Source organism: Cornus florida, unplaced genomic scaffold (assembly GCF_030987335.1).
Source record: "Cornus florida cultivar Cherokee Brave unplaced genomic scaffold, ASM3098733v1 CherokeeBrave_3.0.0_Hap2_Chr07, whole genome shotgun sequence".
Classification (NCBI taxonomy): domain Eukaryota; kingdom Viridiplantae; phylum Streptophyta; class Magnoliopsida; order Cornales; family Cornaceae; genus Cornus; species Cornus florida.
Genome location: NW_026775577.1, coordinates 73,072,910 through 73,144,998, shown reverse-complemented (window position 1 = coordinate 73,144,998; position 72,089 = coordinate 73,072,910).

Here is a 72,089-nt window from a genome sequence, read left to right as displayed (position 1 = left end):
AATGAAGTGCATAGTCAATTGCTAATGGATATAGGAGAATACGAATGATGATATGATATGCATGGTCCTATAGAGATGAGTTTCAAATGGATTCATAAATACTTTGACATTAAATCCTAAACACTCACCATCATATCTACCCCTTTCTTCACGCTTTGTCCATGATCGTGTAGGCTTTCAGGTGGACTCGCTTTCTTCCTTTCTTTGAGTTGCTTTCTTGCTCATTGTAGTCCAAGCTATCTTTGGATGGACTTTACATTTGGTTCCTTGCAACTTCAAGTCTTCTTTGTATCCATTTTTTTCATTAATGTGATCTTGAATAATGGAATACTTGGAATGATCTTTATAGCTTCATTGGGGTCATTATTTGAATGTGAATAATCTATATAACACTCAATGTAAACATTAGTCCTTAAACACCATTAATGGTTTGTTATCATCAAAACAACTAGATTGTCCTTGGATGAAATCCTTTAGGTCAACAGATGTAATTTATGAAAAATTAATAGAAAATAAGTTACAAATTGATCAAGGGAAAGATCAGGAACGGAAAATGTTTGAAATGGAAAGTCACTAACGTGCCAGTAGCTTAGCGGTATCAGCCTTTTATCTCCCGAAGGGAGGTCAGGGGTTCAAATCTCAAAAGAGATATGTGTGTGTGACTAGGAAAAAAAATGAAAAGTCAATCTATCTATATGTGTGTTAATATTCTAAAAATTAGGAGAATCTTCTAATCCAAACATGGCTAATGATGATGATAATGATCCATTAAGGGCAGTTACTCTACCTGCACCCGATTAGGCAAGGTGGCTCGAGCCGCAACGAGGATGTTGCGAGTTTGGGTAGGGAAGAATGTAACAAGGGTCATTTATTGCGATACCCCATAATTCGGAACATGGGTTGATCAAATCTGCGCACAAAATTAAGGGATATTAAAATAATTAAAGTATTTAAATAAGTATAGATAACAAAATGAAATAAAGAATAAATAATACGCTGAAGAAAACTAATAAATAATAAATTCATTAATAACTCTCTAATGGTTACAACTCGGGAATCCCGTAACTCAATGACCCCTTAACCAAAAGTTACTATTTAGAATTTCAAAAATAAATACTAATGTCAAAATAAAGAAATAATATCCTACTTTGAAATAAATCGAAAGAATAGATAAGTCCCCCAGCTGCGGATCCTCAACCTTAAGACTTGGACCTCTAGTAACCTGAAAGATAAAAAAAAAGTGGGTCAAGTATATATATACCCATATATTATACAATATATATATATATATATATATATATATATATATATAATACCTTCAATAATAATTCTTGATTATTTAAAATCATATATACATATATATTAATGAATATATATATATATACATATATTTCCTTCCATCTTAAACATAAATTAATTAAATCATATATATACACATATATAATTAAGTATATATATAACTCCTTCCATCACTAAACTATTAATTAATGATATTTACGCAAATTAAATGTTACTAAATATCGTCATAAATGGTTTCCTATAAATACTCCATATCAGTTTAAATAATTTTTGAATACCATCTCACTAAAATATAAATATCTCTTAGTATGATGGAAATCTGAGAATGAAATTGATACCATTGAAAAGAGGACGAAAAATCCTTAAATTTGAGCTCAAGAATGACCCAATTTCGATTTAAGATGACTGAGTTATGACTGTTTAAATTTTGAATAACAAAATAGTAAAAAATAATAGTTTGAGCTCAATCGCTACTATGAGCGCGATCACACCGAATAATTTATTTGTTAACCAGAACAAGTCAACGGTCCAGACCTGAGTGTGCACCACTCTCTATGGTCTGCGCTACACCAGATCAATTCCTTATTGACCAGACCACTTCTATGATCCAGATAACCATGAACACCAAAATCCCATACACCGCACCACATTTAATCATCCATCCCTCATCACCATCCAAGGGTCAAGATCTGCGTGTACACATTATTACCTATGTCGCGCTGCACTGGATCAATTCCCTATTGAGGCGCCGATTTCACAGACGCTAGTGTGTATATATTTATATATAATACTATATAAATAGTATATATTTATATATAATTTTCCAACAATTATAGGAAAACAAAATATAATAAATTCTTAAAAATATAAAAAATACCAAAAAATTCTAGAAAATTATAGAAAATTCTCAAAAATTCTATAAACCCTAAATAACCCTCTTGGGTCACAGATCAAGCATATAGTTGATTTTAAATATATACACCCTATATATATAATTAAAATTCAACAATTCCAAAAATAAAAATAATAATAAAACATGTTTTTAATACTCTGATTTAATTCTGATTTAATCAAATAAAATTAATCTAAACACTAATACTCAAGGTGAAATCCTTATGAGTTCTAAGAGCAGAGTTAGAAAATAACTTGCGTGAAGGTTTCAAAACGAAACCGATGCTTCAAGCTTTGATCGTCTCTTCCAATTTTGACATTCTCTTTCTCAGATTCGGCCTCCACATTGTCAACCTTCTCTTCTTCTCTCTTTACCTCTCTTATTCGTGTAAACTTTTAACCCTAAAGCCTTATATGTATATTTATACACATTAAAATCAAAATCCTTTTTCTTACTAGGACTACCAAATAAAAGAAATAATAATTATCTTAAATAATATATATACACATATATTATATAATATGTAACGACCCGGTCATTTGCCTCCCTTTTCTTTTTCCTGAAATTTTACGAATGAATTTTTTTCTTTTAATTTTCTTTTTTGAGCTCTGTTTCGTATCGCTTAGTGTCATCTCGAGTGCTCGATATTAGTTTCTGAGACTCTTTCATATGAATTGACAACTTCCTTTGAGGACCGAGTCATTTTGCATTTTCACTTTTCAGACACTATGCACTATTTCGTCCTTTTCCCTATTATGTCTTTTCCCCACTTGTCACATTGTTGGCACAATCTCACTTCTCATGCTCGAAGTTGGTTTTTGACTTCACATGCCTTCATCTTGAGTGGTTTCCTCGAAATACGTATCTTTACTTTCGCAAGAAGGTACTCTGGTTGCTCCTGGTGCCCATAGGGGCATGGATGTACAATTCTTCAAAATCTTTTTCATTTCTTCGGGTGTTTTTCGTAAATATCTTTTGAAGATATTTTATTTCAGGGGTATTTAAGAAAATATCTTTTGGAAGATATTTTCATTCTGGGGCAGTTTCGCAGTTAACCCTTTTTGTAATAACCCGGATTTTCATGAATAATTTTTTTCCGTTGTCTTTTCCTTTTTGGGTTCGGTTTTCCATCACTTGATGTCGTCTCGAGTGCTTTGGAATGATTTCCGAGACTCTTTTCCTTGGATTGATAACTTCCTTTGGGGATTGTGTCATTTCCATATTTTATTTTTCTGAACACTATTCACATTTTGTCTTTTTCTCGTTTATCCTTTTTCCTTTCACAACCTCACTTTTGTGCTCGGATTTGATTCCGATTTTGCATGCATTCATGATATTTGATTTCCATGATAGTGGTATTTTTACTTTTCTAGAAAAGCATGTTGATTGCTTACTTCCTTCATAAAGGGGCATTAATGCATACTTTAGTGTAATTCTTCTTAACTTGTAGGGTTTTAGTGTAATTAAATAAAGTAATTATTTTTCATCTTGGGGACCATTTTGCAATTAAATTTGGAAGGCATTTTCAAAAAGGACCTTTTTGTAATTTTTGAAAAGTGTGACAAGTGTCACACTCTCATTGGTCCACTTGTTGACATTTGTGTGGAAACACTTTGATGCATTGGATGATGACATTTGAAGGGTGAGGATTCACCCACTTGTTAGCCTAGGATTGGTGCACTTGTTGGCTTGGATGGTTGACAAGTGTAGGTGTGGGATTAAGCCTAGGAAGGAGCCATGGATTGGTGATAAGTGTAGGTTCACAATTTAGTCTTGCAAATATCTTTGGGCCACTTTGGGATTATGGTTTTAAAAGAGGGTTTTTGTGCAATTAACCATAGATGTGTGTGTTGACCATAGTGTAGGACCACATAGTGAGTGGAGGATTTCTATTTCCTCCACTCATACATTTTCACATTTCATCTCTTTCTTCCTCACCACAAAACCCTAGCTCCATGGATGAAGCTTGAAGCTTTAGGCATTGACCTTGATCTTTGAGGCCCTTCCACTTACTTTAGACCATAAAGCTTGGAATACTTTTTGTTCCCCTCTTCCTCCTCTTCAAAACCCTTGAAGGATCTAGCCTAACTCCTAGTTTTGCTTTGGTATCTAGGGATTCAATTCTCTAGTGAGGTATTGATCTATTATTTTGAAGTATTTTTATGTCATTATTGAGTGTTTTACATGCATAGAAGAGAAAGACTTGTATTCTGCCCTCAAACTATTTTAACTTGAAAAAAAACTTATCAAATTAAATATATAACATGAAAATATAATCAATTAGGTTCTATTTAGTTTTGGTTTCATGTAATTTGGATTTAAAATGAATTAGTTATGAATTTTTGAAGTTGCAAGCTAGTTGCTGGAAATTTAAATCTTTTCTTATCCGGTCCGGAAATAAATTTTTATATGGAGCTGTGGTGCCTGAATTACCTTGCAATTTTTACTGGAACTTTCCCCATGGATTTTACACTACTCAGAATTTTTTCATGATTTTAGAGCATTTCTAATTTTTTTTTTAAAAATCCAAGACTATCTGCTGTCCATGTTTTTATTGCAGCTAGAAAACATATTTTTAGATAATTTATTTCACTAACCTTTTGACATTGGATCATGGCTTAAATTTTTAGTTTTATACTCTCATATGTTTACTTCCAAAATAAATTAGGTTTGCCCAATTTGAATGTCAAATGAATTTTTCATGAATTTTCAAAGTTTGAAGCTACAGGCTGAAAATGTGTTTTCTGGGTAGAATTTGTTTCAAAGTTGTGGGTCAAAACTGTTTCAATTGAGAAAATATTTTATTAAACTAAATTGATATTATCAAATTACAGTATTTAAGCTTTCATTGGGCTTGAGATTCATTCAATTTGGATTAGAATTGAATTTTTTATGAATTTCCCAAGTTGAAGGTAACAAGCTGAAATATCTATCTTGCAGACAAAAAATTTAGGGCGATTTCATTTCGGTGGTAATTGGGATTTTCATTCCAATTGAGGTAGGAAATGTTTTAGGATTATATGTATTGTATTGAGTGTTTTTCATGATTATACAACTTATATGTATGCCTTGTATCAAATTTAGAAAGTTGGTAATTTTTATTTCTTTGTATAAGTTTTAAAATTCATGATGATATATAACTTTGATTTGAATTGTAGCATGCTAGAAAATCATGTTTTAATATGTTTGTTAACATATATTAAATTGGTATTGATTGAATAAAAATTGCATATTTTATTTAGTATTTATCTTTTGTGAAAGATTAAATCCCATGGCCGTACCTTGCATGAAATTGACTTGTGATATACTTTTAAATTATGTCTTGGCATATTGTTTAACATACTTTAATTTGAGAGTATTTGGACAAGTATGAAAATCTAGAGATTTTAATTAAAATGATTAATTAAAATCTAATTAAGGGTTCCATTGGCCTAATTAAGTGTTTAACTTGATATTTGTGATAACTATGACTTATGTTCTAGCATATGTTAATTTGGAACCATTTAATGTTGTTTTAGAAGTTAGGGATTTGATTATCATGATTTAATTAAATTCCACTCTATTGTTCTTATGGCCTAATCGAGTTTTGATGTGATGCATGTAATGACCATGCTATATTGTTTATCATTTATTAATTGGAGGCCATTTGATTGAGATTTGAAACTTAGGGAATTTAATTAGTTTATAGATTAAATTCCGTTTCTATGGTATTATTGATGAACTCATCTATTTGACATTGATAGTATGTTTAAAGCATAACTTTTGACTTATAATGAATTTATGAGTTTATGTTTTCAATATTGGATTATATTGTTATAGCGTGTAACGAATCGCACTTTGAAGATTCGATATTGTCATCCTATAGTAGTTGTGGATTTAGATCATGTGTTGTGTGGATACAATCTACTTGTGCATGGAAGGTGACTTAGTGCATTATATAAATTACGTATAAGTTGTGAACTTATTTGATTATTTTGGAGTCTTGGGACATTGTTACTGTGATATGGCTAAAGTTCAGCTTTAGTACGGGAGGTATGAGTTCTCCCCAATTAAGATAGTGCGCACTAGGGTGGTCTTCCCAGCGGGTTAATGCCCGGAATAACCAATTTGTTCTTGGTTTAGTCTGAGACGTGATGTCCAAGTCTTCCACTATTTGTTTTCGTATTCAATTCCAAGTTATCAACCATGTTTATATTGTGACTGTGGTTTTGGCTATTGGCGATTTGATGTTGTTAAGTACATCCATACTAAATTGCTATATTTAGTTGATTTAGCATTTAGATTTCAAGTTGATAACTTTGAGAATCTATATCTAGTTGCTTTGTGTAAGCATGTTTCTATCTGGTTGCTTTGTGTAAGCATGTTTCAAACTAGTTGCTTTGTGTAAGCATGTTATATCTTGTTGCTATGTGTATCATGCTCTTGTGTTGTTGAAATTGCATAAAGGATGTGTTTTATGCAAGAAATAATCTTAGGTAGCTAGGATGCTTCCTAAGTCTCACCTTTGACATAGACGTTAGGTGGAATGAACCACAATGATTAAATCATGTACACTTGTAAAACGTAGGTCGATGCATGCTCATTTCCTACGAGTAGCTTTATGTTACTCACCCCTACGATACTGGGGCATATTTCGGGTACAGGATATAAGATTAGAGATTGCAATTGCTTGGGTGATTTGCTGAGTTGAGCTTCTTTAGAAACATTCTTGTTCACATGCAAGTGTTAGCATGTTCATGATTTGTCTATGAAATGTAATTTTTCTAACTTGGAGGTCTGACATGTCAAATGTTGTAAATGAGTTGTAATAAGACCATGGGCCATTGTAGCATGTTTAAAATACCATTTTACACTTGCGTGTATGTTCACATCATCACAAAATAGCATATAATGCAATTTGATCATGCCATGGGGAGTCATTTTGATGCCTTAGGGATGACGTACATCTCTAGTGGCCACTTAGTTTCCTTCGTTTTCGCATTTTGGATCCGTTATCGGGTCATTCTTTAGGTTCATCACAGGACACACGGGGTTGAAAAATCTAGGGTCGTCACACTTTTTGTAGGGGTCATTGTGCAATTAACGAAAGTTATTGCAAAATACCTCGTCTGGAGCCAGGATCCTCGTACGGGATTCATTTTCACATTTCGTTGAGTCGTGGACGCTTAGAATTCCGTTTTGGTCATTTTTCTCTAGTTTCAGAATTTCAGGACCCGGTTGCCGCCGAACTTGTTCGGGGCATAACTTTCTGCTCGGGACTCAATTTTTGATGCCGTTTCTTCCATTGTTCATATTTTCTTATTTTGAATTTTACCATTTGAGCGCGTTTGCTCAAAATCCACTTTTCTAGACCCGGCAAAGCCTTTTCGGGATACTTTTTGAGATTTCTATAAATAGGTTGCCCTAATTTTTAAAATAAGATTTTTAGACCTTCTTGTTCCTCTTGGCCGGCAGCCATGGGAGCCCAAGGGGTTGCCTTCACTCTTTCTCCTCCTCCACTTGATTTCCTTGGTAGAAATCCTTCGGCCTTAGCATTTGTTGTTCCCCTCGCCGTACTCTACCTTTCCCCCTTATTAGAATTCATTTCTGACCATTTCTTGAGTTTGGGCTTGAGGTCAAGTTGTGATTTTCATGGGCTTCTTGGGTATTCATGTAGATCGTGTTGTCCCTAACAAAACCCTTCGATTTCGGCTGATTCAGAACACTTTTCTTCCAGTGGGGATTTGAGATTTTCATCTCAAATTGAGGTAGGGGGTGTTATAATTTAATTTCTTGCTACATTGCATGTTTGTGATGTTTATACAACTTGATTACATGCTTAAATCACAAAATCTAGAGATTTTATTATTTATTTTTCTTGTGAAGGATTTAATTTTCCCGGTTGTCCATAACTTTGTTTAATCATGTGGCATGATAGATTCTTACCCTTGATATGTAGATTGACATATATTAAATCTAGATTATTTGGACAAGTAATGAAGATTTTATTTAATATTTATCTTGAATAAAATATTAAATCACGTGGCCTTATCTAGCTTTAAATCAACATGTGATAGCATATTATATTAGAATTTAGCATGCTCTTCAACATAGATTAATTTAAGAGTAATCGGAGAAGTTTTGAAATCTAGTAATATTTAATTAATTAGATTAATTAAATTGCTCCAAGTGTACTATTCTTCCCGTTGGATTTTCGACTTGAAATTCTTGATATGCATGTCATATAGTTTCACATATATTAAATCTAGAATATTTGATTAGGTTTTAAAACCTTACAATTATAATTTTTCTAGTATTAAAGTTTAATACTCGTGGCCCTACCTTGCATGAAATGTACTTGTACTGTGTTCTTAAATCAAGTTGTGACATGTTGTATAATATATATTAAATTGAGGTCATTTGGATGACTTTCAAAATTTAGAGATTTTAATTAAATGAAATAATTAAAATCTATTTAATGGTTCTATGCACTTGATTAAGTTTCTAACCTTGTATTCATGATTTTCTTGATAAGTTCCTTCACGTGTATTACTTTGAGCATAATCGGATAAGTTTTGAAACTTACATTTATTTATTTCCCTTGTATGGAACTTGACTCATATGGTTGTGTCGTGTATGAAATGAACTTGAAACTTGACATTGAACTTGGCCTTGACATGATTCTTGATATAACCTGTTCATAGAACATTTAGACTTGCCATGTAACCTTTGTAATTTAATCCCTTAAGTAGATTAAATTTCATTTTATGTCTCGCTTGAGTTAATCATGCCTTGATATCATGTATCTAGACTTCGTGTATCTTGGTTTCATTAATGTGCTTAATGAACATTCTCATTTATTTCGGAATGGTTTATTCACTCATGTATTGTTTAGTATACAATTGAATCATGTATCTTACACTTATGGTATAATTGCTTTAATGGATTCCATGTGTTATTTATCTTGGTTGTGATCTATATAAATACACACATTGATTTCTTGACATTTCACTTACCATCATAGTTAAGAACTTAGGGCATGACTTGTGTGTTCCAAAATCTTGGTTGTGCATGATATGTGGTTAATGCATTTCTTGTATTTTGATACAATCTTAACTTGCACAACTTGTTGATTTTGGGACTTGGGATATCAATCAAGAATTGACATGGCTAGGACTCGGTTCTAGTACGGGGGAATGTCCTTCTACACTATAGTGCACACTAGGGGAAAGGTGCCCATGAGTTAGTAGCCCTAAAGTGATCTCAAGAGCACGGTTTTAATCCGGGCGATATCCAAGTTTCCACATTGGTTAATTTCACTCTTTAAATTTTAAGTTTCTATTCCTTGAAGATTTAAACTTGTCGTGTATGTGAAATGCACCAATCTTGTCTCATTGCATTGATTTTATGTTTCATTCGTGGTTTAACTCCTTAAATTCAAGTGTTGTATTCCTTGAAGATTTAAGACTTTTTTTCGTGTTATGTGGTAGATTCTACCCATGTTTAAATGCATAGATATTATGCCTTGCTCCTGACTCCATGTATCTTTCTTTTCGTGTTTTTTGGAATATCCCATCTTTGTTTAATTGCATAGATATTATACATTATTCTTGATGTCATGTGTAACTCTTTTCGTATTATGTGAATGGTTCCAACTTTGTCTAATAACATAGATATTATGCCATGTTCTTGATTTCGTGTATTAACCCTATCGTGTTAATTGGAATGCTCCAATCATGTTAATTGTATTGATAATGCAATTCATGTTAATCTATGTTCAAGAATCCTTCTTATCGTGTTCTTGGATTATTCCAACCTTGATTTGTTTCATATATGTATATATATCATGATTCTTATTGCTTATACTCTATGATAGCTTAGGATGATCCCTGAGTCTAATCTTTGACATAGACGTTAGGTAGCATGATCCCTTTTAAAATATATTATGTTAGTCCTAAAAATCTCTAAAGAAATCGAGTCGATGCATGCTCATTCTCTACGAGTAAACTTGTTTACTCACCTCGAAGTTACTGGGGGTTTTGATCAGGTATGAAGACATGGTTCGTGATGCTTGCTGTTCGTTGGGATGGTTTCTAACTTTTCAGTTTCTATTTCATACAAATGTTAGCATGGAATACCATTTTATAGCCTTTTGTATAAAACTTGTATTATATTCTTAAGCACACTTTTTGATATTCATTCTATGTATATAATTTGTGGCCAAGGACCATGAATATTCATGACTGTTGAATTTTGCCTTTAATGAGAAAAGTAAGAAAATTAGGGTTTTGATATGTCATTTTCGCACCGGTGTGTGCATTGTGTATGTAATTCATTCTTTAGCATTCATTTGCCATATGTGAGGTGTGGCCAAGGGCCAAACACCATTTAGTTTTTATTTTTTCATTTTAGTTCACATATTGCATTTTTGGGCTAAAATAGTAAAAACCGAGCCTTTAAGGGTTCATTTACAAATCAGGTGGTGTAAAGTGTGTTCCGGCATCTCTACTAGGTCTCATTTATCTTGTATGAAGTGTGGCCAAGGGCCAAACGTTCATTTGAAACCATTTCCTAATTTTAGTTTTCAAATTTCTCATTTCTAGTTCATTTTTGCCTTTTTGGCCGTTAGGGGGTCAAATTTTGCATCGGTGGTATTTTTAAGCCGTGGACTATTGTAACACATCGTAATAGGTAAGTTACATTTGCGTACATGGTCGTTTTCGGGCAAACCTTCTCCTTTGGTGAAATGAGCCTCCTATGGATTCATTTTGCACTTTTGTTGCATAATCTGATTTTAGGGCATTCTGGGGTTTTTCTTCAGGAAATAAATTCCGGTCTTCACATGGTCGCTTAGAAAACATAATTTTAGGGGGGTTTTATTTTTCGTGTTTTTCTAGAAAATGTCATCTTGGTGCCGGAAATCGATCGCAAAGTTCAGCTTTCTGTTTTTTTTAGCAGCTTTTTGGACCTCCATGACCAGATTTCATAGAGGGGCATTTCTGGCATTTTACATTGCATTTTTTTTTTTAATTATTTCAATTTTGAGGGGGGTTTCTTCTTTGTGTTTTCCTAGAAAAATTCATCTTCTATCCCGTTTTTGCTCTCAGTTGCAGACAGTCACTGTAGCAACTTTTAACCCTCTTGTTCAGTTCTGATCTAGGGACATTTCGGGAATTTTTTTTGAAAAATAAATTCCATTCTTGACATGGTCACATAGAAAACATGATTTTAGGAGGGATTTCTTCACAACATTTTTCTAGAAAATGTCATCTCGAATCCGTAAACCCCACGCCAAAATCTGATTTCCTGTGCGCATTTGCACTATTTGAACAAGTCTGTTGTAGGGGTATTTTGGTAAGTTCACGTCAAAAATAAAATTTTCTTTTCACATGGTCAGCTTGAAAAAATTATTTTAAGGGGGGTTTCTTCTTCGTGTTTTTCCAGAAAACATCGTTTAGTACCTCAAAACGGCATACGAACTTCAGCATTTTCCCTAGGTTACTATTCACGGCCGCGGCGACGTCAAAACTTTGTTTTGACTTTTCTCTTCCATCCGGACTCCGAATCAAGTGATTATTGAGTCTAACTTGATTAATCTTTTGCTTTCTTCCCAGCGGTGTGCTCGGTAGCATCCAATTTTATATTTTTCAGAAATGACCATTTTGCCCTTGAGGCTATTTTTGTCCAGTTTTCGTGTAATTCGCTTCCGCTACTTTCTTTTGAGTTCCTTGACTTCACGGGAAGTCATGGATGTGTCTCGAGAATAATTTACACTCTAGGGACGTCATTTCTATGTAAAATCACTATTTTGCCTCTAGGGGCTTATTTGTCATCTTTTTGACCTTTTGCTTCCGCATCAGTTCTCATTGAGTTCCACAACCTCATGGAAGGTCACTTTGACTTCTTAGAGTCTTGTTTCTATTTTCCCTTCCGCGTATTGGATCTGTTATTGGGTCAATCTTTGGTTCATCACAGGACACGCTGACCTAAAAACCAGGGTCGTCACAGGTGGTATCAGAGCTCTTAGGTTCGAAAACCTTAGGACGACGGGTTTTGGGTGCGTATCATGCTTTTGTTGGTGTACCTTGATTTATTTATATGCCTATGATAACATGTTTTGGTATTATAACATGTTTACGTGCTTCGTTTGATAACATGCTCGGTGTGATGACATGTTTTCTGTACTTATATGCTTATGTGTTTAAAAGCATCTTTGTTTGACATGTTTGCTTATGTTGCACCTTGAGTAGATAGTCCATTGCTATGATGCATGTTAGCTATTTACTTTTATGTCTGGTTTTGACAGTGTCTCTTAGGATCTGTCGTATCCCTTGGATGCATTCTTGTTTCATGAGTTTCTTCCTTAGATAAGAGAAATTCATTCCGTAAGGACCCATGTAGGGAACCTTCTTGTCTGTTCTGACGGTCGATGCGAGTAAGGCTCATGTGAGTGTAGAATCGCAATTCTTGTCGGGTGGAATAAGACGTGGGCCAGGGAGGCACTGTTTCATTTCCTTTTCCTTCGTGGTTTCTAGATCTAAGGCCTTAAGCGTAATGGTGCTAGTGTCATTGTTGTCAGAGTTTTGGGATTAGCTACCCCAATTCTCGCAGGTGCCTGGTTCCCGCAGTGCTTTTGGTAATGATCATTTCTGACATTGATGTCATTTGTATCGAAAAGTTCCCTTCTAGGGCACGTTATGAACTAGTGCCTTATACTGTCACGCTACCTTACTGACGAGTAAGTGTGGGCGGGTTCTGGTTACTGTTTGTACTGCCTTGCCACTCTCTTCTTTCACCGCGTATTGACGTTTCGTTGTCTTGGGATTCTCTCAGTGGTTGACGTTGAGTTAACGTGCCGATTTGTATGAGGTGTTGTCTCAGTTCGTGTTTCCCGTTCCTTTAGTTAATCTGGAAACTTCAGGATTTGTCCTTCAGTGCGTTGTGAGCTGTCCTTTGATTTGACCTTTTGTTCAGTTATTATTCTATTCTCTTTGGTATGTTTCTAATTTCGGGGATGAAATTCCTTTATGAAGGGTAGGTTGTAACGACCCGGTCATTTGCCTCCCTTTCCTTTTTCTTGAAATTTTACGAATGACGTTTAATTTTCTTTTCTAAGCTCTGTTTCATGTTGCTTAGTGTCATCTTGAGTGCTCGAAATTGGTTTTTGAGACTCTTTCATGTGAATTGACAATTTCCTTTGAGGATCGAGTCATTTTCGCATTTTCACTTTTCGGACACTATGCACTATTTCGTCCCTTTCCCATTCTGTCTTTTCCCCATTTGTCACATTGTTGGCATAACCTCACTTCTCATGCTCGGAGTTGGTTTTCGATTTCACGTGCCTTCATCTTGAGTGGTTTCCTCGAAATACGTATCTTTACTTTTGCAAGAAGGTACTTTGGTTACTCCCGGTGCCCATAGGGGCATGGATGCACAATTCTTCAGAATCTTTTTCATTTCTTGGAGTGTTTTTCGTAAATATCTTTTGAAGTTATTTTATTTAGGGGTATCTAAGAAAATATCTTTTGGAAGATATTTTCATTCTGTGACAGTTTCGCAATTAACCCTTTTTGTAGGGGTCATTGTGCAATTAACGAAAGTTATTACAAAATACCTCGTGTGGAGCCTGGATCCTCGTACGGGATTTATTTTCATATTTTGTTGAGTTGTGGACTCTTAGAATTCCATTCTGGTCATTTTTTCTCCAGTTTTCGAGTTTTTGGACCCGGTTGCCACTGAACTTGTTCGGGGCATAACTTTCAGCTCGGAACTCAGTTTTTGATGCCATTTCTTTCGTTGTTCATATTTTCTTTTTTTGAATCTTTTTTGTTCACATAGTTTTTCCATTTGAGTGCGTTTGATCAAAATCTACTTTTCTGGACCCGGCGAGGCCCTTTCGGGGTACTTTTTAAGATTTCTATAAATAGGTTGCCCTAATTTTTAAAATCAGATTTTCAGACCTTCTTCTTCCTCTTGACTGGCAGCCATGGGAGCCCAAGGTGCTTCCTTCACTCTTTCTTCTCCTCCACTTGATTTCTTTGGTAGAAATCCTTCGGCCTTAGCATTTGTTGTTCCCCTCGTCGTGCTCTACCTTTCCCCCTTATTAGAATTCATTTCTGACCATTTCTTGAGTTTGGGCTTGAGGTCAAGTTGTGATTTTCATGGGGCTTCTTGGGTATTCATGTAGATCGTGTTGTCCCCGACAAAACCTTTCGATTTCGGTGGATTCGGAACACTTTTCTTCTAGTGGGATTTGAGATTTCCATCTCAAATTGAGGTAGGGGATGTTATAATTTACTTTCTTGCTATATTACATGCTTGTGATGCTTATACAACTTGATTACATGATTGAATCACAAAATCTAGAGATTTTATTATTTATTTTTCTTGTGAAGGATTTAATTTTCGCGGTTGTCCATAGCTTTGTTTAATCATGTGGCATGATAGAATATTACCCCTTGATATGTAGATTGACATATATTAAATCTAGATTATTTGGACAAGTAATGAAGATTTTATTTAATATTTATGTTTAATAAAATATTAAATCATGTGGCCTTATCTAGCTTTAAATCAACATGTGATAGCATATTATATTAGGATTTAGCATGCTCTTCAGCATAGATTAATTTGAGAGTAATCGGAGAAGTTTTGAAATCTAGTAATATTTAATTAATTAGATTAATTAAATTGCTCCAAGTGTACTATTCATCCCGTTGGATTTCTGACTTGAAATTCTTGATATGCATGTCATATAGTTTCACATATATTAAATCTAGAATATTTGATTAGGTTTTGAAACCTTTCAATTATTATTTTTCTAGTATTAAAGTTTAATACTCGTGGCCCTACCTTGCATGAAATGTACTTGTACCGTATTCTTAAATCAAGTTGTGACATGTTGTATAACATATATTAAATTGAGGTCATTTGGATGACTTTTAAAATCTAGAGATTTTAATTACATGAAATAATTAAAATCCATTTAATGGTTCTATACACTTGATCAAGTTTCTAACCTTGTATTCATGATTTTCTTGATAAGTTCCTTCACGTGTATTACTTTGAGCATAATCGGATAAGTTTTGAAACTTACATTTATTTATTTCCCTTGTATGGAACTTGACTCATATGGTTGTGTCGTGTATGAAATGAACTTGAAACTTGACATTGAACTTGGCCTTGACATGATTCTTGACATAACCTGTTCTTAGAACATTTGGACTTGCCATGTAACCTTGATAATTTAATCCCTTAAGTAGATCAAATTTCATTTTATGTCTCGCTCTAGTTAATCATGCCTTGATATCATGTATCTAGACTTCTTGTATCTTGGTTTCATTAATGTGCTTAATGAACATGCTTATTTGTTTCGGAATGATTTATTCAGACATGTGTTGTTTAGTATACAATTGAATCATGTATCTTATACTTATGGTATATTTGCTTCGTTGGATTCCATGTGTTATTTATCTTGGTTATGGTTTATATAAATGCACACATTAATTTCTTGACATTTCACATGCCATCATAGTTAAGAACTTAGGGCATGACCTGTGTGTTCCAAAATCTTGGTTGTGCATGATATGTGGTTAATGCATTTCTTGTATTTTGATACAATCTTGACTTGCACAACTTGTTGATTTTAGGACTTGGGATATCAATCAAGAATTGACATGGCTAGGACTCAGTTCTAGTACTGGGGAATGTCCCTTTACACTATGGTGCGCATTAGGGGAATGTAACTACCCGAGTTTTGATTCAACCCGGTACTACAGTGATGAACCGAAGATTGACCCGTCAGCAGATCTAGGTTCGGAAGCAACAAACAAGACTATGATCTCCCAAGGCATAACACACCTCTAAGACCCTTTGATAACCTTCCATGAGGTCACGGAACCTGAAGGAACAAAGTGCGGAAGCAAAATAAAGACAATGGTATGAAAGCCCTACCGAAGGAAGGACCAAGGGTAAAATGGTCATTTTACCCTAGGAGGAAGGAAATTGGCTTCCAACAAGTCAAGTGAGATAAAAAAAAACATTCAAAAACAACCTTTGGTAACTTCACATGAAGTCCCAAGGCTAAAGGAAGAGAAATCTTAAAAGAACCCTATCCTGGTTCGAACCAAATCCGACACACTCTCACTAAAATGAGGATATCTTGAGTTAGGAAACTAATATGAAGCTGAAATTGGTACCATTGGAAAGCTTACTTCAACATGGTCAGTTAAGACTCAAGAACGGGCCAATTCCGAGTTGAAATGAAGAAATTACATCAGTTTGAAGTTGGAAGTCCAAAGTTGAAAAACTCTGGAAGACTTGAACCGGTTCAACATATCTTGAACTGGTTCAACTTTGGCAGAATGCCCAAAGATAAACAAAAATGACCCTCGAACTGGTTCAACAATTCTTGAACCGGTTCAACATGACCAGTGTTGAACAAATGCAGCAGAAATAGTAGAATAACAGAAAATTGAGTTTGGAGTGCGATTTTCGAGGTCAAGATGACATTTTTCGAAAAAATGTTGTGAAGAAACTCCCCTTAAAATCACATTTTCTATGTAACATAGTCAAGGATGGAATTTATTTCCCAAAGGAAATCCTCAAAATGCCCTTGGGCCGAGTTTTTCAACAAAACAGTGAATTAAGTCCATAGGAGGCTCAAAACACAAACGAAAGGGTTTTTCATAGAAACGATCATTCATGCAAATGTAAATGATGATTTTGAGCATGCGGAATGGTCCGCGGCTCCTGGAATTGGCCGAGTCAAAATCCGACCCCCCTACGGCCAAAAAGGCGAAAATGAACTTGACATGGGAATTTTGAAAACCAAAATTATCAAATGACTTTAAATGACCATTTGGCCCTTGGCCACACTTCATACATATGAAATAGGTCCTAGTGGATGTGCTGTAACACACGTCACACCACCCGATTTGAAAATGAACCCTTAAAGGCTCAAATTCTAGCCCCAAAAATGCAATATGTGAAACAAGAATACAGAAGTGGAAACAAAATGGTGTTTGGCCCTTGGCCACACCTCATACGTGGTAAATGAATGGCAAATAATGAATTTCATACACAGTGCACACTCCGATGCAAAAATGACATGTTGTAACCCTAATTTTCCTACTTTTCTCATTAAGGGCAAGATTCAACATTTATGTACATACATGGATTTCAAGTGAAATTTGGCCCTTGGCCATATATCATACATGTCAAATACATTAAAAAGAGTGCACTTATGTACACTTTACATACATAGAATCAAGAATACAAGTTTTGTCATGTGAAGCCACAAATCACCCAAGCAATGAAATCTTCAAGTCTTGAGTCCTGTACCTAAAATATGCCCCAGTAACGTAGGGGTGAGAAACATAAAGCTACTCGTAGGAGATGAGCATGCATCGACCTAGCGTTTTATAATTTATCACCTTAAGGTGAATCATGTTAAATGGCTCATGCCACCTAGCGTCTATGTCAAGATGTGACTTAGGGAGCATCCTAAGCTACCTTAGAGTATTAACAACAAGAATCATGATATATACTTATATGAAACAAGTCAAGATTTGGGACAACCCAAGAACACGACAAGAAGCATACTTGGAATCAAGAACTAGGCATAAAATCTATGCAAGTAAACAAGGATAGAATACACGACATGAAGTATACTTGAATCATGAATAAGGCATAATATCTACACTAATGACAAGATTAGAACATTCTAATTTACACGATAGGAGTTATACAAGGAATCAAGAACAAGGCATAATATCTATGCAAATAACAAGATTGAGATAATCCAATTAGCAAGACAAGAGTTATACATGTCAATTTTTGATTGATATCTCGAAGTCCCAAAATCAACAAGTTGTGCAAACCAAGATTGTATCAAAATACTAGAAATGCATTCACCACGTCTCATGCACAACCAAGATTTTGGAACACACAAGTCACGCCCTAAGTTCTCAACTATAATGGCATGTGAAATGTCATGAAATCATGGTATGCATCTATATAGATTAGAACTAAGATATATAGCACATGCAATCCATTGAAGTAAATATACCACAAGTATAAGATACATGATTCATTAAGTACATTAATGAAACCTAGATATAAGGAGTCACGATGCTTGATAAAAGGTACAAGTTTATGAAATTCAAGTCAAATTCATAAGTTTAACAAGAATTCATATCAAGGCATGATTAACTCGATAGAAGCATATAAAGGAAATTTAATCTACTTAAGAGATTAAATTATCAAGATTACAAGGTAAGTTCAAGTGTTCTACAAACAAGACATGTCAAGGATCATGTGGAGAACAAATCTAATATCGAGTTACAAGTTCATTTCATTCAAAACACAACCATGTGAATTTAGTCCCATACAAAGGAAATAAATGAATATAAGCTTCAAAACTTATCCAGTTATTCTTAATTTGATACACGTAAAGAAACTTGTCACGAAAAGCATGAATCCTAAGTTAGAAACTTAATCAAGACCAATGAGCTATTAAATGGATTTTAATTATTTCATTTAATTAAAATCTCTAAGTTTTGAAATTCATCCAAATGATCTCAAATTTATAAATGTTATACAACATGCCAAGACTTGATTTAAAAACACGACACAAGTGAATTCCATGTAAGAGAAGACAACGAGTATTAAACTTTAATACTAGAAAATAAATAATTAAAGGTTTCAAAACCTAATAAAGTATTCTATATTTAATATATGTGAAACCATATAGCATACATATCAAGAATGTCAAGTCGGAATTCCAATGGGGTGAATAGCATACCCGGAGCAAATTAATTAATCAAATTAATTAATAAATACTAGATTTTTAAAACACATCCAATTACTCTCAAATTAATCTATGTTAAAGAGCATGCTAGGGCCTAATTTAATATGCTAACACACATTGATTTTAAGCTAATTAAGGCCATGTGAATTAATCTTTCACTTAAGATAAATATTAAATAAAAACTTTAATACTTATTCAAATGTTCCAAATTTAATACACGACAATGAGCATATCAAGGGGTAATATAATATCAAGCTACATGTTTAAAGCAAGTCATGAGCAACCAGGAAAATCAGATCCTGTATAAGAAAATAAATAATAAAATCTCTAGATTTCATCTTTAAGCATGTAATCAAGTTGTATAAGCATCAATATCATGCTATATAACAAGAATTAAACCTAAAACATCCCCTACCTCAACTTGAGATGAAATCTCAAAGGCCCACCAAAACAAAAGTGCTCCGAATTCGATGATACCGAGAGGTTTTGTCGGGGACAACACTGTGAACAAGAATCCGCAAGAAGCCCCATGAAAATCTCAACTTGACTCCAAATCCGAACTCAAAAAATCATCAGAAATGGATTCTAATAAGGGCATAAGATGCACGGCGTCAAGACAAGCATTAAACTTTAAGGCCGAAGAGTTTTCACTCGAGGGAAGTGGCCGTCAAATGAAGAAGAAGCATGGCAGCCCCTTGGCAGCCATGGCTGCTGGCCAAGAGAGAGGAGAGAGAGAAGAAAATTCTAATTTTTCTCTTAAGGCCTCCTATTTATAGAAAAACCCTAAAAGTGCCTCGAAAGGGCCCCGTCGGGTCTGGAAAAGTGGATTTTGAGCAAACGAGCTCAAAAAAAAAAACTCCATGAACAAAAAAGATTCAAAATGAGAAAATATGAACAACGGAAGAAACGGCATAAAAAACCGAGTCTCGAACAGAAAGTTATGCCCCGAACAAGTTCAGCGGTAACCGGGTCCAAAAACTCTGAAACTGGAGAAAAATAACCAAAACGGAATTCTATGAATCTATGACTCGATGAAATGTGAAAATGAATCCCGTTCGAGAATCCAGGCTCCAGATGAGATATTTTGCAATAACTTTCATTAATTGCACAATGGCCCCCACAAAAGGGTTAATTGCGAAACTGTCTCAGAATGAAAATATCTTCCTAAAGAATTGTGCATCCATGCCCCTATGGACACCGCGAGCAATTAGAGTACTGTCTTGAAAAAGTGAAGATACGTATTTCGTGGAAACCACACAAGATCAGGATATGTGAAGTCAAAAACTAACTTCAAGCATGAAAAGTGAGGTTGTACCAAAAACTGACAAATGGGGATAAGACAGAATAGGGAAAAGGACGAAATAGTGCATAGTGTCCAAAAAGTGAAAATGCAGAAATGACTCGGTCCTCAAAGGAAGTTGCATGCACTTTTATGTTGAAATTGAGCATTTTGCATAAGTTCGATCGATCTCAAATGAGAGTTCGATTGATCGAACTTCTACCTGCATCTAACACTTAGAAAAATTTTCAACCTGCATCCAAATCACCTCTCTGTCCCATCGTTCGAACTTATTCTCAGATCGATCATAAGTCCTTAGATCGATCCAAACTTCAAGTTCGATCGATCTTGAGTTCCAACACTTAGACAAAAATCTGAACCCAAAAACCTGCATATTTTTGCTCTCTATCAGATCGATCGAACATTTTGTTCAGATCGATCTCTGTTCTTCATCTCACCATCTTTGACTTTTTAATTTTTAAAATTCAAAAAATATTTTTATTTTATTTTATTTTATTTTCCAAAAATCCCAAAAAGATTTTATTTTATTTTATTTAAGAAAAACCCAAAAAAAACTTTTATTTTGCATTTTAATTTTAATTTTTTAATTTAAAAAAAAAAAATTTCAGTTCGATCGATCTGAGGTCTGAATTCGATCGATCGAACTGGTTCGGGAAAGTTTTTAAAAAATGAGACCGAGGGTTTCAAGATCGATTTCAAAGATCGATCCAACCCTCTTCCAAACCCTATCCCTCGTCGCCGTTGCACCCATCTTCCCCATCTCCGGCGAGATCTCTGGCGGGCTTCATCTCATCCCGGATATCTCTCTCTCCTCTTGGATTTCGCATCTTACCCCTTCGAGTTTCCACTTCTCTCTCTTGTTTTCTAGGTGTGATCTGAATCCATCCTTTTGATTCAAGCTTCGATTTGATGTATACTTGCTTTATATGTTAGATCCATGCTCTTTTAATGTTGAAAATCACCATTGATGAGGCTTGAAGCTTTTTGTATATATATGTATATATGTGTATATAAGATTGTATATATGGTTGATTTTTGATTTGATTTTGGGAGTATGGGCCTCGTATAGGTGAATAGATTGATGCTATGTTGTGTTGATAGGCCCACGACTGAGTTCGTGAAGGCCCCGTGTCATCCACGTTACAGATCTGTGGCTGTCCATGTTCTTCACAGAGTTCGATCGATCGAACATATTTCTTAAATTGATCTAGTAAGATCGATCGAACTTAGTTTTTCAATTTCTCAGATCGATCGAGTGCGATCGATCTCACAATTTTTGTGATCGATCGAACTTCACAGATTTCATACACACATTCCATGCATCTTATCTTGTATCCATGCTATCTTATTTATACCCAATGACTGTGATTTTCCACATTGGATGCATTTTACACTTATACTGCTTAGCATGTTCACATCCTATCACTTTCATAGATTCATGTCATTTATCTGTTTTGTCTATCTTACTTGATATACATGATTCTATTTTGTGCTTTAAATTCTTTATTCTAGCACTGACTTCCCTTGTAAGTTTTCAATTATTTTTAGGCCATGGCTAAGCGCAAGACTGTAGCCCGTAGACACTATCACCGCTGAGGCAGGCCGATCTTAGATGACGAGGCCGATCCTTCTCATGCCCAGGACCCTATATAAGAGGAACTGGCTAAGCCCACACAGTCACCTTCTCATGTGGCTGAGGCTGAGCATTCTCCATCTCCTTCTCAGGCTTAAGCTGAGTTTAAACTATCTCCATCTCCTTCACCAGCTCAGCCAGCCCAGGAGCTTGACAGGCCCGTATCCAAATATACACAAATGTTAGTGGCCCATGAGTCAGTTTTTGACATACATTATTTCTCCAGATCGGTACTGACCCAATCCGCTTATGATGACATTATCCGGAGGGGCCTTGCAGCTATTCTTGCACCAGTTACTAGCCCTGTGTATCCAAGGCTCGTACGGGTGTTCTTGCAGAACCTCCGGCCATCCCCACATACCACGGCAGAGATGATTACCACCATTGATGGCCACCAGATCTCTATCACAGTGGACACATTATCCACATCTTGCCACTGCCCACATTCATGCCCTCCGGAGCTTCAGGTTATATATCTGAGGCTATACAGGCCTTTATATACAGACATGGCAGTTCTTCATATAGGTCATTATGTCAACGGCGAGACCTTCGCCACCCGCACATATCTTCCAGATAACCTGTGGTTCATTGACTCTGTCTTGTTCCGTAATATATACATGGCCGGGCACAAGATTCAGAGGCGAGGAGATTATCTGACAGCCCTATACGCATTCTATACAGGGCACTGGGTATCTGATAGCCTTATATGCATTCTATATAGCTTTATGATACCTATATTAGCAAGGAGCGGCCCAAAAGGGCCAAGTTCCTTCCATTTGGTCACCTTATCACCCAGATCCTACTTGATCAGGGATATTATTTCTAGCCACGGGAGCGCCCAGAGAAAGGTACTTGCAACTTCCGGAATAAGGATTGGGATAAGAGCTATAATGCTATTATTGCCCGATTACAGGAGGACGCCGTACAAGTTGTGATACCCCTCGGATCCGAGACACGGGTTGATCAGGCCCAGGCCCAAACCCGAGGGATATCAAACAACTAAAATGTAACCGAACATAGAATACAAAACGAAATAAGAAATAAACTAATAACTGAAGGAATGCTAAATTAAAATCCTCAAAATATAATTACTGAAATTTGTTAAATTCAAAACTCCATAAGTTTACAACTCGGGAATCCATCCATTGGACCCCTTATTAAAATTCTCAAACCAAAACTGAAATAATAGAAATAAAATCCAAAGCTAACATAGAGAAGATTCCTATATAATTGGAGGAATGAATATCTGTATCTGCTCAGCACGTCCAAGCTCTAACCCTGGAACTGACGAACACCTGAAAAATAAAGGAGTGGGTCAGGCCCACATGCAAGTCCTGATCTACTATAATCCAAACAGTAATCCGATACGCAGATACATCCTAGGAAGACTCAACAATATCTAGAGTAGTCCATATATATATATAGTACACACTATAGGACGCTCGCTAGTCCAGTAGGTTTGTCTCAACCTGAATAGAAGGTAACATGCAAATACGTACCCTAAGCTGGGCATGAGTACCTAGACCTACCAGGGAATAACAGCTATGTCCAGTTATCCATCCTAGGTGATATACGTGCCCTAACCATGGTCATGAGACTCAAGCTCATACCACGACACTATATAATATATATATAAAGTCTGTATTCCTCCTAATACAAAATACCATCCATCTGTGTAGTGGTCTGATATATGTATAACAAATCCATCCTGAAAACATAGTAGGTCATTCAATTCTCAATTGATATGACACAAGTAGGTGATAGAAATAACCTCTATGATTAATCCATACCTTAATCCAAGTTAAGTAGAACTTAGTGTTTTAACTAGTCCATACCTAGTATGTCACCGTCCCATACCGGTACATACAATCCAATCCATCTAACATAATTATTACGATAATTTCTGTCATTTATCAACCATTATCCAGATTATGCATAAATACAAATTAATATATATCACATGACTTTAGGAAAATCATTACAGAACCTAAAACATCACATTCCATCCATTAAAATTGCTAGTATGAGTCATAGCATTCAAGTCCTCCATCAAATCCCTAAATTGAAAGAATTTACAAAATATACCTATCAATTAATTCCATATCAAGAATAGATGATTTCAAGTATTTACTATTCTTATACTCCTGTTTAAACACAACCAAACAGTAATAAACTATATATGCCAGAAAAATTCTAAGTTCTAGTGCATGGTTTAATTGTTCAAAACAGTTAGCAACTTCCGATATTTCATAAATTTAATTTGCTCCAATCCTTAACCCAATCATGGGTTAATTTTTCCCTTAGTATAACAGATTAATTCTAGACCCAACAACAATTTAAAACAGCTTAAACAAAGTTTCAAGAACCTATACAGACCAAACAGTGCACAGAAACCCAACTGAGTGCGTTCAACTTAGAGCTGGCTCACTCAAAATAAAGAGCCTGCTCAAGTGACCTAAGAGCCAGCTTCTAGCATGCTAGAGTGGCTCCACCTTCCTTTGGAGCCGGCTCTAAGGTAGAAAGAGCCGGCTCCTCCTCTTTTTGGAGCCTGCTCTTCTCCCCTTAGTTGCCGTCGTCCGTTTTGCTGCATCTTCTTCTACTGCGGTGTTTTTCAGACCTCTGTAAGGTTCTTAATGGTTGTTCTAGGGTTCAATCTTAGTTCTAGGTTAATCTTAAGCCATTGTTAACCAATCCTAACTTATATAGAACACAACCTTTTTTGAAGCAAACAATTACAGAATTCTTAGTTTTAAACTAATTCGATTCAAAACAGATTTCTTCGGTGAAATTTGAATATTGTTTTTGCTACTTGGTTCAGAGTTTAATGTTAGCCCCAGATTAGTTACTAATCATTAGTACAGAATCATGATCTCAACTTAATCCAAAATTAAACATAAACACCGAGAAGAACAAATAACAGAAAACATCAAGGTTTATGCAAAACACTTATTTCAATGAGATTAATATAATTCATTCATGCATACAAGACTTGATATCATGTTGGTTTAATCCATTTTTAGCCTTTAATTAATCCCTGGAGTCTAACTAGGCATGCACAGAACACGAATTAAAGGGAAAGAGAAGAACAAGACTTGCCTTTAAGTTTCAGAGTTGAAACACTAAATCTACGTCTCTGTGTTTTCCCTTGCTCTGCCTTCCTATGCTCCCACTCTCACACTCTATTTCTTAGCAGTCCCTTGTGATACAGACGTAACTTATGGTTTGTTTTTCTAAAACCCTAACCCAGTAAGCTTATGTATATATAGGCTTCAATTTACCAAACCCTACTCCAACTCTAATTATAAGTCGGCCAATGTTAAATCTTAAAACCCTAAATTCAGATAAATAAAATAACTACACCATGAATTAACTAAATAACCAATTAAGGTAACTAAAACAAATTACATATATATGGAATTAATTTAATCTAAATCAGTAAAAGAAATCAAATAAGTAATCACATCAAATGGAAACAATTAAACCCATCAATTAAATTCAAGTAACAAAACAATTAAACCAATGAAATAAAATTAAATAATTAAATTAAAATAAGAAAATAATTAAATGCACTAAAACAATTTAAAACAATTAAATCACACCATAGCAATAAACAAATGCAATTTAAACAACAAAATAAATACCAGGACTATCATTTTGAAATTAGGGGTATTACATTCTTCCCCCCTAACAAAAGGAATTCCGTCCTCAGAATTCGCTCTTACCTTCTTTCAAAATTTCAGGAAACTGCGAGCGAATGATATCCTCCCGTTCCCAAGTCGACGTAGCCTCGTTGTGATGACTCCACTGAACACGAACTAATAGAATAACCTTGTTACGAAGGATTTGATCCCGTCGGTTGACAATACGACACGGTGGCTCTAAATAAGTTACATCCGGCTGCAACTCAATCTCTTCAACATCGATATACTAATACCAATCCTCATCTTGTAGAAATTTCCACAACATGGAAACATGGAACACGTTATGAACGCGATCCAAGTTATCCGGAAGTGCCAACCGATAAGCAATAGCCCCAACACGATCCGTAATCATGAATAGACCGACAAACCGATGAGACAACTTCCCTTTCTTTCCAAAGCGCATAACACCCTTCATAGGAGATACTTTGAGAAGAACCTGATCCCCAACCTGAAACTCCAAAGCACAAGTGTGATGATCCGCATAGCTTTTCTGCCCACTTTGGGCAGTCCGCATGCGATCTCGTATAAGAGCTTTCTTCTCGGAAGTATCCTTGAACTCAGGACTCAAGAATCTGCTCTTGCCAACCTCCATCCAACAAACAGGCGATCGACACGGTCGGCCATATAACGCCTTAAATGGTGCCATCCTAATAGTCTTCTGAAAACTATTATTATAAGCAAACTCCACAAGCGGTAAGTAATCCTCCCAGTGGCCCTTGAAGTCAAGAACATAGGACCGTAGCATATCCTCCATGATCTGATTCACCCGCTCAGTCTGTCCATCAGTTTGAGGATGATAAGCAGTACTAAGGTGCAACTCTGTACCCAAAGCCTGCTGAAAACTCTTCCAGAATCCAGACACAAAGCTCGAATCCCTGTCTGATATAATAGACAATGGAATGCCGTGCAACTTCACAATCTCTGAGATGTAAAGCCTCGCCAACTGCTCCGAAGTGAAGTCAGTGCGAATAGACAAGAAATGAGCTGATTTCGTCAGTTGATCCACAATAACCCAAATAGAGTTGTGATCCTTGAAGGAATTTGGCAACCCTTCCACAAAATCCATAGAAATCCTTTCCCATTTCCACTCCGGTATCGGCAGTGGCTGTAGAGCTCCTGGCGGCCTTTGATGATCAATCTTAACCATCTGACAAGTACTACACTGAGAAATAAACAGAGCAATGTCCCTCTTCATACGTGCCCACCAAAACTGCCGCTTCATATCCTGATACATTTTGTCTCCGCCTGGATGAACAGAGAACTCAGAGTGTTGAATCTCAGTCATCACATCCTTCTTCAAGTTATCAGCAGAAGGTACCACCAAACATCCCTTGTACCTCAAACCTCCATCAGTCCCAACATGATAAAATGGAACCTCCCTAGAAGCTATCTCTGCAACTTTGTCGATACACTGCTGATCGGTGAGTTGTGCTTGTAAAACATTACGAATGATGGAAGGTGCAACCACCATACAAGCCATAAAAGTGCTTGACAACTCATCCACATTCTTCAAAGCATGCCACTCAGTGGTGAATAAGGCAGAAAGACTACCAACAGGTCGGTGACTGAGCGCATCCGCCACCATATTCGTTTTCCCTGGATGGTACTGTATAGAAAAATGATAATCTTTCACAAACTCCAACAACCTGCGCTGTCTCATATTCAGCTCCCGCTGAGTGAACAAGTACTGCAGACTCTTGTGATCACTAAATAATCTGAAGGACTCGCCTAACAAATAATGCCTCCAAATACGTAAGACAAAGACCACTGCTGCCAACTCCAAATCATGTGTTGGATAATTAAGTTCATGAGGCTTAAGCTTCCAAGATCCATAAGAAATCGATCGCTCATCTTGCATCAAAACACATCCAAGACCCTACAACGAAGCATCCGTGTAAAAAAGATATTTGATCCCGTTCTGAGGAGTAGCAAGAACCGGTGCAGAAGTTAACTTCCTTTTGAGCTCATCAAAAGCTCGCTGACTGTGATCATCCCACATGAACTGTACACCCTTCTTGGTTAGATGAGTGAGTGGCGCCACAATCTTAGAGAACCCCTGAATGAACCTCCGATAGTATCCTGCCAATCTGAGAAAACTCTAAATCTCGGCAGGTGAAGTAGGCTATCCCCACTCAACCATAGCTGGAACCTTGGCTGGATCCACCGCTATTCCTTTTTCTGACACCACGTAACCCAGAAACTTTACTTCCCGTTGCCAAAATTCATATTTCTCGAACTTGGCATACAACTGGTGCTCATGAAGCGTCTGCAACACCATCCGCAGATGTCTCGCATGATCATCCTCAGACCTAGAATAGATCAAGATATCATCAATAAAGACAATGACAAACTGATCCAAATAAGCCCGAAAGATTCTGTTCATTAAATCCATGAACACTACAGGTGCATTAGTTGTCCCAAACGGCATAACACGAAACTCATAAGAACCATATCTCGTGAGAAAAGCTATCTTACGAACATCCTGCTCCCTAACCCTCAGTTGATGATACCCAGAACGCAGATCAATCTTGGAGAAATATGTGTCTCCCCGTAACTGATCAAACAAATCATTGATCCTAGGTAGAGGGTACTTGTTACGAATAGTAACCTTATTCAACTCCCTGTAATTTATACACAGGCGAAGCGAACCATCCTTCTTCTTCACAAATAGAACTGGTGCTCCCCAAGGTGATGTACTCCTATGAATAAAACCCTGGCTGAGTAACTGTTGAATTTGATCCCTCAGCTTTCTCATCTCCACTAGTGCCATCCTATAGGGTGCCCTAGCAATAGGTGTAGTGCCTGGAGCTAAGTCTATCACAAAATCAATCTCGCGACTAGGTGGCAACCCTGGAATCTCCTGAAATACATCCGAGAAATCTTGTACAATCGGTATGTTATCCAATGATACAGTAGTCCCCTCCTCCGTTTCCTCCTCCATATGGAACAAATAGATGCTAGTGACTCCGCTAGTACGCGGCATAGCGACGACATACATGTCCAGACCAAGTATGGTAAACACAATAAACCTATCAAAACATTTAACTGGGGCATGGTAGTAAGACAACCAATCCATCCCAAGTATCACATCATAAGTGTGCATGTCTAGGACCAATAGGTTGGCTAGAAATCTGAGTCTGCCAATATCTAGTGTCATAGGCCCATCACTCTCATGTATAATAGCTGTATCGCCCAATGGTGTAGAAATACCCTAAGGTCTAGTGCATTCCCTCGTCCTCATCCCAGATAAAACAACAAAAGTCCTAGCTACAAATGAGTGTGTAGCACCCGTATCAAATAAAACACGTCCATGAAAATCATGCATAGAAAACTTACCCTCAACAGCCTGACGTGCCTGCATATCCTGTGGTTTTGGGTTGTACACCCTGCCATAATGTAGCTGCTGCGGTGCCTGTCCCTGAGGCTACAGTAGTGCCAGTAATGCCGGATAAGTCTGTCCCTGAATTCGAGGAACCTGTGGAGCTGGTAGAGGCATTGGCGCCCTCTACCCCTGCTGCACATGCTGTCCCTACCCCCGTCTCTGTCCCTGTCCCTGTCTAACTATAGGACACTGCCTGGAAGTGTGACCATACTCTCCACAAGTATAACAACTACCTTGGAAAGTACCAAATGGCCTCCTCTGTCAGTTAGCCTATGGCTGACTTTATCCTACCTGCGGTCCCCATTCTGTTGACGCTGAATAGGTGCCACATCCTTGGGAGCATCTGAACCACCCTTGTGCTTCTTCCAAGGCTGTTGTCCCTGGAATCTGCCCTTGTCATTCTGTCGGTGTCTGTTCCCATTCCCTTTTTCAGCTGACTGATTGGCAGAGTCTCTGTCACCCCGCTTTTTACCCTTGGCCTGTCTGATATCCACAGTCAACTGATACTGCTGTAGAGCGGTGTCTACCACCTGAGCATAGGTAGTATAGGTTGGACTACCTGTAATAGCTCTCTTGATAGACCACATCTGTCCCTTGACGAAACTGTTGCACTTCTTCTCCTCTGTATCTACCTCCTCCGGTGCAAAGAGAGATAACCGTGTGAATTGCTGCTCATACTCTGCCACTGTCATGTTTCCCTATTGCAAATTGAGAAACTCGGTCTTCATGGCTGCCCTGACTGCATAAGGAAAATACTTTTCTTCAAAGCGTACACTGAACTCATCATAAGTCAAAGCCATCCTCTCCTCTATGGTGGTAACTGACTCCCACCACTGTAGTGCATCCCCAACTAGCTTGAAGGTAGCAAGCATCTGCTTCTGAACCTTCGTGCACTGAACCAAGCGATGATATCGCTCGATGTCCTATTTCCACTGGTGAGCTGCTCTCTCATCGGTGGAGCCTGTGAACTTAGGTGGGCTTCCCTTTGTGAAAGAACTCCTTGCCTTCTCCCAAGTATCAGTCTGAACAACCGGTGCTGGTACTAGTGCTGGTAATGGTGCCGGCTGTACCTGAGGCTGATTCTGAAGTGTAGCCATTACCCCTACTTCTATAGCCCAAGCAATAAGGTCATTGAGGTGAGGAGGAAACTCTGAATCTCCTCCCTGATCCCGAGTTTGCTGAACTTCCTCCTGCTCCTCATAGAACTGACCTTCATCCTCCTGAAGCTGCTTACGGGCCGCTTCTCTTCGTTGCCGATTGTTCCGTCTTGTTCTTGCATTAGCCGTTCTATCAACATAGAAAGACAAACATCAGCATGATTAAACTGAACCATAAAGAATACAATGAATCCTAATACTTAAGCTCTAATTAAGAGAAAACGCTACGCGGAAGTCTTACACGATAGAATCCTAGAGACACTTGAAACTGGAGTGCTTTGATACCAACTGTGACACCCCTCGGATCGGAGACAAGGGTTGATCAGGCCCAGGCCCAAACCCGAGGGATATCAAATAATTAATATGTAACCGAACACAGAATACAAAATGAAATAAGAAATAAACTAATAACTGAAGGAATGCTAAATTAAAATCCTCAAAATATAATTACTGAAATATGTTAAATTTAAAACTCCATAAGTTTACAACTCGGGAATCCATCCATTGGACCCCTTATTAAAATTCTCAAACCAAAACTAAAATAATAGAAATAAAATCTAAAGCTAACATAGAGAAGATTCCTACATAATCGGAGGAATGAATATCTGTATCTACTCAGCACGTCCAAGCTCTAACCTTGGAACTGACGAACACCTAAAAAATAAAGGAGTGGGTCAGGCCCACATGCAAGTCCTGATCTACTACAATCCAAACAGTAATCTGACACGTAGATACATCCTAGGAAGACTCAACAATATCTAGAGTAGTCCATATGTGTATATAGTACACTCTATAGGACACTTGCTAGTCCAGTAGGTTTGTCTCAGCCTGAATAGAAGGCAACATGCAAATACGCACCCTAAGCTGGGCATGAGTACCTAGACCTACCAGGGAACAACACATATGTCCAGTTATCCATCCTAGGTGATATACATGCCCTAACCATGGTCATGAGACTCAAGCTCATACCACGGCACCATATAATATATATATATATATATATAATGTCCGTACTCCTCCTAATACAAAATACCATCCATCTATGTAGTGGTCTGATATATGTATAACAAATCCATCCTGAAAACATAGTAGGCCATTCAAATTCTCAATTGATATGACATAAGTAGGTGATGGACTTAACCTCTATGATTAATCCATACCTTAATCCAAGTTAGGTAGAACTTAGTGTTTTAACTAGTCCATACCTAGTATGTCACAATCCCATACCGGTACATCCAACATAATTATTACAATAATTACTATCATTTATCAACCATTATCCAGATTATGCATAAATACAAATTAATACATATCACATGACTTTAGGAAAATCATTATAGAACCTAAAACATCATATTCCATCCATTAAAATTGCTAGTATGAGTCATAGAATTCAAGTCCTCCATCAAATCCCTAAATTTATAGAATTTACAAAATATACCTATCAATTAATTCCATATCAAGAATAGCTGATTTCAAGTATTTACTATTCTTATACTCCTGTTTAACCACAACCAAACAGTAATAAACTATATATGCCAGAAAAATTCCAAGTTCCAGTGCATGGTTTAATTGTTCAAAACAGTTAGCAACTCCCGATATTTCTTAAATTTAATTTGCTCCAATCCTTAACCCAATCATGGATTAATATTTCCCTTAGTATAACCAATTTATTCCAGACCCAACAACAATTTAAAACAGCTTAAACAAAGTTCCAAGAACCTATACAGACCAAACACTACACAGAAACCCAACTAAGTGCATTCAACTGAGAGTAGGCTCATTCAAAATAAAGAGCCTGCTCTTTTTTTCAAAAGAGCCTGCTCAAGTGACCTAGGATCCGGCTCCTAGCATGCTAGATCCAGCTCCACCTTCCTTTGGAGCCGGCTTTAATGTAGAAAGAGCCGGCTCCTCCTCTTCTTGGAGCCTACTCTTCTCCCCTTAGTTGCCGTCGTCCGTTCTGCTGCATCTTCTTCGACTGTGGTGTTTTCTAGACCTCTGTAAGGTTCTTAATGGTTGTTCTAGGGTTGAATCTTAGTTCTAGGGTAATCTTAACAACCAATCCTAACTTGTATAAAACACAGCCTTTTTTGAAGCAAACAATTACAGAATTCTTAGTTCTAAACTAATTCGATTCAAAACAGATTTCTTCGGTGAAATTTGAATACTGTTTTTACTACTTGGTTCAGAGTTTAATCTCAGCCCCAGATTAGTTACTAATCATTAGTACACAATCATGATCTCAACTTAATAAAAAATTAAACATAAACACCAAGAAGAACAAATAACAGAAAACATAACGGTTTATGCAAAATACTTATTTCAATGATATTAATATAATTCATTCATGCATACAAGACTTGATATCATGTTGGTTTAATCCATTTTTAGCCTTTAATTAATCCCTGGAGTCTAACCAGGCATGCATAGAACATAAATTAAAGGGAAAGAGAAGAACAAGACTTGCCTTTAAGTTTCAGAGTTGAAACACTAAATCCAAGTCTCTGTGTTTTGCCTTGCTCTGCCTTCCTATGCCCCCTCTCTCACGCTCTATTTCTTAGCAGTCCCTTGTGATACAGACGTAACTTATGGTTTGTTTTTCTAAAACCCTAACCCAGTAAGCTTATGTATATATAGGCTTCAATTTACCAAGCCCTACTCCAACTTTAATGATAAGTCGGCCAACGTTAAATCCTAAAACCCTAAATTCAGATAAATAAAATAACTACACTGTGAATTAACTAAATAACCTAAATAACCAATTAAGGTAACTAAAACAAATTACATATATAAGCATTTAATTTAATCTAAATCAGTGAAAGAAATCAAATAAGTAATCACATCAAATAGAAACAATTAAACCCATCAATTAAATTCTAGTAACAAAACAATTAAACCAATGAAATAAAATTAAATAATTAAATTAGAACAAGAAAATAATTAAATGCACTAAAACAATTTAAAACAATTAAATCACACCAAAGCAATAGACAAATGCAATTTAAACAATAAAATAAATAATAGGACTATCATTTTGAAATTAGGGGTATTACACAGGAGGCAGAGGATTTAGAGGCCGAGGCCCCAACAGAAACAGCAGACCCGGCAGCGGATGACACACCAGTTGATTCAGCTGTCGAGCACATGGACATTGATTTAGAGCAACCTGCAGATGACACAGAGCAGCACTCTCCAGCTGGGTCGCCAGTACACGAGGAGGAGTAGACTCAGGATTCTCATTCTTCAAATTCTTATGTACCTGTGGCTCCCAGTCAGACCCCCGACTTTGGAGAGCGCCTTCAGGCTCTTGAAGATGCAGTGGTTGCTATGCAAGATGATATTATCACCCTCAGAGTTGATTCTATTGCCCACAAAACTAATTTTGCCGCACTCCGCACGGATATCACGACTATGTTCCGAGATTTATCTAGGGATGTCCGCGGAGCACGCCCTGCCCATCCTGCCTCGTTCACCTGAGATTCCCAGTTTCTTTTATCTTTTCATACTACATCTCTGTTATTCATACTTCATTTTTGTCACAGTATATTATTTTTACAGCCGGGTCTGTCGGCTTTGACATTTTTATGTCCCTGTACTCTATTTTCTTTATATATGCTTTCTTTATGGATGTCATTTTTTTTTATATTCTCAAATCTGTCTATTTGACTCCATCAGGTGCATCACAGTGACTTCAGTGAGAGAGAGTGCTGCCTAATTTTCAGGAACACCCTTATACCTCTCTCTATTTTCAGTTGCTATCCCATTTACACTTGCATGACCATTATGCACTATATTATCCCTTTTGTTATTTGATGAGTTTATCCGAGTGCCAAATTTCAGGACCATAGTTAATCCTAAGTTTGGGGGGGCCATGCCACCCACTTTAGATACTTCAGTCCTAGCCATTCTTTGCCTTAATTGCACCGGTATACTCTTTTCTTTTGTTCTCTTTGCCCATTGAGGACACTGTGCCGTTTAAGTTTGGGGGTAATGGTTTATATTACAGTGCTTGCTTTTAAATTCAAAATTTTGAGCATGACTTATGTATTTGAGATATTTTCTATGATTGGTCCATATTAGCGATGATTTTGATCTTTTGAGGACTATATTGCTTAAAATTTAAAAATTGCTTAACTTGAGAGTTCAATACTCCTTGTATGCCTTGCGGATGCCATTTATGAGTAAATTTTTTGAAAGATTGATATCATGCTTGCATTTGTGGTCCACATCATCTTGATTTTGTGATTGTTTTGAGATTCACTCTTGGATTCTATACTAGCACAAGTGCACACTAGCATTCATTTGTGGGGTACATGCTTTGTTGATTATTGAATTGGTTATATCCCTTTTCACTAAGTAGCCAGGATTCTAGCCTCATCAAGCACTGAACTTCTCGCGCCGAAAGGTGAAGGGCCCAAACTCTAGGTTAATAATTGTTTTGAAAAAAAAAAAAATTAATATAAAATAAAAGAAAAAAAGAAAAAGAAAAAGTTGCAAAAGCAATAAAAAAGTGACGACTTTTCCTAAAAGGTGAGAAGTGGGAAATGATTAGATGAAGGTTGTCTTAATTTGTAGCCTAGTTGATTTGAGCTTGTAAGTCCGTAGGGGTGTTTGAACACCTAATGCCCTAATGCTGTCTGGTTTGGGAGTCATTGACCTAACGATCGACCTCATGAATCGCTAGAAAGCTTAATAAATCAACACATTGCACTATGCTTCCATCTTTGATCCTTAGGATTAAAAAAAAAAAAAAATGATGAGTGAAAAGAATAAGCACACCTAGAACAATAAAGCTTTAATAAAAGGTCCACTCTTTGTCTTGATGATCGGTACTAGATTTGTGTGCTAGTTTGAGGGTAAGGTTGTGATCATTTCTTTAGTTGGCTAAGATAGCAACATATTTGATGCTGGTCCACTCAAAAAGGATTCTAAAGTTCTTTTGATTTGCATGATCATTTTCTCGATGTGTGGAGGACTATATTTGCTTGCTTGATGTTAAAATTTTGGGAGATTGCTTGGAAATGTTTGAAAAAATGCATACTTGAGGTAGTTTTCTCCCAATGCTTGTTTGCAATATTAGTCTTTTTTGTGAGATTGAGCTTAATGTTTGTGGGTATCATTTTTGGAAACCCTCACGAGACTTCACTCGTCCACTAAGGGTAACCTAGGGGTTTAAAAGGCTTGTTGCATATGCTAAGTGAAATCGTGTTCCCTACGAAAGTGGCATTATCCATTTATTGCTTTCTAGTTCATAGTTGTATAGTTGTTCATTTCATTCCTTTACTTTGTAGTTCATTGTTACGGACTAGCAATATTTAAGTTTGGGGGTGTGATAAGCGCAGAAAAGTGGTATTTAAACCCCTTAAGCTTAGGTATTCTAGAACCTTTATCTACTTTATTTTACCGTTTTGTATTTATTTCGAGTTATTTCCATTTTCAGGTACTTATCCCCAAAATAAGCTAACTCAGCCAAATAAGAGCATAATTGAAGCAATTCTGGGATTAATCAAAGAAAGGAGCAAAGTAGAGCAAAAGGAAGCAAATGGTAGAATTTTAGTAACTTCGATCGATCTCAAGAAAAGTTCGATCGATCCAACTTTCATCAATCTCAGCACTTCAAGATAGATCTGAGCCATGTTTGTCCCTGTTCAAAGATCTCAAAAGTTTGATCGATCCAACTTCCTTCTTCGATCGATCGAACATTCTTGTCCTTATTTAAATGATTGATCTTATCCAGTTGCACCACCCTACCAACCACTTTAGTCATTTTCCCAAAAATATCTTCAAAATATCTCAGATTTGTTTTTATCTAAAAAGGCGCCGCCATTGAGGATCGATCCAACTTCAGTTCGATAGATCTCAGCCATGTTCGATCGATCCAAGTCCAAGGTTCGATCGATTGGACTTCCTCCAGTACGAAAAAGTTTAATTTCCAGCTCACAAAAGTTGTCCTTTATCCAATCATTGGGGAATATTTGCTGTACGACCCCAGCTCATTTTGGGTGTCATTTAACCTACCTATATAAGGATAAGGATTACTTTTTGTATCAAAAGAGAACATAGAGGATCATATTGTATTATCTCATATCATACCATACCTTAGAGAACTCTTAGGGAGGAAGTAAAGAAGAGGAGGATGCTAGAGACACCATTGGAGACTCTTCATCAACCAAGGAGCAGATTTCTTCCATGGAGCTTGCCCTTGAGGGTTGGAGGACATCATTGATGAGTGGCTAGACATCCTCTTAGGGCTAGAGTTAGCCCTAAGCATGCTTTCTATTTCTTGATTTATGTATTTTTGAGGGGATTTGTATTGTGATTTATGCTTTGATACTTTTATATATGTAGATCTTGTTTCTTCAATGATTTATATGGTTTAATGCTTCCAATTGATCATTTCATTCTATCCATATGTTTATGTATGCTATAATAGATGTTCATGTGTTTGTCTCTATTTCTTGTGTTATTGATGCATGTCTATGTGTGTTGATGCTATAGATCTAGAGATTGTCAAGACTTAGTGCTTAATGTCATGTTCTTGTGGTTTATTTGATGGTTCATACTCATTTCTTGATGGATTGTACCTCTCCCTTAGTTTAATTAGTTTAATTTCATGTCATTAGCTTAGTTGTAGTGTAGTTTTTAAATGGGAGGACAATCCATGCTTGTTGTTGATGTTCCATACTTATGAAAAACAAGTAACATGTATCTCTAACCTTGTGATGTGTTTGGATTGTGAGCTTAAAGAAAGGATTAATGGCTTAATTTGATATGTTGTGCTATCCACCATGTTGTTTAGACAATATATGCTTAATTTGTTATCCATGCTTGTTGAAACAACCACACACACACTTTATTCCAATACGTGTTCTTCCCCTCATTAATCATTAATTGAAGGTGTAGAAAAGCTATGCTTAGTGGTGATCTCTAAACCCCAAGATCTCTCTTTATCTTTTATTGTCTCTATTGCATTATTACTTATTTTAGTTTAATTTGTATTTAGTTTAATTCAACCAACCAACCACTATTTTGATCACTCAACCTACTAACCCTAATTTTGATTCCTCAAGCTAGTACGACAACTCAATCCCTTGGGACGATCCCTTCTCACTCATACTACATAGTATAGGTGTTAAGCGGTTTATAAATTTAAATTATGGTACCCACTTGACACTAATTTCCAAACTCAAAGTTTTGTGCATTATTTTGGGCAACCTCCGAGACCACACCAGCTTCCTAGACCATAGAGCCACTTCCCAAGGTGTAGGAGCCGGCTCTCAATGGGTGAGAGTAGGCTCTCAAGTTGTGAGAACATGCTCTCATGCCAAACTTGCTACAGAACGTGGTTTGAGGGTCTGTTTTGGTTGATTTGTTGGGACTCTGAACATTATATTATACTGTATTAGAACCCTAATTACATAATTAAAGTCCTTATGCTAATAGATTTAATAGTAGGAAAGTTTAAGCAATCTTGCACGTTGTTAACGGATAGACATAATTAAATTGTTTAATTTTGTTTTAACAATTTAATGGACTATAGCATGATCATAAACCTTGTTTTGGATGTACAATTGGGTCAGTTATTTATTAGACTTGATCTATGCTTACTCTGGACTCTAATTGCTGAAATATTATATTCTGTTCTGCAATTACATGGATTAACGATTTGGATTCTAATTGCTGAAATATAAAATTCTGTTCTACAATGACATGGATTTCTGTTTTGGATTTTAATTGTTCAATTATTATATATATTCTGTTAATTATCTAGAGGTTATGGATTGTATGCACCAATATGGGACGGTGGCATACCAGGGATGGTTTAGCTCAAAACGCTAAGACCTACCTTATTGGAATAAAGGAATGGATTGTAAAATATTGAATCCTGATTATATTTAAGTCAGATCAACTGAGTAAGTTGAGTGACTACCTGGATTAGTTGTTATTTGTGGTTAAGTCAAATCAACCGAATAAGTTGAGTGACTAATTGGATTTTAAATCTTATGTCAGATCAACAAATAATTGAATGATAAACTCTGGTTTTAGACGGACTTTAAATATATGATTATGGTACCACGATATGAGCTTGAGTTTCAGAGTCGATGGTTAGGGTGTGTATATGCAAAGGATGCGTAGCTAGCTATGATAGGTTAAGGTGTACCTTGTTAGGCTTAGGTACTCGTGCCCACTCAGGTGTATTTTGCATGTTGCCTTCTATTCAGGTTGAGACCCCCCCCTTTATAGTCCAGTGAATGTCCCTTAGTGTGGATATATATATATATATATATATATATATATATGGACTAGTTAGATATTGTTGAGATATCTAGGATGTATCTGCGTATCAGGTCACTGTATGGATTGCAGTTAGAATAAAACTTATTCGTGGGCCTGACCCACTCTTATATTTTTCAGGTACCAGACAGTTCCAGTCTTAGGGTTTATTCGGGCTGAGTGAAGATGGTCATTCACTCTATCGACAACGTAGGATTTCATTTTATGTTTTAGATTTGATTATTTATCTGCAGTTGTTAGTTTTCATTTGGGATTTGTTTAGGGGTCCACTAGATGGATTCCCGAGTTGTACTCTTGGAGGTTTTGGAGAGATTGGATTATATTCATCTTTAGTGTTTGAGGATTTTATATTATTAACTCTTTAAGCTTTATCATTTATTTCTTAAATCTTTTTGTATTCCTGCTTGTTTATATATTAATTATTTGGTATCCCCTCGGGTTTGGGCTTGGGCCTGATCAACCCATGTATCGGAGTCGAAGGGTATCACAGCTTAGTCCTGAAATTTATGATTTTCTAGAAGATGTTGTGGTTGTTTTATAGTTCTACACATCATTATATATATATAGTTGTTTATCCCCAAGTTAAGTGCAAGTTAGCATATTTATGAGGCTTTGGTGAAGTCAATTCCATAGCCTTTATTTCTATAAGTTTAATCCATTTGAATTCATTTTATTACTGTTTTTATGCAATTCCATTCTATAGTTTTTAAGTGACAAACCAATCAAACTATCATCTCTTTTATTAAACTAAAAAACAATTTTATAATTTTGTTTGCCATAAACTAGCAATCCTTATGGTTCGACAACCCCTTACTATAGCCTTATTCTACATTGATTTATGCTATTGCAAGTGGTATTTTAAGTGGTAACAATTTATACCCATCATTAAGACCTAAAGTAATACTTCTATCCATTGTTAGACTGATTTATGTTTATTGTGTGTTTACAAGTATTTTCCCAGAGAAACGGTTAAAACTAAGACTTTATGGTGAAAAGACTGATATCGAAGCTTACAGAGTTGTTGTCGGTCATTCAAAGCAAGCCGAGAGCTTAAATGGTGAAGTTTGGAAGAATCTAAGCACCAAAGCTCGAGCCTAAGTTTTGATTCTCGAGCCTTGCAAGAAAAAAAAAAAAATCAACAAGGCATTAAAGCTCGAGCCTTGTACCTCCAGAGCTTGAGCCCTACTCAATGGTGCTCGAGCCTTACCCCGGGTGCTCAAGCCTTGGCTTTCAAGTTCGAGCATGAGGTGTCGGAATTTGAAGAGTTGAATCTAAAGAAAACTAAGCTCCCAGGGCATCGTGCCAGACCTCAAGGATCGAGCACTATCATCTAGAGCTCGAACCTTGAGCCCCAAAAGCTCGAGCTTTGTACCTAAAGCTCGAGCCTTATGAAGCTTGGATCGAGCAATGTAAAAAGAAGAAAACCCAAAAATATTCTAAGTGTTGATGGAAAAGACGTTTCGGAAAATAGTTAAAGAAATTTGACCAAGTACAAAATTAAAGATCGACCACCATCCTTTGAAGCTCGAGCAATAATTCAAGAAAGCTCGAGCTTTGTTCCTAAAGCTCGAGCTTAAGCCGAATAGTTCGAGCTCTACTTCTTAAGATCGAGCCTTCCAAGACAGATTAGATTTATAAGTTACAGGGATTATTCTTTTTCAAGTCTTATTTCACTCCAGATGGGCCAGAACACCTAAAAGCCCTCCAAACCTTTATTTTTTCTATAAAAGAAGGCACAGGCCTTGATAGAAGAAGTTCCTTTTTCTCGATTTATTCAAAAGACTAATATTGTGGTGGTGGCTTTTAGGGTTTCTATAACCTTAGAAGGTGAAGATCCTGAGAAGAGAAGTGTCGTCTATGATGATGAAGACGATAACAACACGGATGATATTCTGCATCGTCATGATTAGCTAATTCCTTTCTTAGGGCACTGATGTAACCCAATCTAAGTACTATGGTTTGATTGTTTTAACTCTGGGATATTTTTAATATATATTATATTTCTAATTACATGGTTATGAGCAATTGAGATAACTCAATTGGATTTCAATGTTTTAAATAGTTTCTGAAAAGTTATTATATTATCTTAGATATAACTGTTCTTAGACTATTCTCACCCCATTCTTATTGGACGGTATCTGGCGGAGCCCTGCTGGACATAAGAATGGAGATCATTTAATGGTGTACCAATGTTTTGTTTATAAATAAATGTTTTCATAGTCTATACTTTGGTAAGATGGATTGTTTGTAAAATTAGTTAAAGTAGGTAGGTGGATAGTCCATGCTAACCGCAAATAGGTTATAGTTAACTGAAATTTATAAAACATCTTTCTTTAAAACTGAATTGAACGAATGTTACTGAGTTTAATTCGTTTGAAATATAAATTGTTAAATCTCCAGAGTTGAACAGTTAACCATAGTATAAAGGTTGTGGTGATGTCAAAGCCCTAAGACTTTTCTCTCTCTGATCACTTTATTTTAATTTCAGTTTAATTTTATTTTATGTTCGTGACAACTAATTAATTAATCAATTTAACCAGTTACCTGTAAACCGAGAAATAAGTTTGATTAGTTAGAAACAAAGCAATGAACACTCATCTCCCTGTGGGATCGACACCTTCTATATAGTACTATCCGACAAAGATTCGTGCTATTGCGAATGGTAATAACCTGAACACATCAATTTTTGGCGCCGTTGCCGGGGAGATTTGTTTATTTGTTTAGTTTTTAATTAGTTTATTATTTTTGGTTTACTAGTCTTCGGACTTTCTGATATCTCACCTAATTCTTTTTCTTTTCAAGTGTAGGAAATTAGCAGTGAGGACAAAGACGTTTAAGGGATAAAAGGCTTCGGTTTATAAAACCTTTTGTGAGTTTTTGCTATTTTCTTTTGTTTGAAATTTTTATTTTTGTTACTATTAGAGTTAGTGGAATTGGTGCGTGTTAACTCGTCATTCTCAGTCAGAACCTTTAGTGCATGATCCTAAAATAGAGAGAATACTTAGTCAGTTAAGAAAACTTAAAAAGGAATTAAGCTCAATAGAAAGTTCATCTAATAGCATGGCTGATAATCATGATGCACCGGGTAATGGAGAACGAGTGCCACAAGCACCTGTTCCTCCACAACCACAGTTAAGGGATCATTTTATTCCAACTACATACACTTCCCCTTCGTGCTTTGTATTTCCTGATGCTGACGCAACCCATTATGAGATCAAGCCTGCTATGATCCAAATGCTACCTACTTTCCATGGGTTTGCAACAGAGGATCCTTATACGCACTTGGATGTATTTTTTGAATTGTGTTTGACTACCAAGTTGACCACTCTTACCAATGATTCATTCAAGATGCAACTTTTCCAATTCTCTCTTAAGGGCAAAACAAGAACTTGGTTGCAGTCCCTTCTATCAAATTCCATATCTACATGGGACATGTTGCAACAAGAGTTCTTGAAAAAGAACTACATTGTGGGTGAAACCTCACAAATGAGAAGAGATATCATGGCATTATCCCAAATCCCAAGAGAACAATTTCATGATTCATGGGAAAGATATAATGATCTTCTAAGAAAGTGTCCATACCATGATATTACTAAATGGCACTTAGTATAGATTTTCTATAACGGTCTTTCTGATTCTCATAGGAACATGGTTGATGCATCCAGTAATGGAGTTTTTCTTCATAAGAGTCCGACTGACGCTTTGGAACTGTTTAAGGCCCTGAGTGAATATTCAATGCAACATGTTTCTTTGTCTAGGTCTAGGTCTTCATCTGGAATTCATAAGGTTGAAAAACTCTATGAGGTAGAAAAATCTAGCGAGTTAGCTATTGAAATAGAAGCGTTAAACCGTAGGTTTAACCAAGTCTTATCATCTGGCTATGTTCCTGTTGCTAATCCATAAACTGCCTTGCCCAAGGAAGTTTGTTCAATCTGTGCTAATCCTTCCTATTTTGCTGACACTTGCCCTATGATGGGAAAACCATCTGAGCTCCCACAGGAGCAAGTGAATGCTGCATTCTCCAGACCAACTTATAATCCATATGCTTCTACATATAATCCTGGCTGGAGAGATCTTCCCAATCTATCATAGCGTAATCAAAGTCAATGAGCCACTGTTCCATAATCAAAGGGACAGTACCAAAATTCATCCAACCCGCTACCATAAAATAATTATTTCAATCGATCTGCTATTTATCATCCACCTCAGTTTAGGAATCAACCCACTCAAATTCCTAATCTTCTACCTCCTCCTAGAAATTCTGCTTTTGAGGTTTAAGTACTCAATACTCTTGTTGATCTTAAAACCAATACCTAACTTCTTAATTCTCATTCACAAGCTATAGCAAAGCTAGAGGCACAAGTTGGGCAAATAACATGTACTCTATCTCGAAAAGATGATGGAAAGCTGCCTAGTCATCCAGTAGCCAACTCGAAACGGCAGACTTACATGATTGATGAAACCAATTCCTTAGGTATTCATCATGAGCAAATTTAGGCTATCACTACATTGAGGAGTGGTAAAGTGGTTAATAATCAAGTTGAAAAAGGACAGGAAGAAAAAGAGAGGCTTAGGGTACCCATTGATCCTATCATTCATAATCCATATCCCAAAGATGTTTCCTCAAACTATATTCCATAAATCACAATAGGAGTTAAACGTGGAGTCACTTCTTCATCTGCTCCCAACCTTGAGACAGCTTATGAGCCAAGAGCGCCTTATCCTGAAAGTCTCAAGGAACCCTCCAACTTTGGTAAGCAAGGGGAGAAAATTTAAGATATGATAGAGTTCTTTAAACAGGTTAAAATCAATCTTCCTCTACTTAATGTTATAAAGCAAATTCCAGCTTACTCTAAATTTCTAAAGGATTTGTGCACTCTTAAGAGAAAATCCAAAAGCGAAGTTCTTAAGAAAATTTGTCTCACTGAGCAAGTCAGTGCTATTCTTAAGTACAACACTCCTCTAAAGGTTTAAGATCCTGGTGCTCCTACAATTTCTTGTATTATTGGAAACAATGTGATAGAGTGAGCACTTCGTGATTATAGAGCAAATGTGAATCTTATTCCTTACTCGGTGTATGAGAAGTTAGGTTTGGGAGAGTTAAAACCTATGTCAGTTGTTCTACAGCTTACTGACCATTCTGTTAGACAACCACGAGGTATTGTTGAAGATGTACTCATAAAAGTGGACAAGTTCTATTTTCCGGTTGATTGCTTAGTTTTTGATACAAAACTGGTCTATGATTCCAAAAAGTATATTCTAATTATTCTTGGGCGTCCTTTTCTAGCTACAACAAATGCTTGCATTAACTGTAGGACTGAAGCTATGGATTTATCTTTTCGGAAAATGAAAGTCAAGCTAAACATCTTTAATGCTATTCATTATCCCCACGATGATAGTAAATGTTTCTTTCTTGATGTTATTGATGAGTTGGTTGAGAAATCACTCCCAACTATTTTATCTAAGGATCCTTTAGAAGCTTGTTTGAATCACTTCAACTATGAAGACTTTGATATCGAATCTTCAATAGCTGAAGTGAATTCATTGCTCAACTCCACTCCTATCACATATTTTCCTCCATGAAAATCTAGCCTTGAGCCTTTTCCTCCACTTTCTAGTACTCCGCCTATTCCTTCCTTAAAGTCTCTACCTAAGCTTAAGCTTAAACCACTACCAGACAAGCTCAGTATGCTTTCTTGGGTTTAAATGACACCCTCCCGGTGATCATTGCTTCTAATCTTTTAAGTTCCCAAGAAAGTAGTCTCTTAAAAGTCCTTGAGCAAAATAAAGAGGCTATTGGGTAGAGTATGGCTGATTTGAAAAGAATTAGTCCCATAATTAGCATGCATCAGATTCATTTAGAGGAGGACTTCCGAACATCTTGAGAACTCTAAAGAAGATTGAATCCCAATATGAAGGAGGTGGTTATGAAGGAAGTTGTGAAGTTGCTAGATGCGGGAATAATCTACCCCATCTCAGATAGCAAGTGGGTGAGTCCTACTCAAGTAGTACCTAAAAAGTCAGGTATTACAGTAGTTGAGAATTTTGAGGGAGAATTAGTTCCACAACGCACCACCACTGGATGGCGTGTGTGTATTGATTACTGAAAACTCAACTCTGTTACTAGAAAGGATCATTTTCTATTACCATTAATTGATCAGATCCTAGAGCGGTTGGCTGGTTAGAGTTATTATTGCTTCTTAGATGAATATTCCGGCTATAATCAGGTGGCCATTGATCCTAAGGATCAAGAGAAAACTACTTTCACTTGTCCATTTAGTACATTTTCATATAGACAGATGTCTTTCAGATTGTGTAATGCACCAGCTACATTCCAGAGGTGTATGATATCTATCTTTTCGAACATGGTTGAAAAGTTTCTTGAAGTCTTTATGGATTACTTCTCTGTTTTCGGATTCATATTCGAAAATTATCTCCAACATCTGCCCCTAGTGCTTCAGTATTGTGGGGAAACAAATCTTATTCTTAGTTGGGAGAAGAGTCATTTTATGATTCAAGAAGGGATTGTTTTAGGATATATTATTTCAGAGAGAGGTATTGAAGTTGATAGAGCCAAAGTAGATTTTATCTCTAAATTAACTCCTCCTACCTCCGTAAGGGGAGTGCGATCATTTCTTGGGTACGCCGGGTTCTATCGACGTTTCATTAAAGATTTCAGCAAAATTTCTCATCCTTTGTGTAATCTACTTGGAAAGGACGCTCCTTTTGTCTTTGATAATTCATGCTTAGAAGCTTTTCATAAGCTTTGCTCTCTTCTTTCTTCAACACCCACTACAACAAATTTGGTTTTTAGTGACAGTCAAATCTGTCCCTAAAAGCCCTAAAACCGTCCCTAATGATCGAATTCGACCGTCCCCACTAGTTGTGTCACAAAAGATTTTTAGGGACTGTAAAAATTGTCCATCCCTAAAAAAATCAACCTTTAGGGATGGACTTACTGTCCCAAATATGTCCGTCCCCCTTTGATTTATTAGGGACAGACTTATTGTCCTAAGGTATTTACTGTCCTTAATAGGTGATATATTAGAGACGGCTTTGTTGTCTGTCTCTAATACAATACTTATTAGGCATAATTTGTACTGTCCCTAATAAGATTTTTTTAATTGTTATTATTAAATTTGTTATAGTTATAAACTGTCCCTAATACTTGATTATTGATTTATTAATTTTTTTTTTTTTTTTGCTCTGCTGGATTTGTGTTCTGGGAAAACTATTAAACCACATCCACCTTATATATCAAAACATCATAACTAAAAAGTACGTATATCCACAATATCATTCTAGAAAGAAAAAAATAGATTATCACCACAATACGGTGCCAACAAACGAGCTCTTAATCTCATAATACTACAAATTCTCCAGTTTTGTAAACAAGAACTAAAAGTATATACTAGTTGCTTTAACATCAAATGGTTCCAAACATCCTCAAAAAGTATCTACTAGTTGTTGCTGCTCAAGTAGCTTCTGAATTGTATCCAACTTCTCCTCTAAATTTGTAACTTTCTCCGTAAGTTGTGCATTTTTTTCTTCCACATTTTTCGACTTCTCTTTCATTTCATCCTTAAATTAAGATTAATGTAGTGTTAACATCAGTAGCTCAGTAAAAAATTGACTATAAACTAAGTCAAGATGAAATTTTTTTTTTTACTAGACATCTTATTTGACAATCCAAAAGTAAATAGTTTGTCCATTATTTAATATTCTATAAAATTGGTGTTAAAAAATATACGTTCTAATGAGTTAAATCCATAGAAAGATGTAAAACTTAGAACATCAGAGAAAGAGTTGCAACCAAAAAAATAGCCTCATGAACAGCAAATCTAAGAACTTAGAAAAACTAGAATCTAGAAAAGGGAGCAGGCAAAGGAAAAACAAAGGATCAGACTACCCAGGTGGAAAGGAATTTATGCGAGTTTGGGGTATTAGTATATATTCCATTCACAACAAAGAACATTATGTCTAAATTAGAAAAAAAAAAAAAAAAAAAAAAACTAATCTTCTTTTAATTCCAATTTTAATCACCGATTTTGCATCAACAATGATCACAATGAACCAATAGAAGAATTGTAACTAACCAACATTATTTCTCTGTAGTCTCTCCCTTCAAGAATCATTTATTTTTCATGTGCAAATAAAAATAAAAATTATGTGATATGTGTGTCAGTGTGTGTGGTCAATGTAGAGCCTAAACTCACTCTTTCTCTCAGTGGTAGTTTCAGCCAAGTCTCTAGCTGCCGCCTCTAAAGTGATGAGAAGAAGAGCAGCAAATGCCAGACCAAGCAAAAGAAATGCCTTGGAAGCCATTTTCGTATACTTTTTCAAACTGGAGAAGGATGAGAAAGCTAGTCAGTTACTTGTCTCTATTTATAGGCTAGCTAAAAGAGTGAGAGAGACTGTGAAAGGCCATTAAAGGGTTTAATATATAATATATATTTATCTAGGTCATAATATAGTTGGGTGTTGAAAGGTTAGCTTTTAATTCATAAAAGTCAAATCTTATCTTATTAATTAAAGTCAATCAACGTGAAAAAGAATTTGTATTAGACCTCCAGCGTGCTCACGCCTTCATCTATTCGATTGTGTATTATCACAAAATAGCAGTGAATGAAACCAGGTCCACTTGATCTAATAGTCAGCCATTTGAGAGAGAAAAATAAGGCTTCTTCTCGATCTGAAGAGGAAAATTAACAGATGGGTAATTCTGGCATTTATTAAAATGTAAGTTAGTGAATATGAATTATAAATTGAAAGACATATCAACAACTCAATATATATTAGGGACATTAAAAAGATGGTATATGTTAGGTTGGCTCAACATATAACTCAATGTAAGCAATTCTAACCTTGCTCAACTTCTTATTACACCTACAAATTAAAGTTTTCCATTGATAAATTGTTAGATGAAATTAAGTTCAATAAATGTGCTCTATCATCTTAAACCCCTACCTACTTTAGTGGAACAATCCCAATCTTATTTGATTTCATGGCATGGGATGACATTAAGCTCAATAACTTGAAGAAGCAACTCCTTACTTAATTGTGCTCAATTTACTACAACCTATAAATGAATTTGGGGATTCATGTAACTAAATATTTGTAAAATGATATATTTCCCTACTCAAGGAAAAAATTTTAAAAATCTATCAAGAGTGTTTTCTATGTTTGACACATATTTCATGTAGTTGGAGGTAATTAAAAGTTCACTGTTTTTATTTTATTTTATTTTATTTTATTTTATTTTATTTTTGGGAGTATTTTATAAACTATTTCAATTCAATGATATTAATAAATGGAGAACACATGAAAAAATTCTCTTCTTAATAGTATTACTTGTATCTTATTATGTAATTTTCAAATTTAGCTTCACATTTGTTTAGAATTTGGATTCAAAATACATCATTCCAAATAACTGATGTTCAAGTGATGGAGGATGATGACCCTTAGTAGATTGTGTGGATTGGTTCAAAATCTTATTCCCTTTTCGGCTAAAAGGTGAAGGATAAAAAGAGTAAGTGGGAAGACTTAAAACACACTATAAGAAATAAATCATTATCAGTATTATTATTATTAATTTTTTTTTTTTTTCTTCTCACTCTACTACTCACGTCTATATACATATAGACTAATACTGGTAAGTAGACATGATATTTTTGTCAATGAAATAAAAGACAGGCTGGACCAACAAATAAACTGTACCCATTTTAATCCATATTAACAACTTTAATATTAACGACTTCATTATTATACAAATATGTTAGTTTTAACTAAATTCAGCAGGACCACTCTAACTGGAAACAATATGAGCAGCCAAAGCAACCAACACCCTGTGACTGACCAGGACAAACATTTATTAGGCAAATCAGAGATCTTAAAAAGGGTGCCAAAACACCAAATGCACATAAAACAGATGACTTGTGGTAAAATATAAACAATTATGATAGGATTTTTAAATTTTTATTTTTCCTGAAAGGTTATGATAGAAAATTTTCAACAAAGGGGTGCAAATTGCAAATTGATGACCAGAAGCTCAGTTTCAATTGTCTGTGTGTGTGTGTGTGTGTGTATATATATATATTTCTGGTATATACTTGCATTCCTGTCTATTGTCATGTTAGTTCAAATGACAAATTAAGCATTTGAACTTGAGCATACACTGTAGAAAATTGAAATCAGACTAAAAAATAGAGAGAGACACCAAAAAATATATAAAATTCTAGTAATGATGATCATATAATGGGTAGAAAAATGAAGCAAAATGCCAACAAACCTATATTGCAGAGAGAGTGATAGAAAATGGGCAAAAATCAAAATTTCATGAGAGATCAAATCATACTTTTCGACGAATCAAAGATTTAAAAACAAGCTTACTTACTGTGCTAAGACCAGATCTTGAAGCTATAAATGGAATCTGATCACTGTCTTTACCAAATTCATTCCTAAAAATAACATGCACTCAGAAATCATAAAACCCCATAACTCTGTAATTGTTCAAAACTCTGCTTGTATCTCGGATTTGGCTTTACAGTCCCTTCATGTGAAGAAGAATCTCCCTGATTTTGGATGTGTTTTTTGGGAGAACTAAAAATTACTAGAAAATTATAAATAAAAAAAATAAAAAATGGTTTGATTGACAAGTTTGAAATTTGTTTTTATGAAAATTCAATTAAGAAAGTCATAAAGTTTTCAGAAAAATGATCTTTTATAATTTTAAATTTTATTTTTTTTTTGAAAAATAAAAAATAAAAAATAAAAAACAAAAACAAAAACGTTTATATGGTTAAAGTAGAAGAATTGGTAAAATATAAAAATGTTTTCCTAACCAAGTAATATAGCTAAAATAAATAGAATATTAGATGCCATATATCAATAAAAAGTAATTCCCAAAACGGACTGTGATTAATGAGATGGACCAAAATACTTAGGACTTCCAACTTCTTAACCCAATAAATTTTCTAAAGAATCATCTTGTAATTACCTGGTCTTTTTCCTCCTTTTCCATTTTTGGCGATTTTTTTTTTTTTTTTTTTTTGTCTTTTCCCATTTATCGTTTTTCCTTGCGTAACCTCACTTCTAGTGTTCAGATTTGATTCCGGTTTTGCATGCATTCATGATATTTGATTTCTATGACATTGGTATTTTTACTTTTGTTAAAAAGCATGCTAGTTGCTTACTTTATTCATAAAGGGCATGAATGCATACTTTAGTGTAATTATTCATAACTTTTGGGGTATTAGTATAATTATGTAAAATAATTATTTTTCGTTTTAGGGATCGTTTTGCAATTTATTTTGAAAAAGGACCATTTTGCAATGTTTTGAAAGTGCGACAAGTGTCACACTCTCATGGAGCCATTTGTTGGCATTTGGGTGAACAGACTTGGCACCATGACTTCTTAACATTTGGAGGGTGGAGATTCACCCACTTGTTGGCCTTAGATTAGTGCACATGTAGCCATTGATTTGTGACAATTGTAGGCTTAAGATTAAGCCTAGGGTGGAGCATTAGATTAGTGACAAGTATAGGATCAAGATTTATTCTTGCATTGTGTGTGTGAGAGAGGTAGTGCAAGAGCGCATAGTGAGTGGAGGATTTCTAGCCCTTCCACTCACCATTTTACACTTTACCTTTTTCATTTCATTATCTCTCATGAACTCTAGTCAATCCACCATTGGAGGAAAGCTTAGTTCATAGCTTATCCCTTCAATTTGGCTCACTTCCATTCACTTTGCAGTAAAAATCTTGGGAGAGAAAAGATTCCTCTCACTCTCCTCTTCAATAACCCTAAACTTGTTTTACATTTTGAACTTGGTTGCTTGGATTATAGAGATTCGATTCTCTATTGAGGTAGGGGTGGTAGTATGTTTATATTCTAAGGGTTTTGAAATCCTTTGGGGTTTAATATATATTGTATACATGCTTTCAGAATTGTAGTATTGCATACTATAGGAAATCCTTATGATTGACTTAGGATTTCATTGATCAAGCATGTATGTTGTGTATATATCTTGAGTAGGATTGTTGAAGTTGTATAGAATTCTTAATGATTTGAGTTACTATGCTATTGTGATGTTAATCCTACATTCTAGTAGATTACTATTGATAATCATGATTGTTATAGAAGCTATTTTTGCTAAAATGCTAACATTTAGTACATATGGCTTATTGTTGAGGCATGCTTAAATTGATAAGTTAATGATATTGTTTTGTGCATTATATCATGTTAAGAACTTGTCATCTATCATGCCATTCTAGACTTGGAACCCTAAGACATGGTTTATGTGGTTTCGAAGTTCTTGTGCTTGTAAGGTGGTTGATATGCCTTATTATTTATATATATAAGTTTTGAACTTGATATATATTTTGGATTCGCTTGGGACATAGTTACTAGTAACATGGCTAGAGTTTGGCTCTAGTGCGGGAGGTATGAGTTCTCCCCAATTGAGATAGTGCGCACTTAGGGTGGTCTTCCCTGCGGGTTAATGCCAGGAATAACCGTTAAGGTCTTGGCAGAATTCCGAGCTTAGGTGTCCAAGGATTCCACTTTTTGATTTCGCATTCATTTCCAAGTTCACAATCAATGTTATTTGTAACTTGTAAATTTTGTTATATGCGATTTGATGTTGTTTAGTACATCCATTTTGATATTGTGTTGCTAAGAAACATTTAAGTTAGCTTAAGATGATCCCTTAGAACACCTAGAACATAGACGTTAAGTGGAATGCTCCCTTGTATTTGTCTATATTGATCTTGCAATGATATTGAAACTTTAGGGTATACGCATATGCTTCTTCCTCCGAGTAACTTGATTACTCACCCTAGTGGTTTGGGTTGTTTTTTAGGTAAAGAGACCATGTTCTTGGATGCTCATCATCCTTAGAAGCTTTTGAGTTATTTGAAGCATTTTTGTATATTGACATGCACTTGTTTAGCATGCTTTCCTTTTGGATGTTAAATTTTGTATACCATGGATGTATGGTATTGTAGAAGTTAAGATGGCTTCCTTGATGTGTAATGTATATCTAAGAACACTTGAAGATGTCTATTTTGTATGCATAACATGAGGCAAAGTGCCATGTACATTTATATCACACGTATGCTAGTTTAATCCCATAGTTTGTCTTATGAAATAATGAGAATTCGAGGTTTGATAGGTCGTATTTTGTATATGACATGCTATGTGGCCATGGGCTATTGGAACACATGTATTTATTCATTTTACATATGTGTGCATGTTCACTTTGGCACACAACACCATTCTTGATGAAATGAACACTTAGAGTAGCATTTATTTACACATTTTTGCTAAATCAGACCTCAAGGGAATTTTTGGTATTTCACTTGAAAAATAAATGTTGGTCTTAACATGGTTGACTAGAAAATATGATTTTAAGGGGGGTTACTTCATAACTTTTTTCCAAAAAAGACCCAGAAAGTCTTCAAAATCACATTTTAAACTCAGCTTTCTGCTAAGCCTTCAGCAGAACGAGCGCTCGAAGATGTCGCACAAGCACTCGAAGATGGGGCAGAGAGTTTTGGCCCTTGGGTGTGTGTCGTACGAGCACTCAAAGCCCTTGCACGAGCGCTCGTGGTACTATTCATGGGTGTGTGTGTGTGTGTGTCTTAGTTCAGCACTGCACCTTTGACTTCAAATCATCACATCTTCATCATTTTAACTCCGAATTGGTCCGTTATTGAGTCTAAATTGACCGCGTCAAAATAATATTTCCAATGGTACCAATTATAGTTTCAGATTCCTTTTGTAGCTCAAGATATTCAAACGGGTTTCAGTTTTTGGCTTGAACTGGGATAGGGTTTTTCTTCTTTCGACTTCAAGACTTGATATCTTTGCCGTCTGGACTCCGAATCAAGTGATTCTTGAGTCCATATTTGTTAATTTTTTGTTGTCTTTCCAATGGTATGAACGGTGGCATTCATTTTAGTTTGAAATGACCATTTTACCCTTGATTCATTTCTTATCAGGTTTAACATTCTTGCTTCATTGCTTGGCTCATATGAGTTCCATGGATTCATAGGGAGTCATTTTGGTGCCTTAGGGATGACATACATCTCTAGAGGTCAGTTTACACATTTTGCCTCCGCATTTTGGGTCCGTCATCGGGTCACCTTTCGGTCATCACCGACGCACTGGGTTTATAAAACTTGGGCCGTCACACATCTGATACTGGACACTCTCAAACTAGAAGACAATGGGATACATGATCAGCAATGATTCAACTACCAGGGTTCCAACTTTCATGAAATTTTCAAGCTCAATCAATTAACATTACATCCATACGTCCACCAACATAGAATATGTAGTAACCAAAAAAAAAAAAAGTCAATCATTCATTTTCACATAGCATCAAAAAGACAAACAATATTCACTAATATAAATGTTTGAATAAGCAATTGAAATCAAATTCTGCAGCTATAATTTTATTTCTCAATAAAAAATAAAAAAAACCTAAACCTATATTTCTTAGATCTAAGATATAAATAAATAAATATGTTTATAAAGCCATGCCACCTATATAATCAACACTAACAATAAAACCATATTCCCAATATCAAAATTGTAATACCCCTAATTTTAAAAAGGATAGTTCTGGTATTTAGTTAGTTGTTTAATTGCGTTTTTAATTAATTGTGAATTTGTTGATTTAATTATGAATTGTTGTGAATTATTTGTTGTGAATTATTTAATGACTTGTTTATTTAATTGTTTTGTTTTAATTGATTTATTTAATTGGTTAATTATTTTAGTTAATTGTTATTTGATTAGCTTTTTTTTGTTGTTAATTAATTAATTATTAAATTGTGTTTTATTTTCTGTCATTACGTTAATTGGATGTATATTCTTTCCAGGGTATAATTCTGTGGGTAAGGTGAATGGTTAATTGAAATTTAGGGTTTGGTTTTAATTTTCTTTCATGTATAGCCGACTTAGTATAGGATTAATTATATTGTCGGTTGTATAATTTTCTTCCAATTAGAATTAGGGTTTAGGTTTTACTTAAGCCTATAAATATAGCATTAGACGACTACTTAGGGTTTAGAGATCAAAAACCCTATTCACAACATGAAGAGAACAGAGAGAAGTATAGAGGAGTCTGGGAGAGAACAGAGAGGGAAAACCAAAGGATCACCGAAAAAGCTTAGGAGAAGACGTTGAGATTTTTGAACCGAATCTCACAGGCAAGTTTTATAACTAACTCTATCCCTTTGACTTGTGTTCTTTGCATCTATAACTGAATTCCAGGAATAGATAAATGTTTAAAATCAATTTGGTTCGCATGCTTGCATTGTTTAATAAACATATGTTCATGAACTGTTTAATTGTTCGTTTTACAGTTTTGGTTGTTTACAGTTTTGTTTTACATAATTCATGATTTAAAGGATGTCAATTGATGGATTAAGAATTTTATTAGTTCTAAAACATCTTAGGAAATCTTAAAATTAATCTGGAGTGCAGGGTTAGATACTTGAACAGAATGTGTTCTTGTATGGGTTTAAATCCACTTAGAAACTGTTTTGCGTAATTATTATTCCATATGGTTTTGAATAATAAGTAATGAATTTAATCAAATTTGGAACTCCCTAGGACTTAGTTTTAATCAGTAATAAACTTGGTTGGAGGAACACAGTTGCCGGACACCGCCGGAATTACAAAAGAAGACGCACAGGGGAAGAGCCTGCTCTAATTTGAGTAGACCAGGCTCAACAAAAGAGTAGAGCAGGCTCTACCTTAGGTAGAGCTGGCTCTTGGGGTTCTAAAGGTGGCTGCACCTTGTGTGGAGCCGGCTCTACAAGGAGGTGGAGGCGGCTCCACCTTGTGTGGAGCCTGCTCCTCCAATTTTTGTGATTTTTCGCCTTTTCAGTGATAGTTTTGGCTACGGGTTTCAAAATTGGGTGTTTTCAGATGCAATTAGGAGCTACACAGGGATTTTTATTAGCATCTAAGTCTTATAATTTTTTTTTAAGGGTGTGATATTATATAGTAAATCACAAGGAAATCGGTAGATTAAACCGTTAGGGTTTTAAGGGAACTTGTGGATTATTTTTGGAGGTAGAGGATTTCAAGTGCATAGCCTTATGGGTTGCTATTTGTCTAGGAATGGACATATTGTTTAATCATGTTTCTGTAATTCAAATTAAGCTTATTAGATTACAGAATGATTATATATTTATAATGGACAAATTGTCATATACATATGTTAAAATGTATTCTCAATTCTTGAATAATTAAGAAGTGTGTAAGTTAAGCATGTTCAATTATATATTTTGACTATGCTTAATATGGATTAGTTGGTATTTACATTCAATATTTGGTATTATTAACTTACTGGATGATGTGGATTAGTTTAAGTGAGCATATTAATTCTAATATTGACATTAGTATGTAGATAGGGGAAATGATGGATTACACTTCTACCCTATGTTTCTAAACTATTAAAAGAATCATGTACTGTTCATGTATGACAAGCATGCTATTTATACATTCTTATTGTACTTGTTATGGATGTGTTGATATTGATATTTATAATGTCATCTGTTTTATTAATAATTTGATGGATGGTGTTAGACTGTTTATAGACTTGTTGATATTGTAATGCTTACTGTCTTTTATATTATCAACACTGGATGGATGGATTGTATGCTCCGGTATGGGACGGTGTCATACTAGGGGGGTTAGCTCAAAAACACGAAGTCCTACCTACTCTAGATTAAGGGATGGATTAACTACAAAAGTTAAGTCCTACCGGTATTTTATGTCATATCATTAAATAGTTGAGTGACACTTTTGTTTGGAATAGATTTTAATATATTTTTATGGTGCCACGATATGAGCCTGAGTCTCAGAGTCATTGGCTAGGGAGCGTATATGCATTGGGATGCATAGCTGGCTATGATGGTTGGATGTGTACCCAGGTAGTCATGCCCACCTCAGGTGCGTTTTGCATGTTGCCTACTAGCAGGTTGAGATGGGCCTGTAGTCTAGTGAGAGTCCTGTAGTGTGATTATATTTATATGTATCTACGGACTATTTAGTTATTATTGGATTGGTTAGGATGTATATGCGTATCGGGTCTCTGCTTGGGTAGTAGTAGTATAGAACTTGCTAATGGGCCTGACCCACTTATCATTTTTCAGGTATTGGACGTTTAAGGTCTTAGGGCTTGTTCGAGCTGAGCAGAGACGATCTTCCATTCTACTAACGACGTAAGACTTCTTTCTAGATATTAGATTTGGGCTTTTATCTTCAGTTATTTATTTTCATTCGGTTTGGGTTTTTAATAGGGGTTCACTAGAGATAGATTCCCGAGTTGTAAACTTATGAAGTTTGAATTATTAGAGTTTAAATATTTATATTTGATGATTTTTTAATTTAGTATTCCTTCAGCTTATTATTATTATTTCTTAAATTCATTTTGTATTCTATGTTTGGTTAAATATTAATTGTTTGGTATCCCTTGGATCTGTGCTCGGACTTGATCACCCGTGGCTCTAGAATGGAGGGGTATCACAATTGGTATCAGAGAACTCCAGGTTCAAGTGTCTCTAGGATTCTATCGTATAAGACTTCCGCGTAGCATTTTATCTTGTTTAGAGCTTTAAGATTAGGATTCGTTGAATTCCTTTACGGTCTATTTACAATCGTACTCATGTCTGTCTTTCTATGTTAACAGTATGGTTAACGCTAGAAAAGGATAGAACATGAATAGTCGACTGAGGAGACTGGCACGTAGGCAGCAAGAACGCCTGTGGCGTCAGCAAATGGGGGAAGTGCAACAAGTGCCTAGGTTTCAGGAGGAAGATGGTCAGTTGTAGATAAAGCATGAGGAAGTTCAGCATACTCAGGAGTCTCAGCATCAGGCCTACAATCAGGGCAGGGATCCAGAGTATTCTCCTCAGTTAGTTTACATCATTGCTCAGGCTGTAGCTGTAGGCGTAGCAGCAGCACTTCAGAGTTAGCTTCATGTGCAACAAACACTTGAAGTAGTATCAGTGGTGCATAATATGGTTAAAGTTCATTGTTTTGGCTACGGAGAGGATAGGCATACATCCAACCAATGTCCTGAGTTAGCCCAGAGACAGCAGAATGGGGTACCACAGGCAGAATGGGATCAATTACGGTCTAACCAGCAGAGGAGGCCATTTGGTACTTTTAGGGGTACTTGTTATACTTGTGGAGGGTACGGTTACACTACTAGGTAGTGTCCTAGATGAGGAGGTATCAGGCCGTCCCAGCAGGAGGGTACCAAACCATAAGGAGGATGGCTCTTTTAAGAATGTTTTTTTTGGTTGTTAGTAGTAGAGGAGATTTTATTAAAGCTGTGGTATGGATTTAAACACGTACACTAGTTGTATGTTAAAGATTATCTTACAATTTACGGTTAACAGTTATGGTTTGGAAAAGTTCTTAATAAAGTGAACTAGCGGTTTTAGCTATTTTTGAATTGTGCTATGTGATAGTATTTTTGTGGTATATATGGTTTTTATTAAACTATATTAGGATGATTATGTGGTATTAATAGATGATTATCCCAGTGGAATGGTTGGGGTTTGTAGAACAGGCAAGCAAATAGTTGCTTGTAAATACATTATGTTAAGATAGGACGATTACCAAGAAGTTTATAAACGAATTTGTGTGAGTCGATATGGTAGGTTTGTCGGGAAGGAGGAATTCCCAGGATAGAATAATAGTCTAAAAATGGGACGATTGCGGAGCATTTCGTTTTACCTTATGTGTTTTACACCATGGAGTATTTCGAAACATGGGATTCTCACAGATTGGTTGGTGACACATGTATGCAGTAGCCCTCAGGATATTTCTATATTGTTGGGCAGTATTACCATTTTTCATAAGAGTGTGCCTGTAACATTAGATATTGGTAGACTTGGATTTCTAGCCAATCTTTTGTCCTGGACATGCACACTTATGACGGGATACTTGGGATGGATTGTTTATCACTACCATGCTCAAGTTATTTGTTTTTAGATAGGTCTATTGTGGTTACCATACCTAGTTCGGATGTTTATGTCGTTGTTATGCCACATTTTAACGGGGACATTAGCACCTATTTGTTTTGGATAGAGTAGGAAACGGAAGTGGGGACTACTTTATCATTGGATAGCATACCAGTTGTACAGGACTTCCCGGATGTATTTCAGGAGATTCCAGGGATTTGCCGCCTAGTCGTGAGATCGACTTTGTGATTGACTTAGCTCCAGGCACTATGCCTATTGCTAGGGCACCGTATAGGATGGCACCAGTGGAGATGCGCGAGCTGAGGGATCAGATTCAGCAGCTACTCAGCCAGGATTTCGTTCGTAGGAGTACTTCACCTTGGGGAGCACCAGTTCTATTTGTGAAGAAGAAAGATGGTTCACTCTGCCTGTGTATAGATTACAAGGAGTTGAACAAGGTTATTATTCGTAACAAGTATCCTTTGCCCAGGATTAATGACTTGTTTGATCAGTTGAAGGGAGCTACTTATTTCCCTAAGATTGATCTGTGGTCTGGATATCATCAACTTCAAGTTAGGGAGCAGGATGTTCTGAGGATAGCGTTTCTCACTAGATATGGATCTTATGAGTTTTGGGTGATGCTGTTCGGGTTAACTAATGCGTCAGCAGTCTTCATGGATTTGATGAACAGGGTATTCAAATCCTATTTGGATCAGTTTGTCATTATTTTCATCGATGATATCTTGATCTATTCTAGGTCTGAGGATGATCATACTAGACATCTTAGGATAGTCTTGCAGATGCTTCGTAAGCACCAGTTGTATGCCAAGTTCGAGAAGTGTGAATTTTGGAAGTAGGAGGTGAAGTTTTTAGGGCACGTGGTGTCAGAAAGGGGAATAGCGGTGGATCCAAGCAAGGTTTTAGCGGTGGTTGAGTGGGGACAACCTACTTCACCTACTGAGATTTGATGTTTCCTTGGTTTGGCAGGATATTACAGGAGGTTCATCCAGGGGTTCTCAAAGATAGCAGGACCACTCACTCATCTGACTAAGAAAGGTGTACGGTACGTGTGGGATGAACATTGTCAGAAAGCTTTTGAGGAGCTGAAGACTAAGTTGACTTCTGCACCGGTTTTGCCTACTCCACAGAGTGGAATAGAGTATCTAGTTTACACGGATGCTTCTTTACAGGGTCTTGGATGTGTTTTAATCAAGGAGGAGCGACCGATTTCGTCTGGATCTCGGAAGCTTAAGCCTCAAGAGCTTAATTATCCAACACATGATATGGAGCTGGCAGCTGTGGTCTTTGCCTTATGTATTTGGAGGTATAATCTATTGAGTGAGTCCTTCAAATTATTTAGCGATCACAAGAGTTTGCAGTACTTGTTCACTCAGGGGGAGTTGAATATGAGATAGCACAGATGGTTGGAGTCTGTGAAAGACTATCACTTTTCTATACAGTATCATCCAGGGAAAGCTCACTTCTTGCCTATTCGCACTGATTACACTTCGAAGCAGTTGGCGAGACTGTACATTTCATAGATTGTGAAGTTGCATGGCATTCCTTTGTCTATTATATCGGACAGGGATTCGAGCTATGTGTCAGGGTTCTGTAAGAGTTTTCAGCAGGCTTTGGGAGCAGAATTAAAATATGTAAAGATGTTCAGATCGATAGTGTAAGAATAAGATGAGACGTGTGGTCCAAAATATAGGTATGTATAAGGTATATATAAACAGAAATTAGAGGACCTGAATGAGATAAAGAGCGGTGGTAGCGACAACGACGCCCCCACAAGGCGTTTCCGGCTGCTGTTGTTGGGGGGGGGGGGGGGGAGGCTCTTCAAGACCTCTATGTTGATACCCATCTCGAGAAAGATAAAATCTAGGGCTATAACTTCAATTGAAAATAAAGAGATCGATATTGCGGATGTCATGTAACAGTTGTCATGTAACCAGTTTTTCACCACGAGATGTCATGTAACAGGTGGAAGGATCATCATTGTTTGAGAGAGAGGATGGAGGAGAAGAGCTAGGGCAAGAAAAGCAGAGAGCAGATCGAATAAGAAATTGAGAAGCATCTGAAAGGGTCAGTTTGGTGAAATGAAAAAGGGTGGAAAGGGAAGGGAAGGGAAGGTGATGGAGGGGGATTAAAATTTTGTGTTTGGCAAAAATTGTTGGAAAGGAAGGGAAGGAAATGGAAGGGTTTGGAAGGTTATGTCAAAGCTTTAATAGTGTTTTTCGTATCCTTCCAAAAATGGGAGGAAATGAAAGGAAAGTGAAGGCAATGGCTGATAGAAGAGTTGTGATGCCAATTTTACTCTCAAGAATACACAAATTTACAAAACAATATACATACAAGGTAGCAGTTGTAGAGAGAGTAAAAGACGGCCGGTGACTGAAGCTTACGAACGGCGAACCAGAACTGGAACAGCGGCGATGGAAACTGAAAGATATAGGTTTTGATTTTCTGAACAATCTAAAATGATACACCGCTACGGGTTTGAAATTTTGATTCTTGCAGACCAATAGATAAACTAGAAATATATGGATTTTGAATTTTTGATTCTTGTAGTGCATAAAGAAAGAGAGGGCAAGTTCAAAGTTGAGAACGAGAATAGAGATGGAGGCGAGATTGGGGAGGCTGAAATGATTTGACCTTTGAACTTTTGATTCTTGCAGACCGATAGATAAACTGGAAAGATATGGGTTTTGAATTTTTGATTCTTGTAGTGCATAGAGAGAGAGAGAGGGCAAGTTCAAAGTTGAGAACGAGAATAGAGATGGAGGCGAGATTGGGGAGGCTAAAATGATTTGCCCAAATTTTTTTTTTTTTTCTTTTCTTATGGCCCATCAGGGAGACTATATATATAGATAAAATAGAGATACATATATAATAGAGATGGATCATGGAGGCTAGATTAGGGAAGCTGAAATGATTTGCCCTAATTTTTTTTATTTTTTCTTTTCTTGTAACCAGGTACATGAGACTTTATATATATATATATATATATATATATATATATATATATATTTATTTATTTATTTATCTTTTAAAATATTAAAAGGATATAAAAGTCAATTTATCAAAATAATTTCCTTTCCTTTTCTTTCTTTTCTTTTCCCAAACATGATTATTATCTTTCCCATTCTTTTCCTTCATTAATCAACCAAACGTGATAGGAAGTTAAAATTATCCTTCCTCTTCAAACCCACCGTACCAAACATAGCCCAAGTGTGATCCCTGGTGGATTAACTCTGTATATACTTAATTAACCAAAACTACAATGTTTTGAATGTGTACTTTTGTAAAATTACTTAGTAGGTAATTAAGGATGATAAATTTACCATCCCAAAAGGCTATTTATGATAATTTTTTTTATTAAAAAAGTAAAATAAAATTTCACTAAATGTGGCGTTAAATTTTACCGCCACGGGGTTTTAATTTTTTTTGGTCTTTTAGGGACAAAAAGGTTATACTGTCCCTAAAAGTGGTCTTTTAGGGATGGAACGGTTAGGACTGTCCCCAAAAGGGGTCTTTTAGGGACAGGACGGTTAGGACTGTCCCTTAAAGGGGAGTGCGATCATTTCTTGGGCACATTGGGTTCTATCGACGTTTTATTAAAGATTTCAGCAAAATTTCTCGTCCTTTGTGTAATCTACTTGCAAAGGATGCTCCTTTTGTCTTTAATGATTCATGCTTAGAAGCTTTTCATAAGCTTCGCTCTCTTCTTTCTTCAGCACCTATCATGAATCCTCCAAATTGGGCTCTTCCATTTGAGATCACATGTGATGCATCTGATTATGTTATGGTTGTTGTCTTGGGATAACGAGTAGATAAAATTCCTCATGTTATTTATTATGCAAGCAAAACTCTTTCAGATGCACAATTGAATTATACCACCACTGAGAAAGAGTTGCTTGTAATTGTCTTTACTTTGGACAAATTCAGATCATATATGTTGGGTTCCAAAGTAGTGGTCTATTCTGATCATTTTGCTTTGAACTATCTTCTTTCCAAAAAGGAAACCAAACCCCGTTTGATTCGATAGATCCTCTTGCTTTAAGAGTTTGATTACGAGATCTGGGATAAGAAAGGGTCAGAGAATGTGGTAGCTGATCATCTTTCTAGAATTCTGATTGAGGATACCTCAACTTCACTTCAAGCTTATGATTTCTTTCTGGATGAACAACTGTTTGGGGATTCTCATATAGATTTGCCTTGGTTTGCTAATATTGTGAATTATCTCGTAATAGAAAAAATTCCTTTATCTTGGTCAAAGCAGGAGAAATGTCGATTCTTCTCTTATATTAAGATATACTATTGGGAAGATCCTCAGCTCTTCAAGTATTGTGTTGACTAAATCATTCGTAGATGCATTCCCGAGAGTGAGTTTTATAGTATTCTGACCTTCTGTTATAGTTTAGCTTGTGGAGCTCATTTCAGTGCAAAGAAAACTGCAGCTAAAATTCTTCACTGTGGTTTCTTTTGGCCTTCACTCTTTCAGGATGCATATTTATTTTGTAAGTCATGCCTTCGATGTCAGCAGTTAGGATTAATTTCCAGAAGAGATATGATGCCTTTAACTTCGATCTTAGTCATTGAGGTTTTTGATGTATGGGGTATTGATTTCATGGGTCCTTTTGCCCAGTCAAATAAAAATGAGTATATTCTTGAGGTTGTTGATTATGTGTCTATATAGGTTGAGGCAGTGACTACTAAAACCACCGATCACACAGTCGTGGTTGAGTTCATTCAAAGGAACATTTTTAGTCAGTTTGGTATGCCAAGAGATATTATTAGTGATGAGGGTGCTTACTTTTGTAATAGGTACTTTCATACTTTAGTACAAAAATACTCCATCACTCATAAAGTTGCTACTCCCTATCATTCCCAAACAAGTGGCCAAGTTGAAATATCCAATCGTGAGATTAAGAGAATTCTTGAAAAAATAGTTAAGCCAAATCATAAGGATTGGTCATTTAGACTAAATGATGCTTTGTGGGCTTACCGAACAGCTTTTAAGACTCTAATTGGTATGTCACCTAATTGTCTTATCTATGGTAAAGGGTGTCATCTTCCTATAGAGTTAGAACATAGAGCTTTCTGGGCATAAAAAAAGCTCAATTTTGATATGAACTTTGCTGGTTCTAGCTTCAACTAACTAAGCTCGAAGAATTACGTAATGATGCTTATGAGAGTGCTATGGTTTATAAATCCAAGACTAAGGCATTTCACGATAAGCATATCTTGCGTAAGACTTTTGAGCCCAGGCAGAAGGTTTGGCTATTTAATACACGACTGAAACTTTTTCCTGGAAAGCTTAAGTTACGTTGGGAGGGTTCATATATGATTATTTCTATTACGCCTTATGGTGCAATAGAAATACAGGATTGCAAGACTGGATAAGTGTCTAAAGTTAATTGACAAAATATTAAAACCATACATTGAGGGTAGTGTGCAGAGAGGCATAGTGGAGGCAGTAGAACTTCATGATACTATTTACTTGGACTAGAGAGGTTAGTTATCGTCGAGCTATCGATGTTAAACTTAGCATTTGTATGCTGTACTTTAGTTTATTTTTATTTTTAGTTTTGCTTTAATTTTTAGGTTTTAGTTTATTTTTATTGTTATTTTATTTTTCTTTTATTTCTAGCTTATTTTAAATTTAAATTTATTAAGAAAAAGAAATAAAAATTGAAAAAATAGAAAAATATAAAAATTTGTCCTCAAAGCTCTAGCTTTCAGTCTAAAGCTCGAGCATCGATCAACTATCAGAAGCTTGAGCTTGCACACGCTAAGCTCGAGCCATCCTTCATCGCTAACTTTAGGGTTTTCAACGGCAAAGCTTGAGCCTTAAGCCTAGGGCTCGAGCTCTGGTACATTAAAATAAAAAGAAACCCTCGTGCAGAGCTTGAAAACCTCGTGCTTTCAAGCATTTTCGCCTTCCTTCTCTCCTAATCTCTTCAATCTTTTTAGCTTCATCATCTCCATTGTCTCAGGCTTCAATCTTACATCAAAAGGTAAGAGATCCTCTCATTCTCTCTTCGATTTATATAGATATATATATGTGTATATATACATATATATATTTTTATATATTATATGATTTTGGCCAAAATTCATATCCAAATGCCCTAAAAGTAAGAATAAATCCTCCATATCTAGTATCTAATCATTGATCATACTCCAAACTTGCAGAAATTCCAGATCTAATATACGATTTGAAGAACATGGGTTTGGGTATTTTTGGAGGTGTTGAATTGCAATTTTTGGAGGTTTGGGGTTGTTGTGTAATTGAATAGAAGTTTAGAGGTGTTTTGGAGATTTATTTGGACAATTTTGGAGGTTTGGGAGATGATTTGATTCGGTTTTTACCCACGAAGCTGGAGCTCTCATCTTTGGGCTCGAGCTATTGCTTGCAGCAAGCTCGAGCATAGGGAATATTAAGCTTGTGCCTTACACAGTGGAAAGCTCGAGCCATAGGCTTTTATGCTCTAGTTTTGGAACACAGATTGGAGTTTTTTGAGCAGCTGTTGAGGGGGAGTGCAGGGCTATAAACACTGTTATAGAGATGCCTTGACATCTATGACAGAGAGTTGTTCGAACTCTGGCTATGGCACTGGCAGATGCTTAGCAATGCAGCACTTTCCGGCAGGAGACGGATTTTGTGCTAGTTGATTTTGAGCGGCACAGATATACATTCTAGGTAGTAGAGGCCTTGCGAGCTCATTAGTTATCAGGATTTCTGAGGCATCCAGCATAGATAGCTTATCTTAGACTTGTGCGTAAATTTTACCACACTTTGGTTTTACATGTGGGTAATGACGCACATGATGGCGAGGACTAATTTGCAGCCACTGTTGAGGGGATTTTTCTAATAGTGGATTGTGCAGCCATAGCAAGAGTTATAGGTTGCCACCATAATATTGTGATACCCCTCGGATTCGAGACGCGGGTTGATCAGGTCTGAGCCCAAACCCGAGAGGGATATCGAACAATTAAAGTATTTTAAATCGAACACGGAATACAAAGTGAAATAAGAAATAAAATTAAATAGCTGGAAGAAACTAAATTAATAAACCGTGAATTATAAATATTTTAAATCCGATAATCCAAACCACCAATCCATACAACTCGGGAATCCTTCTAGAGGACCCCTAATAAAAAGTCTCAAACTGGAAATAAAACATAAAGCTAAACATAGAGAGTGATCCTACATAGTCAGTGGAATGGAAGTCTGTATCTGCTCTGCACGATCAACCTCTAATTCTGGAACTATCGAGCACCTGAAAAATAAAGGAGTGGGTCACGCCCACATGCAAGTCCTGATCTACTACGATCCAAACAGTAATTCGATATGCAGATACATCCCAGAAAGACTCAACAATATCTAGAGTAGTCCATATATGTATATATAGTGCACACTATAGGACGCTCGCTAGTCCAGTAGGTCTGTCTCAGCCTGAATAGAAGGCAACATGCGAATACGCACCCAAAGGTGGGCATGAGTACCTAGACCTACCAGGGAACAACACCTATGTCCAGTTATCCATCCTAGGTGATATGCCAGCCCTAATCATGGTCCTGAGACTCAAATTCATACCATGGCACATATAATAAATATATAAAGTCCGTACTCCTAATACAAAATATCATCCATCTGTATAATGGTCTGACATATGTATAACAAATCCATCCTGAAACCATAATAGGTCATTCAATTTATTTGATTGACATGACACAAGTAGGTGATGGACTTAACCTTTATGGTTAATCCATACCTTAATCCAAATTAGGTAGGACTTAGTGCTTTGAACTAATCCATTCCCAATATAGGTAGGTCTTAACTAAGCCAGCCCTAATATGACACGGTCCCATACCGGTTCATATATATCCATATAAGTAGGATTTAACCTTTTTATGGTTAATCCAACTCATTTCAAATTAGGTAGGATTTAGTGCTTGAACTAATCCATACTTAGTATGTCACCATCCCATACCGGTACAGACAATCCTCTAGTTAACATAGTTGATAATATAGTAATTAAATAGTCATCGACTATACTCCAGAATATGAACAAAATAAATTTAATGCACATACAGAAATAACAGGTATTCAATATAGAGCCTAAACTCCAATTCCTATAATGTAAACTACTATATTAAATTCAAGCATTCACATCCTCCAACATAGTCCATGAATTGATACAGTTAATAGAAATTTAAGTATCAATTAAATCTAACTAAGCATGGTTAAATAAAACTAATTCACCATCCTTAACATACTGAATAAATATATGATTATATATAATTAAATTATATATAAAAAAAAACCTTATTCAGTTCCAGTAAACAAAACTAATAAAACAGAGAACAAACTATCCATGTTCTCTTAGGTTAATCTTGCTCTAACTTTTAATCCAGCTATGAATTTATATTTTTCCACCATAAAACCAGCCTTGAACAGTCCCACACATCATTTAAAACAATTTAAATTAATTGCAAAAATCTTGAAAATCAAACAGTTTTAACAAAATGCACGTTATAATGCTTTTCAAAAAGAGCAGGCTCTAGAAAAATGAGAGCCTGCTCCATGTTTTCACCTAGAGCTGACTCTAGGATCTTAGAGCCGGCTCCATGACACCTAGAGCTGGCTCTCCCCTTTGGGAGGCGGCTCTAAGAGGTTTGGAGGCTTCTCTCCTTCCTCTTAGCAGCCCTCGTCCGTTCTAGCTTCATCTGCTTTAACTCCGGTGTTTTCCTAAACCCTCTGTGATGTTTTAAAACTTTGTTCTAGGTTCCAACTCAGTCCTAGATACATCTTAAACCACTAACATACAACCATAACATGTATTGAACACAACCTTTTAAAGCGATGATTATAGAATCTCAGTTATAAACTTAAGCGATTCAAAACAGATTTCTTATGTGAAAATTGAATATTGTTTCTAATACCTATTTCAGAGTTCAATCTTAACCCTAGATAAATGTCTATTCCTCAATACATAATCATGATCCCCATTTAATAAAAACTTAACATAAACACCGAGAAGAAACAAATAACAGAAACATCAAGGATTAGGCAAACCAAATTATCAACGAGACTAAATAAAAATCATATATGCATAAAAGACTTGTTATTAATTTTATTTAAGTCCGTTTTAATCTTTATTTAAATCCCTAGAGTCTAACTAGGCATGCACAGAACATGAATTAACGGGAAAGAGAAGAACAGAGACTTGCCTGCAGTTTCAGATTTTGACACTATAATCCACCGTCTCTAAAGTTTTCGATAACGTCCTAGACTGCCGTTCCACCCCTCCGGTGCTCTTGGTTCAACCCAGAAGCAACACCGTTCCTTTCTCCTTAAAGCTCGCTTTTAAACTCTCAGAATTCTCTCTCTGTTGTTCTTGATGTATTTCTCTGTTTCACAGACGTGACTATGGTGACTAGGGTTTTGTTTGTAACCCTAAACCAACGTATAATATGTATATATATAGGCTTCACACCACAATCCTAATTCTAATATAAAACCATCCCTAAGTCGGCTAAAACCCGTGACGTGATTTAATTAAAGACAACCAGAAACCCTAAAAATGAAACAGCTAAATTACATTTAAATCACAAAGCCACATAAGCACGTACATACTAAAATTTAAGAATACAATGTAGATAATAAAACAACCCAAAACACAATTTAAAATAAACAATTAAAATAAAACAATTAATTCACAAAAATGAACAATTTAACAAGTAATTAAAACAATTATCTAAATAAAAATGCAATTAAATAAAATAATAAAATTCCCAGACTGTCCTTTTAAATTGGGGGTATTACATATATGCCCCACAACTCTTCAGGGGCAGTTCCCACTGATACCTCTTGGCCTGTCTAGAGAGGTTATGGTCAGATCCTTTGGCCAGGGGAGGTATTCCACCACTCTCGAGACGGTGCGATTTCACAGCTGTCGCGCCTATTTTGGTTTCTTGATACGGTCCTCGTGGCTAATGCTTGCCCTATAGGACATAAGATAGGGCGGTGTACAGAGATGGTGGATGCGCACTACGCATTCCATGCTGGCTATTGGGTTTCCATACCCCAGCTTATGTTCTTACAGATGTGTTAGCTTTAAGGAAAGGCTATATGCCCTCCTAGCTACCATTTACAATTCCTTAGGCTCATTACTCACCTGATGGAGATCTAGAGGGTTCCACTACCCCCGAATGAGGCGACCATGACAGTCTTCACACAGTATTGTTTCACTCAGTGGAATAATGTCTGGGGCCATATGTAGGGAATGGGGGCTAGATGATGAGATCAAGGAGGATCGACGGTGAGTGGATGCCGAGGCTAGAGGTGTGTTGTATATGCTTGATGGACCACCTTACCCACCTCCACCTACTACTCTTTCGACCGACTATGCAGATACAGTGGTTATTAGGGATGAGGATAACGATGACGATGAGGCTACAGAGGATGAGATGGATACCTTTAATGGCCAGGCAACACCGAGGAGGAGGCCAGTTCCTGCAGCACAACCTGAGAGTTCTTCTCATGCTGAGATTAAAGTGTCACATGCCAAGATGGTAGAGCCGCAGGATGGACAGACATTGCTGCGACAAATGCTGATTGAGCAGTAGAGCATTCTTGCTAAGCTTTTATGCCGCACTCCGTCTGTCACTTCTAGTTCTACAGATCCTCCTCCACCTCATATGGATTAGCTAGCTAGGGCTTTTCTGTATTTTGTTTTGCTAGATAGGCATAATTTTGTTGACTAAGGCAGTATTTTTGATGTATTACATTCTATATGTTATATTTCTGCCTTAAGTCTATTATTCAAAGCATTGTACTGATCATGCTTATTTATATACATGCTTTTTTTCTATCCTATACTTGTGTTGATATTTGAGTTGCATATGATATTTCTCTGTTATTACTCTATATACTTGATACTCTGATATGTATAGGAGTTTACTGATTTTGTCAGGTACTACAGACCAAGTTTGGTGGTGATTTCTCTATTTTACCCTCCTGTACTTCATATTGGTATATATTTGTTGATCTGTGGTCGTCGTCCTACCATAAGCTTAAAGAGTGTGCATTAAGGTGAGGGCCAAGAGTTTTACATTTATAGAAGCCACTACTACCTTTCACTATAAATATAGCTAGGGTGAGTAGGGATCGTCCCAAGGGATTTTGAGGGTCGAATAAGGTTGTGGAATCGCTATTAGGGCTAGTAGGTCGAGTGATCAAACAATTGGTTGGTTGGTTGATTAGACTAGAGAGCAACTAAATTAAACTAAGTGATAACAAAGAATACAATTAAGAGCAAATAAGAGAGAGAAGAGTCTTGGGGTTTAGAGATCACCACCAAGCAATGCATTTCTATACCATTGACAAGTGATTAATGAGGGCAAATGGTGTATTGCAAATTAGTGTGTGTGTGTGTTTGGTTGATTCAACAAGCAAGGATGACTAGTTAAGCATTCATTGTCTAAACATCATGTGAAAGGCACAATATATCTAAGCAATGAAGCATATATTGTCTAAACAACATGTGAATGGCACAATAGATCAAAACAAGTAATTAATCCTCTCATTAAGCTCACAATCCAAATACACCACAACGTTAGAGATATATGCTACTTGCATTCAAAAGCTTGGATCACCAAACAACAAACATGGATTGTCCTCCCATTTAACACTACACTATAACTACACTACATTTACACTACTAGCATGAAAATAAACTAGGGGAGAGGCACAATCCATCAAGGAATAAGTATAAACCAACAAGAAAATCACAAGAGCATTCCATTAAGCACTATGTTTTGACAATCTATAAATCTATAGCATCAGTACACATAGACATGCATTAATAACACAAAATCTAGAGACAAGTACATGAACATCTATTCTAACATACGTAGACATATGGATAGAATGAAATGATCAATTGAAAGTATTTAACCACATAAATCATTGAACAATCAAGATATATATATATATCAAAGTGTCAAAACATTAATTACAACGCTAATCCCTTAATAATACACAAGATTAAGATATAGAAAGCATGCTTGGGGCTAACTCTAGCCCCAAGAAGATGTCTAGCCACTCATGGTGATGCTAATCCAACCCTCAAGGGCTAACTCCATGGTTGAAATTTGTTCCTTGTTGATGAAGAACTCTAATGGTGTCTCTAGCCTCCTCCTCCTTTCTTCTACACTAAAACATGCCTCCAAAGTTGTATCTACCAAAATGCTAAGTCTCTCAAAAAGTGCATCATATTCGTTTTATAGGTAGGTCAAGTGACTCACAAAATGAGCTGGGGTAGTGCAAAGAATATTCTTTAATGATTGGATAAAGGATAGATTGAACAAGATGGGTTTTTAACTTTTTCGCACCGGATGAAGTTCGATCGATCGAACCTTGGACTTGGATCGATTGTATGACAGCCAAGTTTTTCAACCCGGTGCGTCAGTGATGAACCGAAAGATGACCCGATAATAGATCCAAAATGCGGAAGCAAAAGACAAAACAACAGTCTCTAGAGATATAACATGGCTCTAAGACACCATTATGACCCTCAACGAGGTCACGGAACCCAAAAGAATCAAATGGGGAAGCAACGTTTCAAAAATTAACAAGAATGAACCTAGGGGAAAAATTGTCATTTCCAGCTTAAAAGTGGGTGCCACCAAGCACACCATTAGAAAGACAACAAAAAATCAATGAACTTAGACTCAAAAATCACTTGATTCGGAGTCTGGATGAAGAAGATATGGCTTACGAAAGAAGAAGGGGCAAAACAGTCAAAAATAGCAAACCCAAGAACATCTAACCAGTTTGGAGACCTTCCTAATCGGTTAGGAGGCCAAAAATCATGACATACACACTACCCACACTCATCTAACCGGTTACGAAACCCCTCGTAACCGTTTAGATGTGAAGGCGGCAGAATGGGCAGCAAGAAACCCTGGCAGCAGGGGTTTTTCCGAAAAAAATGGAAATTTGAGGGCCTAGATAACATTTTCTGTAAAAAAACTCAAAGAAAAAACCACTCTCAAAATCGAGTTTTCTACGTGACTCACGAGAAAAATCGAAAAATAGGTAATGTGAAATGCCCAAAATGCCCTCCCAAGAAAACTGGTCCTGAGGGTCCAAAAAGCTGCTAAATTTAAAAACTGAGAGCTGAACTTCAAGATCAATTTCTGATGCCAAGACGACATTTCCCGGAAAAACACAAAGAAGATACCTCTCTAAAATCACATTTTCTATTCAACTATGTAAAGAACGGAATTTATTTACCAAAAAAAAATTCCCAAAATACCCTTAGGTCAAGTTATGCAACAAAAGTGTAAAATGAGTCCGTAAGAGGCTCATTTCACCAAAGAAGAAGCTTTGCCCGGAAACGACCATGCACACAAATGTAACATACCTAGTAAGATGTGCTACAATGGTCCGTGGCCAAAAAATATGGCCGATAGAAAATATGAACCCCCAACGGCCAAAATGCCAAAAATGCAATTTGGAATGAAAACTTGGAATTTAAAATCATGAGAAGGTTTCAAAATGCCGCTTGGCCCTTGGCCACACTTCATACATGGTGAATGAATGCTAATGGAAGAATCAAAATGGAATTCCCACACCCAATGCAAACATGGTGAAGAAAAAACTCAATATTTTTCAATACTTTCATAATATTCCATGAAGTCAAACTTTACATAGGATACAAATTACATGTCATTGGCCTCCGGCCTCATCTCATACATGTCAAATACATCGTAAAGAGTGTACTCATATACACATTACATATAAGGAATCAAAGGTACATATGTTGACATATAAGACTACAATTGGCATTCCAAGCCAACCTTCACAAAATTGGAAGTCTCCAAGTCCACAAACCATCCAAGCATAATGAAGACCTCAACTTTGATTCTTGTACCTAAAATATGCCCCAGTATCGTAGGGGTGAGTAACATAAAGCTACTCGTAGGAAATGAGTATGCATCGACCTACATTTTACAAGTTTGCATGATTTAATTATTATGGTTCATTCCACCTAACGTCTATGTCAAAGGTGAGACTTAAGGAGCATCCTAGCTACCTAAGATCATTTCTAGCATCAATCACCTCATTCATGCAATTTTAGTAACATAGGGTCTTGCTTACACAAAGAAACAACATAGGAGCATGCTTAGACAAAGAAACAACATAGGAGCATGCTTACACAAAGCAACAACATAGGAGCATGCTTACACAAAACAACCATATATAGATTCTCAAGGTAATCAACTTGAAGTCTAAAATGTAACATCAACTAAATATAACAATTTAGCATATTTAGGATACCTAATACCACACATCAAGACATAGATTCTCTAGGTTATCAACTAGAAATCTAAAAGTGTGAAATCAACTAAATATATCAATTTAGTATAGATGTACTTAACAACATCAAATCGCCAATAACCAAAACCACAAGTCAACAAGGTAAACATGATTGTCAACTTGGAATTGAATGCGAAAACAAATAGTGGAAGACTTGGACATCACGTCTCAGATTTCCGCCGAGAACAAAATGGGTGTTCTGGGCACTAACCCGCAAGCAAAACCACCCTAAGTGCGCACTATCTTAATTGGAGAG